At 37.0% G+C, this 72,089-nt stretch overlaps 5 protein-coding genes and 1 pseudogene across 10 annotated transcripts in view; 5 read left to right on the top strand and 1 right to left on the bottom strand.

Moving 5' to 3' along the window:
* The window catches only part of LOC130739135 (uncharacterized), a 30,831-nt gene extending 30,246 nt beyond the window's left edge, over nt 1-585 (top strand). The window contains exon 25 of the mRNA XM_057591369.1: nt 174-585. Coding sequence (XP_057447352.1) covers nt 174-345 — 172 coding nt within the window. The 3' untranslated portion in view covers nt 346-585. The remainder of the gene's footprint in view (nt 1-173) is intronic.
* Nucleotides 586-22,421: 21,836 nt separating this feature from the next.
* LOC130739134 (uncharacterized) lies at nt 22,422-26,363 on the top strand. 6 transcript variants are annotated; one of them, XM_057591368.1, is made up of 7 exons: nt 22,422-22,597; nt 22,688-22,877; nt 23,770-23,823; nt 24,045-24,125; nt 24,992-25,061; nt 25,173-25,261; nt 26,007-26,363. In XM_057591368.1, the coding sequence occupies exons 2-7, from the start codon at nt 22,692-22,694 to the stop codon at nt 26,139-26,141; spliced, it is 615 nt and encodes a 204-aa protein (XP_057447351.1). In that variant the 5' UTR covers nt 22,422-22,597; nt 22,688-22,691; the 3' UTR covers nt 26,142-26,363. The 6 variants fall into 6 exon arrangements, with proteins under 6 accessions (XP_057447351.1, XP_057447349.1, XP_057447350.1 ...); XM_057591366.1 differs by having other exon boundaries at nt 22,685-22,877; XM_057591367.1 differs by having other exon boundaries at nt 22,682-22,877.
* A 5,888-nt stretch (nt 26,364-32,251) lies between these two features.
* Nucleotides 32,252-39,963, top strand: LOC130739133 (chloroplast envelope membrane protein). Its single transcript, XM_057591362.1, has 7 exons — nt 32,252-33,090; nt 33,779-33,864; nt 35,782-35,955; nt 36,384-36,498; nt 36,803-36,900; nt 38,761-38,896; nt 39,504-39,963. Exons 1-7 carry the CDS (start codon nt 32,473-32,475, stop codon nt 39,570-39,572), a joined length of 1,296 nt encoding a protein of 431 aa, XP_057447345.1. The 5' UTR covers nt 32,252-32,472; the 3' UTR covers nt 39,573-39,963.
* A 1,485-nt stretch (nt 39,964-41,448) lies between these two features.
* LOC130739132 (serine/threonine-protein kinase STY13-like) lies at nt 41,449-46,351 on the top strand. Its single transcript, XM_057591361.1, has 3 exons — nt 41,449-41,660; nt 42,544-43,512; nt 45,724-46,351. The coding sequence occupies exons 2-3, from the start codon at nt 42,614-42,616 to the stop codon at nt 46,061-46,063; spliced, it is 1,239 nt and encodes a 412-aa protein (XP_057447344.1). The 5' UTR covers nt 41,449-41,660; nt 42,544-42,613; the 3' UTR covers nt 46,064-46,351.
* Nucleotides 46,352-53,155: 6,804 nt separating this feature from the next.
* Nucleotides 53,156-54,803, bottom strand: LOC130735595 (uncharacterized; annotated as a pseudogene).
* A 10,643-nt stretch (nt 54,804-65,446) lies between these two features.
* Nucleotides 65,447-67,030, top strand: LOC130735594 (uncharacterized). The gene has a single exon (XM_057587530.1). The coding sequence runs from the start codon at nt 65,594-65,596 to the stop codon at nt 66,896-66,898; it is 1,305 nt and encodes a 434-aa protein (XP_057443513.1). The 5' UTR covers nt 65,447-65,593; the 3' UTR covers nt 66,899-67,030.
* Nucleotides 67,031-72,089: the final 5,059 nt, after the last annotated feature.

Here is a 72,089-nt window from a genome sequence, read left to right as displayed (position 1 = left end):
AGTTTGTCCTGAGTGTGGAGAGAGGATGAAAAGCACAACTACTTTCTCTATTGCTTTTCATTGGTTCGAAGGTAGCCTTTGTGTTTCTGTGTAGGGTCTGTTCAGTGAAGAGCCTGTTCTTTATTGGTTCGTTTTGCAACAGTCTAACACAACTTGACTTTTCACTGTTGCAGGTTTACTGAACAAGTTAATACCACTGTTTCCCTTCTCCATCCAATTAACTGCACAAGAGATAGAAAAATACACGTAGTGTTTGATATGACAACTATACCTGCATTTTTTGTTGTTCTTGGGTGCCTTTATATGGTATTGAGGCCAAGGCGACCAAAACCAAAGATCAACTGAGGTTTCAACATACTGTAGTGAATTCTAATTGAAGAATGTTGCAAGGAGTTTCTATGTTGGCAAGTACAAGCCTTTGTGGAAAGGATTTACTATTTCATGATATATGTACATAGTTTTGTAGTAGAGTTAGAAGGTTTCGCTGGTAATGGATAGCGCCTCAGCAAATTGTAAGCATATTTTTGCCTACTTTTATGCAACAATTTTGCCAATCTGCAAATTAAGCTATCTTAAAGCTAGTAATTTATGAGTTTCTCATGCCATTTCGCCTCGGCAAATGGTAATGTCCTTCCCCACCCACCCCTCTTAGACTATCTCCAATGGTTTCAACATTCAACACCCTCAACACTCCACTTTTTCTCTTCCCAACACTCCACATCACCTTCTCTCTCCAGTTCAACACTTCATTTAACTTTTACCCACTCCAATGGTTTTTCATCCAACACCCTACCCCCTACCCCACCACTTTTATTTCATATTTTGATTTAATTTTATATTTTTCTTTTTATGATTTCATAAAATTAAAATTTACGTTAAAAATTAAATTAAATAAACTATTATCGATTTAATTTAATTTAATGTTTTTTATTTATTTAAATTAAATTAAATTAACGTAATATTTTTTAACGTAAATTAAATTAAAACACTTAACAATTTAATATTTTTTTAAAAAAAATACACAATAATTTATTTTATTTTATTAACTTCAAATGGAAGAAAAGAAACTAAGCACACAATAATACATTTTATTTGCTTAACTGACAAATTATTAAAGCAAACACTACAGACTTGACACCACTCGAAAAATAATAAAGTGTCAATCCATTTATTTATTTGCTTGCTCATATAATTATAACGGTTTCGGCATGCATTTCCATCCCGCGGAGGATCGAATGAGCAATGCTGATTACAATACTCAGCAATTTGACCCCAAAATGTTTCTCCTTTTTTGTTTCTCCCGACAACACTGTTTGTTCCATATTTAGCCACCCACTAATTAACACCTTATTTTGATCAGTGTTCCATGCTGGTAAGTGACTTCTCCTGCTCGTAGGAGTTGAATCCTCTTCATTTGGAGTGGCTTCATTACCAGCTGTCATGCCACCAAGAGTCATTTGTGTTGAAAATTCGGGAAATTCAGGTGCACCATCATTAGACGACGGTGTTGGAGATGGATATCTGAACATAGATCCATGATGGAGATGAGGACGTTGGTTGAGAAATTGATTTGGATGTTGAAAATTGTTGTGATTTTGGTAGTTGGATTGATTTGGATCTTGATAATTGTTGTGATTTTGGTAGTTGGATTGATTTGGATCTTGATAATTGTTGGAATTTTGGTAGTTGGAAATTTGATTTGGATGTTGATAAATGTTGGGATTTTGATAGTTGGGAAACTGATTTGGATGTTGATAATTGTTGGGAATTTGGTTGTTGGGAAACTGATTTGGATGTTGATAATTGTTGGGAATTTGGTTAGAATAATTCTGGGTGTTGAAATGGTACTTGTTGGGATCCATTTCAAAGCAAAGGGGATAGTAGAAAGATAATAAGATGAATAAGATGATGGAAAACTTGGTTTTTTTTTCTGTGTCCAAATCAAACGAACCAAGTCTCTATTTATAGAGAAAAAAAAAAATCATGAATTTTGGTAAATTTTTTATATTTTTTTAATTTTTTTTTGAATGAAATAATTGAGTTGGAAAGATTAGGATAAAAGAAAATCGCCCGGACCAATCAACGACTGACACGCGTCCCAACTGCAGGCATCCCTCTCTCCTCTGACGCGTGGCACGCACACGCTTGTCGGTGCCCAACCGACACGTGCCACGCGTCCCACCACCGGATGCCCTGGGACCCACCTGCTGCCACAGTCTGCAGATAACGCGCCTTGTCGGCGCGTGTGTGGCACGCGCCTGGCATTCACCAACCAGGCCGTGCCACGTGTCACCGAGTGCAGGTTTCACAAGTGTTGAATTTTTTCAACTCCTCTCTCCCCCTTTCAACTTTCAACACCCACATTAAACACCATTACATACCCATTTCAACATTCAACATCACTCTTTCAACACCATTGCTGATAGTCTTAAGTGAATTGATAATGTTAATTAAAACACTGTGTCTATATCTTTCTTCGTTTATATTTAAAGAGTCAATCTATTTAATACATATGAAGAGAGAGATAGACACAAGATTTCAACTTGACAAATTTGAGAGTTTACAAATGAGAGGATCATGAACCCTACCAAAAGGGACTATCCATGTTTATGGAGAAGTGTATGATAGTTTAAGTGTCCAATCAATTTTCTCATTTTCAAGGCCTAGCGTTAATGAAGCTCAACATCTCCGTAGCCCTAGACCAAGAAAGTTTATAGTATTTGTTTTCTCGGTTTTGTTTAAGATCATATATATATATATATATAAGGGATGTATCTTGTGAGAAAAATTTTCTAATGGGAGAACATGAGAATAAATCGTGACTGTTAGATCTAATTTTGGATGGTCAAGATTAAAACATGAAGTCAAAGTCACATGACATTTTTAAGTGAACATGTGATCATTAATTAGTTTTAATCTTGATCATCCATGATTAGATCCAACAATCACGATTTATTCTCATGTTCTCACATAAGAACTCCTTTCTCACAAGATACATTATATATATATATATATATATATATATATGTGTGTGTGTGTGTGAGAAATGTGATATTACGTGAGAAAATGAGAATAAATCACGACCGTTGGATTTAATCATGAATGGTCTAGATTAAAATATGAAGTCATGTGACTTTTTTAAAATGTCACGTGACTCTTTAAAATGATCACATGGTCATTAATTTGATTTAATCTGAACCATTCATGATTAGATCTTACGGTCGTGATTTATTCTCATTTTCTCACGTAAGATCACCTTTCTCATAAGATATATCCCATATATATATATATATATATATATATATATATTAGTCATTTATATATCAAGTGAGTATCCATAGGTATGGATACATCAATATTCGTATCCGCTCCATTAATAAATGGATAGTGAAAATATCCATTAAATATATCCATGAATACCCACTAATACGAATAATTTTACCTATTAGGTTTTTATCTGCCAGTGTGGATAATTTTGACACATCATACACAGCGTAAGATATACATGCGGCAACAACAAGACCACAAAAATATATCTTTATCTTTCTAAAAAAAACTACGAACATGTGGCCCAAGCATCTTCTGGCCTAGTAGCTCGCTATGATAATTATTGTGAAGGGTATATGTCGGTAAACAACCGAAGTCAAATATGATTCTAGCCTATGTTCCCCCAAATCGGGGATGAGTTTAGAAGAATTTTAAAGGGAAATCCTTCCCTTTCCTTTTCCTCTACGTCTATCCCTCCGCTCACTCAAAACCTAAGTCAGTGTAAACCAAAGAAAAAAATCAAAGTTAAACTACTTTCATTCCCGTTGAAGGATTCAAAGAGCTAACTTCTAGCAAAAGAAATTCAGATAGTGAGTTAGTGTCCCGTAAGTAGCAGAAAATAGGGATGTCCTCAAATTGAGCTCCAAAGAAGGAGGTAGAGTGGTGATCTTGTTTAAGACATGAGGTGAAACCAAAGTAGAGTGCAACAACTTATGATTCCAGACCCCACTCAAAATAATTTGGTCATTAGTAAGGAGAGCACAAGCTAGATTCCCACAAATGACATTTTGGAGTGAGCGAACGAGGATATGTGTCGAGGCAAAGGTCATGACGAGACGTAAATGTACTCTTAGCCTTCATGCTTCAGACATGGTTATGGAGAAGTGTCCAAAATAACATTAGCAAACACCACAGATATGGGCACAATATGCTGCGTAATAGTGTTCATTGAACTTCGTAGTCATTCATGGTGACAAGTACCCCATGAATTTAGGGTAGTTTGATTATAGTTTCACGTAGATCCCTTACAACAGTTTTCAAGGGCTGAATGACTGCAGTAAAAATTGAGAAATTATTGTTTGTTCATCATTTGATTCCACATGAGAGTCTAACATATAGTACGAAGCAAAAACTAACTCGAATGGAGTTAATATTTTTTGCCTATTCTTCTACGTTTCCACAACTTGATCAGGTTCATTGTTGGTTATTTTTCCAAGTACTAGAAAAGAAAGCTAAATTACTTCGATTCAAAATTATCCTTACCCCTAGCTGCATTTCCTTTTTCATTGAACATGACCTCTCTAACTCGGTCCCGAACACTCCTAGCACCCACAAACTCATCATTTGCTATGAGCTCAGTCAGAAAAACATTGGCAAATACCCCATATATGGGCATCAATGTGTCATGTAATAGCTTATGGCACTTTGTAGTCATAGTACCCCGTGAATTTGTTACAGTTTGATTATAGCTTCACGTAGATTCTTCAGAGCAGTTTTGAAGGGTTGAATGATATGTTCAACATGCTCGCAAGACCTCAATATCCACTTGTAATAAAAATTGAGATTTTTTTTTTTGTAAGAACAAAATCTTTTCATCCAAATGGGTGGTTGAGAAAGTCTTTTGGGCCTATCAAATGCTTGTTGTATACACATTCTAGTAACAAACAATGCAATTTATAGTCTTAAACAAGTAAAAAAAAGTTTCCTCTGAACATAAAATCAGTTTTGTGTGTCGTGTCCTGCCTTCTCTTGTGTTGTGTCATGTCCTGCTTGCTTTGTAGGCGCTTGCCCTGTCTTCTCCTCTTCTTTCTTCTCAGGCTTCTCCTCAGAACCTCCTCCCAGGTTCTCAGTTTTCTCCTCCCCTGAGTTTGCTTTTGGAGGGCTCTACCATGGTTTTATTTTATGCTTGTATGGCTTTCCTGAATTATCATCAGCCAACCTTTTTCTCATGAATGAAGTCAACTTTGGGAGTTTTTGTAGCTTTGAAAATTCTTGCAGTGTTGTCTTTTCTGATTCGGCTCCCTCTTTTGCTAGAGCATCCGCTAATTCATTAGCCTCTGAATGTTGTTTTTTAAATTAAATATTCTCAAAGGATTCCCCATCCATGAAAGCTCTAATGCGTGCTATCTCTTCATTGTTCGGTGGCCCCTCTCCATTCACCCTGTTTAGGACGGTCTTACTGTCGCTATATACCACCACCTTCTTAAATCTCTTTTGTTGACACCTCAATGCTCCTATATAAATGACATGTTCTTTGGCTGGAAGGGAGTTTTGAGGCACCCCTTCTTTCTCAAGCTGCTTGTAAAATCCTTCAATAAATTTGCCCCTGTGATCCTTTATATACCCTCCCATCCCCAGTTTTTTTTTCCTTTTTCCCTCTCAATGCGTCATCAACATACGCCCCATGAAATCCTTCGGGTGGCATTAGACACGACACGTATATAGTAGTGCCTTTCTCCTTAGTTGGGAGGGTTTCCAAAAACCTCGTAATGTCAAATCCGACTCCAATGCCAACTCCAAAGCTCATGCATAATTCCTAATCCTCCTTTTTCCATTTAGTTTCATCATTTTCACAGTTACAGTTCGTTCACCATATAATTCCACATGAGAGTCTAACATATAGTATGAAGCAAAAACTAACTGAATGGAAATGATATTTTTACTTGTTCTTCTACGTTTCACTCTTGATCAGATTGTTGGTCATTTTTAAGTAAGAGTAATACTGAACATTCCCGAAAACACTAAACATTCTAGAACTTCCAAAGCTCACAAGATAATAACTAGGAAAAATTTGAAGTAAAGAGTACACAAAATAATCCAAACCTTCGAGACCTCACAAGACACTGAGTATCATTAACAAACAAGTGCATTTCAGACCTCACAAAAAACTAAAATTTCATCTTCCACTAAAGTACTTATAAGTCTCCAAAATGTGGCAACAAACTTTGGTTTATCTGCCTTTAGTTTTTCTAGCAACATACTAAGATTACAATCATTAAGGTCAAACTCGTTAGACAATTCTTGTTGACACTCCACCCGAGCATTGACAACCTCGTCAGCAGATTCATTTGCACTTTGACTAATCAGTAAAAAGTGGCAAGAATCCAATTGGTCAGCATCTTCCCTAATTGCAATAAATAATTTTGTCTTTTGATGGTCACGCTTTTGATGCGGGCTATTTAATGTCTCAATAGAATTATCAGTGTTCGAACTGGAACCAGAAAATAGCTTAATTACTTCAAACTAAAAAGCATCCACACCTCCAGTTGCATTCCATTCTTCATGGAACATGACCTTTCTAGCTTGGTCCCGACCACTCCTATCACCCACGAGCTCATCATTTGTTAGGAGCTCAACTATAAAAATATAAGCAAATACCCCGATATGGGCATTAATGTGTCGTGTAATGGTGTTTATGTCACTTCATAGTCATTCACCGCGGCAAGTACCTCGTAAATTTGCTGCAGTTTGATTATAGTTTCACGTAGATCCTTCACAGTAGTTTCCAAAGGTTGAATGACATGTTCCACATGCTCGCAAGCACGCAAGACTTTAATATCCACGTGTTGTAAAAACTGTGGAATTGATGTTCCTTCACCATTTAATTCCACATGAAAGTCTAACATATAGTCTAACAAAAACTAACTGAAATGAAAATGATATTTTCACGTGTTCTTCTACGTTTCACACAACTTGATCAGGTTCATTGTTGGCCATTTTTAAGAAAAAGTAATACTGAATATTCTAGAAAACACTAAACAGTCCAGAACTTTCAGACCTCAAAAAGATAAAAATAACTAGCAAAAAAGTTGAAGTAAAGATGTACATAAAATATTGCAGACCTCACAAACAAAGAATACCATCAACAAAAAAGTGCATTCCAAATCTCACAAAAAACTAAAACTTCATCTTCCACTAAAATACTTATAAGTCTCCAAGGGCCGACAAAATGTGGCAGCAAACTTCGGTTTACCTACCTCAGTTTTTCTAGCAACATAACGAGATCACAATCATTAAGGTCAAATTCATCAAACAATTCTTATTGACACACCACACATGCATATGCAACCTCGTCAGCAGGCTCATTTTCATTTTTACTAATCAGTAAAAAGTGGCAAGAATCTAATTGGTCAGCATCTTCCCTAATCGCAAGAACTAATTTCGTCTTTTGATAGGCACGCTTTCGATGCGAGTTATTTAGTTTGATTATAGTTTTACGTAGATCCTTCACAGCAGTTTCCAAGGGCTGAATGACATGTTCCACATGCTCGCAAGCATGCAAGACCTCGATATCCACCTATAGTAAAAATTGAGGAATTATTGTTTGTTCACCATTTAATTCCACATGAAAGTCTAACATATTTTTTGAAGCAAAAACAAGCTGGAATGAAAATGATATTTTTACATGTTTTTCTATGTTTCACATAGCTTGATCAGATTCAATGTCGTTCATTTTTCCTAGAACCAAAAAAAATGCGTAATTACTTTGAATTGCAAAGTATTCACACCTCCAGTTGCATTCTCTTCTTCATGCTAACAACATTCACTCCAATACTTTTTTCAACTCTTGCTAGTAGTTTTTGTTTAAGGAGAACTAAATAAAATAAAAATCATAAAGTAGTGTTTTTATACAAATCATAAAGTAACTTGCTAATAAAAATTTTGTTACAAAAAAGATTAAATAGATAAAGAAATGCTACCAACACCCTCTCGTTTCAACTCTTCCTAGCATTTATCATTATTATTAACAATAACACACACTAATGTTGCACCACCCTCATTGGCCGGGGTTATCATCAGCATCCTCATCAAATTAGTCTTAGCATCTACATCGGGGTTATCATGAGCATCCATACCGGGGTTAGCCTCAGCATCCACACCGGGGTTATCTTCAGCAAACCCGGCTCCAGTTGCATTAGCTTCGGGCGGCTGCTGGAACATGACCCCTCCAACGGTCTCCTTAGTTTTTTGAGCAAGCAATAGATTCCCTGCAGGTAGGTCTAGTGTCACCAGTGCTTGAGGCAGCTCCCAAACAATCAGCTTGGTGATCTGACCTTGTGGTGGTACCCCCATCTGGTAATTAGCACATGAAATTGCCGCAGCAGTACAATTACCTCGTGAACATGTTGCAAGGCACTCTACATATGTTGCTGCCTCTTCAATTTTTTGGCCCAATTCGAGAACATCTCGCTGCAGTAAAAAATATGATAAGATGAAAACAAATTTTTGTTTAAACTAAAGGATTTGATTGAGAGACTAAGAAGAGAGTAAATCGAAATTACCAAAGCTTCCAAGCTTTTCATTCCTAGAATATTGGGTGGTGCATTGTGATCCATTGTTCTTGGAACCAATCAAATTGCAAGGTATCAAAACCCAAACAACACATAGATAGAAAGGGTGGCTTTCATTCTTGTGATAAAATCATTGCAGTTTTTGTTCTCAATTTGACGGGTTACAAGTGCTTGAAATTCTACATAAATAAAGTTTCGTATCATCATATGGAGCAAAATTGAAATTCTGGAAATTTTCTTGGGTAACTACGAACATGCGGCAACAACAAGACCACAAAAATATATCTTTATCTTTCTAAAAAAAACTACGAACATGTGGCCCAAGCATCTTCTGGCCTAGCAGCTCGCTATGATAATTATTGTGAAGGGTATATGTCGGTAAACAACCGAAGTCAAATATGATTCTAGCCTATGTTCCCCCAAATTGGGGATGAGTTTAGAAGAATTTTAAAGGGAAAGCCTTCCCTTTCCTTTTCCTCTACGTCTATCCCTCCGCTCACTCGAAACCTAAGTCAGTGTAAACCAAAGAAAAAAATCAAAGTTAAACTACTTTCATTCCCGTTGAAGGATTCAAAGAGCTAACTTCTAGCAAAAGAAATTGAGATAGTGAGTTAGTGTACCGTAAGTAGCAGAAAATAGAGATGTCCTCAAATTGAGCTCCAAAGAAGGAGGTAGAGTGGTGATCTTGTTTAAGACATGAGGTGAAACCAAAGTAGAGTGCAACAACTTATGATTCCATACCCCACTCAAAATAATTTGGTCATTAGTAAGGAGAGCACAAGCTAGATTCCCACAAATGACATTTTGGAGTGAGCGAACGAGGATATGTTCCGAGGCAAAGGTCATGACGAGACGTAAATGTACTCTTAGCCTTCATGCTTCAGACATGGTTATGGAGAAGTGTCCAAAATAACATTAGCAAACACCACAGATATGGGCACAATATGCTGCGTAATAGTGTTCATTGAACTTCGTAGTCATTCATGGTGACAAGTACCCCATGAATTTGGGGTAGTTTGATTATAGCTTCACGTAGATTCCTTACAACAGTTTTCAAGGGCTGAATGACTGCAGTAAAAATTGAGAAATTATTGTTTGTTCATCATTTGATTCCACATGAGAGTCTAACATATAGTACGAAGCAAAAACTAACTCGAATGGAGTTAATATTTTTTACCTATTCTTCCACGTTTCCACAACTTGATCAGGTTCATTGTTGGTTATTTTTCCAAGTACTAGAAAAAAAGCTAAATTACTTCGATTCAAAATTATCCTTACCCCTGGCTGCATTTCCTTCTTCATTGAACATGACCTCTCTAACTCGGTCCCGAACACTCCTAGCACCCACAAACTCATCATTTGCTATGAGCTCAGTCAGAAAATCATTGGCAAATACCCCATATATGGGCATCAATGTGTCATGTAATAGCTTATGGCACTTTGTAATCATAGTACCCCGTGAATTTGTTACAGTTTGATTATAGCTTCACGTAGATTCTTCAGAGCAGTTTTGAAGGGTTGAATGATATGTTCAACATGCTCGCAAGACCTCAATATCCACTTTTAGTAAAAATTTAGATTTTTTTTTATAAGAACAAAATCTTTTCATCAAAATGGGTGGTTGAGAAAGTCTTTTGGGCCTATCAAATGCTTGTTGTATACACATTCTAGTAACAAACAATGCAATTTATAGTCTTAAACAAGTAAAAAAAAGTTTCCTCTGAACATAAAATCAGTTTTGTGTGTCGTATCTTGCCTTCTCTTGTGTTGTGTCATGTCCTACTTGCTTTGTAGGCGCTTGCCCTGTCTTCTCCTCTTCTTTCTTCTCAGGCTTCTCCTCAGAGCCTCTTCCCAGGTTCTCAGTTTTCTCCCCCCTGAGTTTGCTTTTGGAGGGCTCTGCCATGGTTTTATTTTATGCTTGTATGGCTTTCCTGAATTATCATCAGTCAACCTTTTTCTCATGAATGAAGTCAACTTTGGGAGATTTTGTAGCTTTGAAAATTCTTGTAGTGTTGTCTTTTCTGATTTGGCTCCCTCCTTTGCTAGAGCATCCGCTAATTCATAAGCCTCTGAATGCAGTTTTTTAAATTAAATATTCTCAAAGGATTCCCCATCCCTGAAAGCTCTAATGCGTGCTATCTCTTCATTGTTCGGCGGCCCCTCTCCATTCACCCTGTTTAGGGCGGTCTTACTATCGCTATATACCACCACCTTCTTAAATCTCTTTTGTTGACACCTCAATGCTCCTATATAAATGACATGTTCTTTGGCTGGAAGGGAGTTTTGAGGCACCCCTTCTACCTCAAGCTGCTTGTAAAATCCTTCAATAAATTTGCCCCTATGATCCTTTATATACCCTCCCATCCCCAGTTTTTTTTTCCTTTTCCCCTCTCAATGCGTCATCAACATACGCCCCATGAAATCCTTCGGGTGGCATTGGACACGACACGTATATAGTAGTGGCTTTCTCTTAGTTGGGAGGGTTTCCAAAAACCTCCTAATGTCAAATCCAACTCCAAAGCTCATGCATAATTCCTAATCCTCCTTTTTCCATTTAGTTTCATCATTTTCACAGTTACAGTTCGTTCACCATATTATTCCACATGAGAGTCTAACATATAGTATGAAGCAAAAACTAACTGAATGGAAATGATATTTTTACCTGTTTGTCTACGTTTCACACAGCTTGATCAGATTGTTGGTCATTTTTAAGTAAGAGTAATACTGAACATTCCCGAAAACACTAAACATTCTAGAACTTCCAAAGTTCACAAGATAATAACTAGCAAAAATTTGAAGTAAAAAGTACACAAAATACACCAAACCTTCGAGACCTCACAAGACAAAGAGTATCATTAACAAAAAAGTGCATTTCAGACCTCACAAAAAACTAAAACTTCATCTTCCACTAAAGTACTTATAAGTCTCCAAAATGTGGCAACAAACTTTGGTTTATCTGCCTTTAGTTTTTCTAGCAACATACTAAGATTACAATCATTAAGGTCAAACTCGTTAGACAATTCTTGTTGACACTCCACCCGAGCATTGACAACCTCGTCAGCAGATTCATTTGCACTTTGACTAATCAGTAAAAAGTGGCAAGAATCCAATTGTCAGCATCTTCCCTAATTGCAATAAATAATTTTGTCTTTTGATGGTCGCGCTTTTGATGCGGGCTATTTAATGTCCCAATATAATTATCAGTGTTCGAAATGGAACCAGAAAATAACTTAATTACTTCAAACTAAAAAGCATCCACACCTCCAGTTGCATTCCATTCTTCATGGAACATGACCTTTCTAGCTTGGTCCCGACCACTCATATCACCCACGAGCTCATCATTTGTTAGGAGCTCAACTATAAAAATATAGGCAAATACCCCGATATGGGCATTAATGTGTCGTGTAATGGTGTTTATGTCACTTCATAGTCATTCACCGCGGCAAGTACCTCGTTAATTTGCTGCAGTTTGATTATAGTTTCCCGTAGATCCTTCACAGCAGTTTCCAAAGGCTGAATGACATGTTCCACATGCTCGCAAGCACGCAAGACTTTAATATTCACGTGTTGTAAAAACTGTGGAATTGATGTTCCTTCACCATTTAATTCCACATGAAAGTCTAACATATAGTCTAACAAAAAGTAACTGAAATGAAAATGATATTTTCACGTGTTCTTCTATGTTTCACACAACTTGATCAATTGTTGGCCATTTTTAAGAAAAAATAATACTGAACATTCCAGAAAACACTAAACAGTCCAGAACTTTCAGACCTCAAAAGATAAAAATAACTAGCAAAACGTTGAAGTAAAGATGTATATAAAATATTGCAGACCTCACAAACAAAGAATACCATCAACAAAAAAGTGCATTCCAAATCTCACAAAAAACTAAAACTTCATCTTCCACTAAAATACTTATAAGTCTCCAAGGGCCGACAAAATGTGGCAGCAAACTTCGGTTTACCTACCTCAGTTTTTCTAGCAACATAACGAGATCACAATCATTAAGGTCAAATTCCTCAAACAATTCTTATTAACACACCACACATGCATATGCAACCTCGTCAGCAGACTCATTTTCATTTTGACTAATCAGTAAAAAGTGGCAAGAATCTAATTGGTCAGCATCTTCCCTAATCGCAAGAACTAATTTCGTCTTTTGATAGGCACGCTTTCGATGCGAGTTATTTAGTTTGATTATAGTTTTACGTAGATCCTTCACAGCAGTTTCCAAGGGCTGAATGACATGTTCCACATGCTCGCAAGCATGCAAGACCTCGATATCCACCTATAGTAAAAATTGAGGAATTATTGTTTGTTCACCATTTAATTCCACATGAAAGTCTAACATATTTTTTGAAGCAAAAACTAGCTGGAATGAAAATGATATTTTTACATGTTTTTCTATGTTTCACATAGCTTGATCAGATTCATTGTCGTTCATTTTTCATAGAACCAAAAAAAATGCGTAATTACTTTGAATTGCAAAGTATTCACACCTCCAGCTGCATTCCCTTCTTCATGCTAACAACACTCACTCGAATACTTTTTTCAACTCTTGCTAGCAGTTTTTGTTTAAGGAGAAATAAATAAAATAAAAATCATAAAGTAGTGTTTTTATACAAATCATAAAGTAATTTGCTAATAAAAATTTTGTTAAAAAAAAGATTAAATAGATAAAGAAATGCTACCAACACCCTCTCGTTTCAACTCTTCCTAGCATTTATCATTATTATTAACAATAACACACACTAATGTTGCACCACCCTCATTGGCCGGGTTATCATCAGCATCCTCATCGAGATTAGTCTTAGCATCTACATCGGGGTTATCATGAGCATCCATACCGGGGTTAGCCTCAGCATCCACACCGGGGTTATCTTTAGCAAACTCGGCTCCAGTTGCATTAGCTTCGGGCGGCTGCTGGAACATGACCCCTCCAACGGTCTCCTTAGTTTTTTGAGCAAGCAATAGATTCCCTACAGGTAGGTCTAGTGTCACCAGTGCTTGAGGCAGCTCCCAAACAATCAGCTTGGTGATCTGACCTTGTGGTGGTACCCCATCTGGTAATTAGCACATGAAATTGCCGCAGCAGTACAACTACCTCGTGAACATGTTGCAAGGCACTCTACATATGTTGCTGCCTCTTCAATTTTTTGGCCCAATTCGAGAACATCTCGCTGCAGTAAAAAATATGATAAGATGAAAACAAATTTTTGTTTAAACTAAAGGATTTGATTGAGAGACTAAGAAGAGAGTAAATCGAAATTACCAAAGCTTCCAAGCTTTTCATTCCTGGAATATTGGGTGGTGCATTGTGATCCATTGTTCTTGGAACCAATCAAATTGCAAGGTATCAAAAACCAAACAACACATAGATAGAAAGGGTGGCTTTCATTCTTGTGATAAAATCATTGTAGTTTTTGTTCTCAATTTGACGGGTTACTAGTGTTTGAATTTCTACATAAATAAAGTTTCGTATCATCATATGGAGCAAAATTGAAATTCTGAAAATTTTCTTGGGTAACTACGAACATGCGGCAACAACAAGACCACAAAAATATATCTTTATCTTTCAAAAAAAAACTACGAACATGTGGCCCAAGCATCTTCTGGCCTAGCAGCTCGCTATGATAATTATTGTGAAGGGTATATGTCGGTAAACAACCGAAGTCAAATATGATTCTAGCCTATGTTCCCCCAAATTGGGGATGAATTTAGAAGAATTTTAAAGGGCAAACCTTCCCTTTCCTTTTCCTCTACGTCTATCCCTCCGCTCACTCAAAACCTAAGTCAGTGTAAACCAAAGAAAAAAAATCAAAGTTAAACTACTTTCATTCCCGTTGAATGATTCAAATAGCTAACTTCTAGCAAAGGAAATTGAGATAGTGAGTTAGTGTATCATAAGTAGCAGAAAATATGGATGTCCACTTTTTTTTTTGTCCCGCCCGAAACCATCTGGCCCGCTACCAAAAAATCCATATCGAGCCGAATGGGTCGGTTTTGTAGGTTGAACGAGTGGAAAAAACTGGTTGAACATGGTTTGGTTTGGTCGAGTTCGGTTTGGTCTAGGAACCGACCGAAGTAACTCTTTTATAAATAAAAAAAAAAACAACCAACCTAGTTTTTTAGTTACACGGCCCAAAAAAAATTATTTCTCTTGTTGAAGTTAACCTAGCAGACGCCACCAACCCATTTTTGATTTTTCAATTAACCTAGTAGCAACACCTCTCATCTCTTCTTCTTTAGGGGACCTCTCACCGCCGCATGCCACCTTTCTCTCATAGATCTAGATCTCTTCTCTCTCCCATCACTAAGACAACAAACCCTAGCCTCTTTTCTTAAGATTCATTGTGCCTCTCGCTGTCGCAAACAAAAATCTTAGGCCTCCGTCATTCAGAAGCTCCAGATCTGCGAGACCGTCTCTTCTTTCGTTGCATCGACTTTGTGAGGGATGTCTCCGGCGCGACGTCAACGTTCCGTGAAGTCCACCACGCGTCTGATAATCTTCATCTTACTTGGTCAGTTCTTCCCCTTTAACCCTAATACCCAGAATTTCTCCTTATTTTGTCTGATATATTTGATTTTGTTCTTCCTCAGTTCTGAATCTTGCATCTCAAGATCCAAAGTTGAAGATCCAGTCTTGAGAACTTAGGGTTTTTTTGTAATCATCTTCTGTAAATGTCTTGATTAAGACCAGTATTGAATATAATATGTTCTTATTTTTTTTCTGTATGTAGTCTTACTCGAAATCACCTTCTTGTGCCCTCCTCATCTTCATCTTTTTGGATTATTTTTTATGAATGTTGAACCCGCGCGAACCCACCTGCCGAAACTGTGAACCGTCAAAACCGGTGTTTTCGGCCCGATACCGACCGAGCCCGTCCAATGGACAGCCCTAGCAGAAAATGCAGAATCGAGAAGCACTGTTAGAAACATGTATGAAAAAATGTATGAATATGAAAAAAGGTGCAAACTTGCAATGAAAAATGGAAAACGATAAAACCATGTTATTTTCATAATCATTTTCCTTTAAAAAGTAATTACTTACTTTAAGCCTAGTTCATATCTTTGTTGTTTATTAAATATGTTTTCGTTACCTCTCTTTTGATTAATTTTTTTGATACTTCAATTTTAATTTTATGCCCATGTAAATTAGAGGTGAAATTTAATTTAGTCCCTCCAAATAAATTTCATACCTCTTTATCATCAACATTAATATAATATGTCAAGTTAGTCTTTATCGTTCATGCTTATAAAAAAAAGTCTTTACTGTTCATTTTATAGCAATTTTCGTGCACTATCGCAGTTTAGACCACCCCAAAATACATCACATGCGTTAACTTTGCTTATTTCATTAACGTTGAGCAATAAAAGCTATGACACATTTTTAGAGTCTAAACCCAATTCACATTTTTTTAAAGTCTTAGTATATACATCACTTGAAGTATATACTAAGAATCATTTGAAGTCGAAGAACATATGTAAGACCTGGATTTTCAGAACAAGCTAATTTCCGACTCACGCGTAGAATCAGTGTAAGCGTGACAGGAGTTTGATATTTGAGAAAGATTAATGAAGAAGAAAGTTCAGGAATTGCTTGAGGAATGTTGCGTAGTCATTTTAGGAATTAGAGCGAGTCGTCTGCACACCCGCCTTATGGCAAGCGTGTCCAGAATAGGCTAATTTCGCTTTAGAGCAACGTTTTAAGTGAGATTTCGAATCCTTGGAAAATTTAAAGATTTTCTTTATTTTTCCTTCGACCAGCGTTTCATTTCGGAACTCTGGACTGTACGCACGATAGTATTCACTTTTCGGAAGTCCGACGACGCTAATTTCCTTGCTTCGAAACCCTAGATTCGAGCGATGGATGAAGACTTTTTCTATTCGGGACTTCTAACGAAGTTTCCGTCCGCGCTGCCATATTTGTTTCGACATTTCCAATCTTTCTTCAGAAGGAAGTTTTGTCGTCTGAGCATCATAGCAAAAAGTAGTTTAACGGGACAGATTAACTTACACCGCCTTTGGGATTTTAGATATCGTTTTTCCCAAATCATAGATAATTGTTTTGAGTTCTGGAATTCTGACGCCAGAATCTCTCTTAGAATTCCTCGGTGGACGTGCTGCAAAAATCGGAATCGCGAAATTTTCATTTTCCCGCGATTTCACCCGCCTATAAATAGCTCGAAAAAGCAAAATCTCTTCATTCTCACCCATTCAAGGCCGCGAGCAAGGAGAGAGGAGGAGAGGAGAAATTTTCGCGAAAACTTGACCAATCTCCGTGCAGTTCGTCCCTACTTCTAGGTATTGAGGTAACTAGCATGAATCCTACCTCTGTTTACTGTTTCTGTTGCGTTTCTGAAGTCGTTTCTGTGCTCACAGTTTTGAGCTTTTTCTAAAATTGTCCGATTTCCTTGATTTCTTGGTTGGGTTATGTTCCTTATGTTCCCATGAGTCTAAAACCTCTGTCAGTAATCGCCGATTGCGATTCAGTTGTCCAAGATATGAAAAATTGATTCAAAACCCCATTAGTCGCACATTTCGAAACTTTATTGTCGAAAAGCTGTAATCTGACTTCGTGCCTTTAGGATTTGTTGTCACGGATGTCATGAGGATCAATGCTGTCAAATTTGTTTTCCGAACTGATAACTTTGAAGTTTTGAGCCTTTATTTTGGACCAAAATGCCCCTGGATAGTCGTATTTCGACCCGATTGTCCGAAAATTGTTCCGACAATTTCTTTGCCTTAGTTTTACCCTAAAACTACCTTGTGAATTGATTTAGATCGAAGAAAAAGTTCGAAAACCCTATTTTCCATAGTGGCCGAAACCTAATTGCTTGGGTACCGTGTCCAAAAATAATTTTTGGGTCTCTATGACCTGAGCCATTGCGTAGCTCTTTCAATTGTCGAAATTTTGGCGCCGGTTTCGTGTCATTCTGAGTTCTGTAGCTCGAGTTATGCTCGTTTTAGCGAACGAAGTCTCCGTTGTCAATTTGTGCCTAAATAGGAACTCTGAAGCTTTAGAGGCTTTCTTTACGATTTCGATTAGTATTAGTAGATCGTGTTGCTCCTAGTGAAGCTTGTGTTGATGATTGTGTTTTCTTTGTTCTAGGTTCGCAATTTCCATGCCCAACTTCTACTCACGAAGGTAAGGGTAACTCGGTTTTAGAGCGTCTTTGAGTCTTGCATGCTTTTATCGCACTGCCTGTGTTTGAGATGAAGATGTTTATATTGATTGGCAGATGATGATGATTATTATGCTGAATTTGGAAAATGTTTTTTGAGAGGCTTCGGCCGTTTACTGGTTTCTGTCGTTACTGCTTCCTAGTGGATGGAACATGTGGTTACTTTGGATTGGTCCTTGGGTGGGCTTTGTTATTGTCTGACTTGGCATATAGGGCTTGAGTCAAGTGGCGATGAGGAGGTGTGTCCTATCATTGTCCCATCTTGCGAGGTGCTAAGTGGCGATCAGGAGGTGTGTCCTATGATTGTCCCGTCTTGTGTGACGTTAAGTGGCGATTAGGAGGTGTGTCCTATCATTGTCCCGTCATGTATGACGTTATAAGTGGCGATGAGGAGGTGTGTCCTATCATTGTCCCGTCTTGAGAGACGATATTGATCGATCCATTTTGTTAGCAGCATATAGTTGCATTATAGGGAACTAACACCTGACCCTATGTTGTTGGATTTTCGTATTGGTTTATTGATATCTGATTTGATGTTACATTGTTGAGGTTATTATTATCTGAGTCCGATTTATGTTTAAGTTGTTGATATATGAGTTGAGTTATGTTGCTAGTTATTTACCATGCCAGGTAATTAAATTCGAACAACATGATTTTTCTCTTTTATACATGGTAATTGCATGGAGTTAACCCTTTCTATTTGCTACTTGTTGTTTGGGCGCTTAACGCTATTAGGCGATGGAGATCCTTCCGCCGAGGCATAGCTACTCGAGTTGGAGATCGAGTTGTAAGCGGTGGAGTAGAGGTATGAGAAGCAGCTTTGCTTCTCTTTTTGTGGATTATGTTGGAGTCTCTTTTACTTTATGAGAACTCTGTTATTAAAGTCTTGCTTCCGCCACTGTTAAAGTGCGCATGTTTATTCTGAACCTTACTTATGGTATTGTAAACTATTATTACTGTATATCGGGAAACAAGTTATCTAAATAAAGTTATGGTATGTTTCCAACCTTTTAGCCGAAGTGTTTAGTTGTTTTACAGAAAAAAAATTCCCTTGGTTTTTAGGGATTGCAGATTGGTCCTTAGACTTTGTTAGGTTACTAATGTGACTCCTCAGTTGAGAAATTGGGGTGTTACAACATACTTCAACAAATCACAATCAATGAATCACTTTCAACACAACACTGCATGAGTAATTCAAATCACGCTGAGTCTTAGTACCGACTTATGTCTACACCAACTTAAAGAGTCCAACCCGCAAACCAGTTGTCATATTTGAAAGACAAAAAAGGGTATCTGACAAAATCAATTCAACACTTTTGGACTACAATTTCTTCAAGTCATTGAGCGTTAGCGCCGAAATGACAATTGCAGATAACAAAGGAAGGGTCGGCATCAACAAGCTATGTGGGAAAGACTTAGCAGTTTCAACCTAAGTTTGCATGTCGAATGCAAGTGTTTCAGCACAAACCGCTTCGACATTACTAAACGGTTGCCAAATCGTGGGCTTCCGGAAACTACCCACGTTTGGAGGAAAGACAAACCCGATGCGCCAGATTGACACCTCCCCTCTATTAAAATCTCTTCTCCCCATTGAACCAAACACACCCTAAACAACCTTCTCCACATGTTTGATTCGAAAAACTATAGTTCTCTCTCCCGAAAAATGTCCATCTTGAGGATTGAACTCGTGTTCTCACCTTTACAGGGCTCTAGCTCGCTTACTACATGTTCGATTGGAAAATCTATAGTTGAAAATAAAGGTTGCAAAACAACATAGAAAGCTAAAAATAAAGTAAAGTGTTGAAAAACTAAAAGCACATAAATAAATGGCAAATGTATGCGTGAAATTTGCTAAGACATCCTTAATAGATTAACACTTGTTAATTCTAAAAAATAATAGATCTTCTTCATAAACTAATCAAAGTAAATTTTACAAATTATCGATTTTCAATTTTTTTTATAAATAGAAAGCTTAAATAAACATTTTAAATTCCTTTAAAAATGATAGACTTTTTTTCTTTCTAAAAATAAGTTAAAACAAACATATTCTAAAATAAATGAATGCTAACAACACTCACTCAGTCACTCCAATACTTTTTTCAACTCTTGCTACCAATTTTTTTAAGGAGAATTAGATAAAATAAAAATCATAAAGTAGTTTTTTTATACAAATCATAAAGTAGTTTGCCAATAAAAAATTTGTTAAAAAAATAGATTAAATAGATAAAGAAATGCTACCAACACCCTTCACATTTCAAAAAAAAAAAAACACCCTTCAACTCTTCCTAGCATTTACTTAAAAAAAAAACTCTTCCTAGCATTTTTCATTATTATTAACAATAACACACGCTAATTTTTTTTTTTGAGACAAGTGTCATTCTTCGGAATCAAATCCTATTCGAGCCGAAAACATCTACATTATGGTAAGGCTAACTCTCTCGATGAGTTTTTTTATCCATCCACAACACTCACACTAATTTTGTTTCTAAGAGCATATGCAAAAAGTTTCTTTGTGACATGTCATCTGAAATAAAGTTTCTTAACTGTTGCAGAAAATGAAGTTTCTCCACGTAGCAAACAACTTTGCGAGAAACTTTGAGCAAAGTTTCTCTTCCAAATTTAATAATTAAAAAATACATAAAAAACAAATAAATATTTTTTATATTTGAAACAAGATAAGAGGACAAAATAACAAACAAAATTAATTAAAATGAAATATAAATAATAAAAATATAAAAAGGTTAGGTATATTGTGGGGTTCATTTAAGAAACTTTTTTGAGTCGCTGGGTTAGAGTAAAAAGTGAGTAGAGTTTATTAAAGTGGTTTAATTGACGTGGCATTACCAAAATTTAAATTAGAAATTCTAATGAGTTTCTTGGATAATGATAGTCTAATAACTATATATATATATATATATAGGGGTTTCTTAACTTGCTCCCATTGGATTTTGTGAAGGAGTAAGTTAACAACCAACACCTTTTCTTTTAGACAAAGGGCTAATTCGTCCCTCCAAATCACCTTGGAGTTGTACAGGATTTTATGTCATGAACGCCTCCGAGTTAGAGAGGGGAGCTCCTAGATTAGTCATCAATTATAAACCTCTAAATAAAGTGTTAAAATGGATAAGATATCCATTACCCAATAAAACCGATCTTATTAAAAGACTACATAAAGCAACAATATTCTCAAAATTTGATATGAAATCAAGATATTACCAAATTTCGGTGAGGGAAGAAGACAGATATAAAACTGCTTTTGTAGTCCCTTTTGGTCATTACGAATGGAATGTCATGTCACAGGGCCTGAAAAATGCGCCTAGTGAATATCAAAACATCATGAATGATATATTTTACCCATCTATGGATTTCACTATTGTATATTTAGATGATGTACTAGTATTTTCTAAAGGTATAAACCAGCGTATTCAACATTTAGAGAAATTTATAGAGATTATTAAAGAAAATGGATTGGTAGTTTCAGCAAAAAAGATGAAAATCTTTGAAACTAAGACAAGATTCTTAGGTTACGAAATTCATCAGGGACAAATTACACCGATACAAAGATCGTTAGAATTTGCAAGAAACTTTCCAGACGAACTAAAAAAAAAACTCAATTACAGAGATTTTTAGGATGTGTTAATTATGTAGCAGATTTTATCCCTAATATAAGGATAATTTGTGCCCCCCTGTTCAAAAGACTTAGAAAAAATTCTCCACCTTGGACCGAAGAGATGAGCCACAATGTTAGGGAAGTTAAGAAATTAGTACAAAGCTTACATTGTTTAGGAATACCATACCCGGAGGCCTCATTAATCATAGAAACATAGAAACAGATGCCTCAGAATTAGGATATGGTGGAATACTTAAACAGGTCAAACCTCAGTTTTCAAAAGAGCAAATTGTTAGATATCATTCAGGTATCTGGCACCCAGCCCAACAAAAATATTCTACGGTCAAAAAAGAAATTCTTTCAATAGTTTTATGTGTTCAAAAATTTCAAGATGATGTTTTTAACAAGAAATTTTGATAAAAACTGATTGCAAAGCAGCACCTTCAGTCTTACAAAAGGATGTTCAAAATTTAGTCTCAAAACATATTTTTGCTAGATGGTAATCATTACTTTCTTGTTTTGATTTTGATATAACTCATATCAAAGGGGATAATAACTCCCTTTCAGATTTCCTCACAAGAGAATTTTTACAGGGGAAACATGAGTGAAAAACCAAAGTCAAAAGATCAATACGGACCCCCACTGGGTTCCTCATCACCAAATGCAAAGGCGATTGCAGTAACACCTCTCAAAATTACGGGGTCATCCACACAAGCTACCCCTTCAATATCTTCCCAGAGACTTACTGCCTCCCAAATTGTCAAAACACCTCCTCAAAAACAAAAAACCTCGTTAGTCCCACTGACTAACAAATACACCGTATTAACTCAACCCTCTTCAAAATCTCCTGTCAAACCTGAACAAACCGAATATCTAGAGAAACCAGAAGGTTTGCCATCCTTTATTATAGAAAAAGAATATTTCACTATACATCCAAGAGAAATAGCTACCCAGTTATTTCCTCCCAATTTTCATTATGTTATATATATATATATATTTATATATTTTTCCTCATGGTGCAATTTATATTTCAAAAAATAACTATAATTTTTTTGCCATTATTTTCACATTCCAATTTCCAAGTATCACAATCCCTATTCTTCTCCGATCTACAAGAACCTTCTGGAATCGCAATTATAAATTGGTCCTTTCCTTTTCTCCGTTGAATCGCTTTGATTCGTTTCTTCCCCATCGTCTCTTCAACAGAACAACACTCTTTCTTGCTCGCTCCCTCCACATTGGTGGTAACATTGCTTCAATTTTCGTTCGATTTCATTTTCCTCGCATTCGAAATTGCTTAAGATTCGTTGATTTGTTGTGTGAAGTAGCAGCGGAATGGAATCTGGAGCACCGGTTTTGGCTGAGAAAGAGGAGCAAAAGCAACAGCAAGAGCAAGGAGCGTCGTATACGTATTGGGTTCGGAAAATCACGGAAGATGCAGCGCCTTTGCCTGTTCCTCATAAGCTGAACGAACAGGATTCGCAATCTAACGCCGCCACGGTTGGTTCAGCTTGGAATCGCGTATGAGCCTCATTTTCTTGCTTGTTTATAATTTTTTGAAGATAAATTGTTGGTAGATTTGTATTTTTGTTAATTGAAGCATTTTGGGAATTGTTAGATGAGCAATTGTGATAGTGCTTGGTTGGGTGCATTGGTTTTGTTAGAGCCCGGTTGATTTTGATTTTTGTAACCTATTCAAAGGACAATGAAGAGTCACCGTACGATAACTCAAGTGGTAGGAGCTGGGGGGCGTATGGGTTGGGTAGAGGGAGGTCCAAGGATCGATTCCTGGCGGGTGCAATTTATCTTTTTCGATGTATAAAAAAAAGGACAATGAAGAGCCCTTGGTGTATGGTTTCTGTGATATTGTACATGAAAAGGGTCTTCAAATGTTTAAGACAATGTTTTTCATATGGGGTCTCACGTTGGTCTCGATGTAGGAATGAGTGGAAATATCAAAGAGATGGTTGGTGTTGCAATTTTAATGCTTGACAATGTAATTGAAAAGATAATCATGAGAAAGAATTGGTTATTCAACATCTATTGTTTTTTTATATCAAATAAATTGAGGTAATGAAGAATGTCTAGCATGTATGTTTCAAACTTTTTGTGCATTTTGGGTTCATCAAATGTTGATGCAGTATGTCTTTCTGGAAAGGGAGTGTTTGGAAGAATTGAAGTAAAAAATACGAGGAAACGGTGGATCTTTCCAAGCTCATGATTAGTATAATTTATTTGATATACATTATTGGTATGGGGTATTTAGTGTTGCAATTTTTCTAGGGAATAAAGATCCATTTATGCATTTGCTACACTTATTTAGTGATTATTTGGGTTGTTAAAGGGTATAGACTGTACCTAGCTGTGGTGTTTTCGTGTATCAGTTAATCTGAATGGTGTAACATTAATACAGGCCGGAACATGGGAGGAGAAAAGTCTTAACAAATGGGCAACTCCAAGAATCAAGGTTCGTGTCTCAACAACCATATTATCTTTCTTTTTCTCATTATCCATCTGTTTCTGTATCTATGTTATGAACCTTGCATGTAATTTTGTTAAAAAATCTCACATGCTGTTTTCTTTCATCTTGAAATCATGCATGAAGGGCCTTGTATGTTTCACAGCTAATCATGTTTTATATATCTGGTTTTTTTAAGCTATAGTTACTTATTCTATACATTTTTACAGGAGTTGCTTACCTCGGTAGGCTCCATAGCGTTCTCCTCTGGCAGTGCAGAAGTAGAAGATGTTACAAAATGTGTTGGCGATGTGAGTGCATTATATGATTTACTGCTAGTTTACATCTATTCTCGTGTTATAGATTACATCTAATTCGACTAATACATCTAAGTTAGCCTAGGTGGAGATCTGAAGAGTGACAATAGGTAAATTTTTGGAAGGAGTTACAAAGTTTACTTCAAGAAATATGCTTAAGTATGAAGAGTTTCCTAGGAGGAGATCTGAATGGTCATTCGAGTAGGAAATTTATAGGGTATGAGGATGCGAGTTGGGGGTTTTGCGTATGTATTTGGCATTGAGAGGAAAGTAAATATGAGCACCCGAGTTACAATGCTACGACAAAATGGTGCCAATAAAGGGTGAAAAACAAAAGGTCTTTAATTGAAAGGTTTTTGAGGGAGAGTTTTGGGAGAAAAACAAGGAAGTGATGGCGTCATGGGATATCTACAGACTTACTAAAATTAGGGAAAGAAAAACAAGTGATTTAAACCAGGTGAGATTCATGAAATTTAGGGAGGATGTTGAGATAGTGTGTAATCTGGTAATTTGTGATTTGATTGTGTTTTTATTTTTTAAATTTTTGTATTATATAGGAAGGTCTACTTTATCATAGGATATTAGGATCATATCACGGAGACTAAAGGTGATCTTTCCCTTTTTGTCATTGTATCTTGTGTCCATATGTTTATTTGTACATAACAAATCAAAGATATATCTATAAAATATAAAGTTTCTCGAATCTCAATTGATACAATCGTAGAACTCGGGTTTCAGCCCAACTCTACTCCAAAAGCTAGCATAGGGGTGAGGATTTCCCTACATGTTGGACCTCAACCCACATTTTGAACATTCTACATCTGTGATTGATTGATACTTTGTGGTTGTACGTTTCTTAGGCATTCATGGTGATAGTTCGGAACAAGAAACGTGTCAGTTACACGTACGAGTTGACCTTAAAAGTCAAAGGTAAGTCATTATATGTTGTTTCTATTAAGCACTTCAATCCAACTGTCCATTTTTGTTTTGCATTTCATGCTCATTACTTTATAAGCCATGCTGATCTGCAAACGGATGCAGGGGAGTGGACTATTCAAGGAGATAAGAAGTTGGTTAAGGGCGATATAGAAGTTCCAGAGTTCTCATTTGGTGAACTTGATGACTTGCAGGTGCTTCTTAATATTGATTTTAAACACGTTTTGAGATGAAAAGGGCTTACCTAGAGTCAAGCTTTTAGATTAGATTTTGGGTTTTATTAGTTATGCATATTTTGGCTCCTCCTTTCTTCGTTTTGGTCAATGTTATTCACTGGAATCAATTGTAGACTTGATTCATGTTTGGAGGTCATACCTTCTCCTAATATGTGCATCAGTGCACCTTTATTTTGACGTAGCTTAATAGCCACACATATTGCGGAAACAACAGGTTAATACTGGATTTGTCCTTTAGTTATTATGAGAACCTTTCCAACCCGAAACGCTACTCACAGTTACTGCTTTTAGCACCTAAAATGTCACCATTTGACCCTCCTTAACATTATATTGGTTGCGAAACCTTTCATCCACCTTTACCCCTAATTTACTCAATAAAACCGTACTTCTTACCAATGGATCCCTAACCCTTTCAATGTCCTACCTCATTTTTCTCAGTCCAAGATGCAATTTTTGAACCCAAGTGCATAAACAGTTTTCCCTTCAAAGTTCATGCTTCAACATATGTAGTATCCGATGTTATCTGTTAAGCATTGGGGGATGGTTTTCAATGTCTAAAGAAAGGAGGCTTTGGTGTTACTATATTGGTTTGGGTTCATGTTTGCAATTTGCATGTATAATTCATCTCTGTCTTACTTAAAGTTATGACTAGTGATTTGGTACGATGATCCGTTTGTTTCCTGCGGGAAATTTTCTTGTGCAGATGCAAGTGAGACTAAATGAATCAACGGATATTTTGAATAAAGATAAGATAGAGATATGCAACGACTTGAAGCTATTTTTAAAGCCTGTTCGGGAAAAGTTGCTGCAATTTGAACAGGAGCTCAAAGATAGGTAGAAAGGGCTTTCATTCCTGTGATAAAAGCCATGTAGTTTTTGTTCTCGATTTGATTGGGCACTAGTGTTTCAATTTCTTCAGAAATAAAAGTTCCGTTCTATTTATTATCTGGATCAAAATTGAAATTCTGGACATTCTCTTGGGTAACTACGAACACGAGGCCCAAGCATTATCATATTTAAGATAATTTATGATGGTGTGCCTTTGTTGATGGACCTCAAATTTCTGTCGTCAGCTTCGTTTATATTTCGTTATGAACAAATTCAGTCTTGCTCCTGACACTTCTCGATGACTGCTCAATGCTCACTCTTTTTTTTGTATATATTATCTTCTACCATTCTTTTTGGGTACATCCTTGTGCGAAAATAAATTTTAACGAATTAAGCAGACATGAATTAGGCCACATGGAAGAGCTTATTCCATAGCATCTTATAGCATATGCTTATGCCTTGTGCAAGTGTTTGAAATTTGACCAAAAACAAAAGTTGGTCGAGAGAGTTATGTAAATGGTTCACTGCCTACACTTATTGAGAAGTTATACATTGACTAGAGGAGGGGTTAAAATAGTTTTTATATAAGGCAAAACAATCACAAGCTTGGGGGTAAAATTATGACTAATTTACATTTTAAATATTATTGAGTATATTTTAAATTCATTTACTAGAGACCACCCATATAGAATTCAGCTGCAAATGTAGCCTCACCTAAATTGCAAATTCCATTCTTCGGATTTCTAATATTATATGAAAGTGTGTTGAGAATTTCTACATTAACTAGATATATGATTAAAATAGTCTTATATATGGTAAAACAATCATCACTTGTAAACTAGGTTTAAAAGTAGAGTTTTTTTTTTTGACGAAGGTTTAAAAGTAAAATTAGACCTAACCTAAATCGCAAGATGTATGATTTGTTGAGCTTATATTTATAAATTTTTTATATTAGTTGATGAACAAAAGGTAGAAGGTGTGTTTAGGTAAAGAATTAAATTATCGTGTAATCACTTACCTATAAGCATTAATTTATAAGTAAATTTATGGCTATGCAGTTAAATTTTCCAATAAGTTTGGAGACGGGGCCCACAAGGGATTTAAACCTCCCGTAGGTAATTTCAATATGGGAACAATAGAAGGTGCTGGTAATTCCAAAAAACGCAGGAAGAATGAAGACGTCAGTACTAAGAAAGCTGGACGTGGACAGGGAGGAAGCTATTCTTCGAGTTCTGGTATGGTGCCCCCTGCGGGTAAGCCAGCCTTGAAAACTAGTGGGTGTGCACCGTCGACCACCGCGACTGCTGCTGGTGCGAGCGGTTCTGGAATGGCATCTCCGTCAGTTGCAGTAGCCATTGGAACTCCTGAGTTTATGAAAGAGCTCAGCCGCATTGAGGGGAGCAGTTATCATGGGGGTTTATTCCAAGGAAAACCTCCAGATAAATGTTGAACATGGAATATCTAAGCCTGGGGATGGCCTTTCCCCCATCATCAATTGTTTTAATGATTGGATTTGATGATGTAAAAATAATGTCTTGGAACATTAGAGGTGCTATGAATGAGGATGGAAGACGGTTTGTTAAAGATACCGTTCGTTACAGGAAACCTGATATTATCATCATTGTTGAACCACGTTGTCAATTTAACCGTGTTCGTTCCTTCTGGACGTCTTTGGGTTTCACATTGCAATTTATTTCTGAAGCGACAGGCTTTAGTGGTGGAATCTGGGTGTTGTCTAATGAGGCGTCTAACCTTTCATTTCGCCTCTGGGACATGCACTCTCAGATTGTGTCTTTTGAAATTTGGCGGGCAAATTTTTCCTGGATTTGTAGTGCGGTGTATGCTTCTCCCATTCCGACTAACAGGGAGGTTTTATGGCAGCATCTAGCAGGATTACGGGGGAACATCTCCCTCCCTTGGTTGCTTGTGGGGGATTGGAATGAAGTTCTCCACCCTCATGAAGTTCGTGGTGGGGACTTTCTGCCTAATCGTGCTCTCCGTTTTGCTTCTGCGCTTGAGGATTGTAATCTGGTTGATCTTGGGATGGCAGGAGGTAATTTTACCTGGTTCCGGAAGGTAAACCATGTGCTGATTTTATCAAAAAAATTAGATAGAGCCTTGTGCGATACAGATTGGCAAGTTGCGTTCCCAGTGCTCATGTCGAAGTTCTAAACCGCATCCATTCCGACCATACTCCGCTCATGATTCATTGTGGATCGTCGTTGCATGGTTCCTATCCTCGCCCGTTCAGGTTTATGGCGGCATGGATGGAGCATGAGAATTACAGGTCGTTGGTGTCAAATGCTTGGAATAGAGGCAGTGACAATGTCCAAAGTAAGTTGAGTTCCGTTCAAGTTGATTCTATAGCCTTTAATAAAGATGTCTTTGGTGATATATTTAGGAGGAAAAGGAGAATTGAAGCCCGCTTGAAAGGTGCACAACGTGAACTAAATGTTAGAGTCACTTCTGATCTTGTTATGTTCGAGGCTGACATGCAAAGAGAGTACAGGAGTATTCTCAAACAGGAGGAACTTCTCTGGTTTCAAAAATCTAGAGATAATAGAGTGAAGTTTGGGGATCGTAACACTGCCTACTTCCATGCTCAAACAATGATTCGTCGCAAGCGGAACACGATCCACAGGCTGAAGCTTGACAGTGGAGAATGGTGTTCTGATGGGAATAGGTTGCGGGCAGAGGTGTTGAACTACTTTCAGTCGTTATTTGGGGCTCGAATTGACATGAATGGGGCGGTCTTGAACCATTTGAGGTTCCCTAGGCTCTCAGAGGCAGCTGCCACTTGTTTGGGGGACACTGTTGATAAGGAAGAGGTCCGTCAGGCACTGATGTCTATGAAATCATTTACGGCTCCAGGACCGGATGGGTTTCAACCAGTATTTTTCAAAAAATATTGGGACTTGGTAGGAGAGGATGTGTGGAGGTTAGTTCGGGATGCTTTTGCTACAGGTACAGTGGATGCCAGTATTATGGAGACTTTGATTGTTCTGATCCCTAAAGTGGATCATCCGGCTACTATTAAGGAGTTTAGACCAATCAGTCTTTGTAACGTTGTTTATAAATTAATCACCAAAGTTATGGTGGGGAGAATTAGACCCTTCCTGGATGGAATTATCAGTCCAATGCAGAACAGTTTTCTTCCCGGGCGTGGAACTATGGATAATGCTTTTCTTGCTCAAGAAATTATTCATCATATGAATAATTCGCAGGTAAAGAAGGGTAGTTTGGCATTCAAGATCGATTTGGAAAAAGCTTATGATAGCGTATCTTGGACTTTTTTGGAGGAGACACTGACTCTCTTTGGATTCCCTCCCCGTATCATCCAGTTGATTATGTGTTGTGTGTCCTCCTCCTCGCTCTCAATTCTTTGGAATGGTGAGCGTTTGCCTGCTTTCCACCCAGGTAGAGGCTTGAGACAAGGAGATCCTTTGTCTCCCTATCTGTTTGTGCTATGTATGGAACGACTCTCTGTGTATATTCAATCTCTTGTTGAGGAAAATAGTTGGCAGCCTGTCCGTCTTTCCCCTGATGGACCTCCTATTTCTCATCTTTTCTTTGCTGATGACGTTCTCCTGTTTTGCAAAGCGTCGGAGCTCAGGTGCAGTTGGTTGCAGAAGCTTTGAAATTGTTCTGCGATAGCTCGGGTCTTAGAATTAATATGGCCAAGTCCAAAGCCATTGCTTCCAGGGGAGTCAGCCAGGCAATCCGCAATGAAGTTCGCAATATTGCTCCTATTCCTTTTGTTCATAACTTGGGCAAATACTTGGGCTTTCCGCTGCATGGTGGACGGAGAGACAGAAATGCTTTCCAATACCTTCTGGATAATATCCAAAGGAAATTGGCTTCTTGGAAAACTAACATGTTGAATTTTGCAGGTAGAGTTTGTTTGGCGAAGTCAGTTCTAGCTGCTATCCCAACTTATTCCATTCAAGTTTTCTGGCTTCCTAGATGGCTTAACGAAAGAATAAACCAGCTGGTTAGAAATTTTATTTGGTCCCGTCATGGTGGTAATCGCGGCTGGCATTTGGTGAATTGGGACACCCTAACCAGAGATAAAGATTGTGGTGGTCTTGGGATCAAAGAGATGAACAGGTTTAATACGGCGCTGCTAGGGAAAGCTGTTTGGCAATTGGTCCAGAAACCAAATAAGCTTTGGGTGAAAGTTCTTGACCATAAATATATCAAGGACTCGTCTATCCTCAGTGTTCAACCCAGGCAGAAGGATTCGCCGCTCTGGAAGGGCATCCTTCGGGCTAGAGATCAAGTGGGGCAGCAAATGGTTTTCAAGATTGGGAATGGAGAGACGTCGCTGTGGTACAAGGATTGGAGCGGTACAGGTCCAATTGCTCATCAATTGCCCTTCGTAAATATCGCTGATGTTCATTTGCAGTTGAAGGATATTATCCAGGGTAATGTTTGGGATCTCAATCGTTTATACACTATGATCCCGCTCTCAGTGCAGCAGAAACTCACAGACTTACAGCCTACTGTCTGTGCGGCGAGGAGTGATGGGTGGGTGTGGAATGTTGGTAATAAGGGTCAGTACACGGTTCGGGATGGTTATGCGTGGCTCAATGGTTGTGCTCATGACCAGCAGGGAGATCGTAAGATTGACTGGGTTTGGAAGCTTAAAGTGCCCGAAAAGGTTAGAGTGTTTGTTTGGTTAGTTTTACATAATGCGATCCAGGTTAATCAATTGAGAGCCCGTTGTCATCTGGCTGCGGATGCTACCTGTACGCGGTGTTCGAACGGCATAGAAGATGCTCTTCATTGCCTGCGGGATTGCCCGCAATCCTGGGATCTTTGGCAGCGTTTGGGGGCAACAAATTGGGCTAATTTTCGCTGCTCTGAGCTCGAGCGATGGGTGACCTCCCTGTCTCGTGGTGTTCATGGTGTGCGTTTCTTGGCTGGGTTATGGGCTGCTTGGAAATGGCGCTGCAACTTGCTGTTGGACGCTCATCCGTGGCCTTTCGAAGTGGCTTGGCGTCGGCTCTCTCATGATCACGATGATTGGATTCGTAGCAGTCAAGAGGTTGATCTTTTGCTGTGTAACGCATGGTCTCCTCCTCCAACCAACATGGTGAAGTGCAATTCTGATGGGAGTTTCTGTGATAGTAATCAGCGGATTGGTGGCGGTGGAATTATCAGGGATCACCTTGGCCGTTGGGTGGTGGGCTGCTACTCCGGGGAGGCTGGAGATAGTGCGTTCAGAGCAGAAGTCGTGGCGATGAGAGATGTTCTCCAGTTAGCCTGGGAGAAGGGGTTTAGGCGAGTGATCTGTGATGTTGATTGTGCAGAGCTGGCCTCCATAATAACAGATGAAGCAGCTTCTCAAAGACATGCAGAGTTTCTTGTGCTTGGTTCTATTCGTCAGCTTCTAGCACGAGAGTGGAACGTCAGGATCAATTGTGTGCATCGAGAGAGCAATTTTGTAGCAGACTACCTTGCCAGGAGAGGTGCAGCAGCAAGATCTTCTGGGGCTTGGGTCATTGAGTCTCCTGACCCGGATGTTGAGTACCTTCTCTTGAAGGACTCGTTGTCCATTCTTTAGTTAGTTTTCTTTGTCTTTGTTAATTTTCCGATGTATCAAAAAATTTTTTTTTTCCATTGATATAAAATTTATTGATTTTTATCTGGAAAGAACTGCCTTTAACATTTTTTATTTAAGTAATATATTTTATCAATGACAATAAAAAATCATTTTATTATTCCTTTCAAAAGTTTTTTTTTTTTTTTTTTTTTACAATAGGAAGTTTAACAGCAAACGAAGAAAACACTAACTAATAGCATCCAAATACAAGAATGCATACACAAATGAAGGCGGGTTCCTCCAAGTTTGAAGCTGAGAATCAATTCTACCTGCTTCTCGGGCTAGTTGGTTCGCCGGTCTTGTTCCTGCCCCGGTTGATACGAATCAGATGACAGCTCTGAAGAGCCCTTAATGCAAAGCGCAAACGATCAATTATATTCCGGTAGTTTTAAAAGGCAACGATGATATTTTTATCACTTACAATAATAATTTAATATATAAAATGTTAATTTAGATATAACATTTTTTACAATTATCCAAAAAAGAAAAAGAGGAAAAGAACATACATCCTCCATCTTAGAACGTGGCGAAACACTAGCCATGCCCCTGTTTATGCTGCAGCTGGGCTAAACTGTGCTAACCAAATTCCCTCCCTCTTCTTCTTCTTCTTCTTCTTCTTTGAACATTCATTAATTAAGGCCGTGTTTGTTTATCCGTTTATTTACTTCATTCCATTGCAGCACAATGCTCATTCACTGAAAAATGCGAGCACTGCACACATGACACCAATTTCTTGATGACCTCTTCAATCGTGTTATGCGAAAACAACAACAACTTCATCTTCTTCAATCAGAATCTAATCTTGAACCCATTCATCTCACGCGGCGAACCACCGAGCTTCGTTCTCCGGCTCGGCGGCAAGGCGCGGCGCCGCTTCACCAGGTTCGTCTCCAAAGCGGAGCACTCCAGGAGGAAGAAAAACAGCAGCAGTTGGTGGAAGCGGTTTTTCTTCGAGGACGATGGGAATTGGCTAGGTCTGAAGGAAGATGACATGGTAGAGGCGGAGGAGGAGGACGAGGAGGAGGAGGTTTCCGGTGATGCGAAGTTCGAGGCGTGGAAGCAGCGAGCGGAGGCGATTGTGGAGGTGAGGGAGGCGAGGGAGGATAGGAGGAATGAAGAGAGTAGGAGGTGGGAGGATTGGCTGTTGGACGACGGTGGTAACGGTTCTTCTTCTTCGTGGAGTGAGGAATGGGAGCAGGGGATTAAGGATTATAGGGAGGAGAAGGTTCTGGAAGATGTTGCTGGAGAAAAGGGGCTGGTTCAGTCTGTTAGGAGTTATCTTTTTGGAAGGGAAGAAGATGATGATGACATGCTCTATGAAGACCGTGTTTTCCAGTATGCTTCGTCGAATTCGGTAAGTAACTGCATTTTGGTTTCTTGTCATGAAATTGATTGGATTAGGTTCTAGCTTTTCTTAGCTTATATAAGCATTTTGTTTCTATCTTAGGAGAAAGCCTTTATAGGTTTATAGATGCTTGGGGATTCTGAAGAAGTTGAGGTGTAGAAGCTGATTTTGTAAATTCATAGGTTATTGATAGCTAGATTGGTTTGGTCTTTCCTTTTTTGTAAGTGCTTGTTGAAAAGTTTATCCAAAATTTGCTTCTCACGGAAGATCGTCGTTTAGCTTATAGCTTTGCTTCTATGGCGTCTTCTTCTTCCCTCGTGTAAGAAGGGTGAAGAGGGAAGCAGGGATTTTTAGCTCAGCAGCTGCAAGTAGACTTGGAATGTCATCATCGCGAAGACTGATTGCATAGACTTATGATAACATATCCTGTTACTTAGCATTATGCCCCTTTTGTGTGTGTGTGTGTGTACTGTGTTAGGAGGATAATTTTAAGTGCCACGATTGAAATATTTAATCATTATAGTGAACTTAATCATTTTCGCAGCATCTAGGATGTCGGAATTTCAGTTGGATTATTCAAACATCAGCCGGCCTTCAAATATTGTCATACTGAGTTAATGATTTGCATGTCCTAGTGCTTGCTTAATATATTCTTTAATCAGTAACTCAATTCCATTTACCAAAATTGTTATTACAGGCTAAATTTTTGGCAGTGTTGATTATTATACCTTGGGCAATTGACTTTGTGGTTCATGACTATGTACTCATGCCTTTTTTAGACAGGTAATGGTTGGAAATCAATTTTATTTCCTCCTTCTGAGTGCATGAACTTATTTTCTTTTGGCAGAATTTTGTTGTGCTATGCTAATTGCTTGAAGGTAGGTGCACAAAAATATATAGCTATGTGTGTGCTTCTATCTGCACGTTGTTTGTAGAAGTGTGAGATATTTGGAGGACACGGAGGATGGCAAGTGAATAGGCTTGGTCATTATATGGTAGTCTAGGGGGCAAGACCAAAGTTTTAGTACATTGGATGGGGCAGATGAGTTCACTCTGAGATGTAATAGGTTGCCCAGTGAGTCAGTAACTATGCTTAGCATGAAAAGGACGATCATGTGTCACTGAATCAGATATCAAGTAGGAATCCATAACTCCATAAGCACAATCTGATAAAAGAGGCCACAATATTAATAGCTAATTTCATAATAGTATAATACAGTGCCAAAAGATATAACACCAATAGAAATTAGTGGTTTGCCTGAATATATTTGTTCCTTTTAAATGATATGCAATTGAATGAAAAACCATGTTGGAATAACATAGTAGCACATGAGATAGTATTGCTTCAACCATTATTTGTTCTTCAATGTATTAGTGATTTAGTCTTATTGATCAATTGTCTTGATAGCTTAAGCTAGATGGAGTGTCTGCACATTTAGTTTTACGTGCACATTTAGTCCTTTACGCACACAAGCTCACTTTCTCCTATGCTGAAATTTAATTTAATTATGAAGGGAGGGCTAAGGATCAAACTCATGAGTCATGACCACTTGGTTGTTGCGGCTTTGATACCATTTTTAGTTATATAGGGCCATGCTGTTTAGCTTAAGAAATTTGAATTATTTATGTAAAGCAAAAGTTATTATGTGTTTCATAATAAATATAAAAGGCTTTTTACGTTTTTACTTTCTTTATCATTGATTATGAAAGATTATTTTGAGTAGCCACTCGCTTCTAAGTAAAAGCTGAAAACAGACTATCTTTTGGGTAGATTTTGGTTTTTCTCAAAATCTTGTCAAAACAAAAGGAAAATTGTACTTGTTGTCATAATTATTTTCTTGAATAGGCATATGTAATAATATTTTATTATATAGGCATTACTATAATTAAGCATTAAAATTTCATTTAATTTTATATTATATACAGTTAGTTACTTTTGCATAAAAAAATACTACTAAAATTTTGAACTAATTTAATTGATAACTTTTGTAATATGAAAATTTACCATACTTAAGAAAATTCTTATGTATGAGCTATTGTTGGCATCATTATCTTTCTTTTTTTGTGTGTACTAAATTGCTCTCGTAATTCTAATTTGGGTGTGGTGAAGGCTAAATGTATCTCCAAGAGTGTAGCTCCTAAGGATTGAACTCTCAACCTATGAGTTTAAACTTTAAACAACCACTTTTAACCACTGCGATTGGCATCCATTGGGAGATATCATTATCTTTCTGAACCAAACTTATCATACTTATATAAAAAGTTAGAGTCTAAAAATGTTAATTTTAAATAATTATTTAATTAATCTTGTGTCAAAAATTGAGATTGATTTACATTTAAAATCTTTAAATTATAAGATTTCATGGATAAGCTTACAATATAGCACACGTTCCAAATAACTGTTAAAGTCATAATATATTATATACTATTATTCTATTATGCCGAATACAACATGCTAAACAATCCCTGAAAAGGTGAGACAGTGGATAAGAAAAATATTTTCACTTTGAATATTGTGGTTTGGGTGATCTTATATGCAGCTGATTTTTTTATAAAGAGAGCTATGACCGTTAACATTTTTCTTTTTGCTTTATTTTCCTTGAAGTTCTTCAGATTGTTGATCTTCTAGTCATGTGCTAGTTTGACTTCTTGGATTATTATTTTTTTATAACTGGACTACCAACTTTTTGCTATTGACAGATATGTGAAGACAGTACCACTTGCAGCACAAATGCTCGATGTGAGGAGAGGTCAAAAACTTAGAATAGTTGATGAATTAAAGATTGAGAGAGGAAGATTTCAGCTAGAGGTAGAGATTGGTAAATCTCCACCTCTTTCTGATGATGAGCTTTGGTTGGAATTAAGACATAAAGCGTAAGGCCAACCCTTCTTCTTTATGCCTGATCATCTTGAATAAATCTCCACCTCTTTCTTTTCCTCGCGGTAGATACTCTAGTTATAGTCAGAATATGAGCATTAAATGTTACTCTGCATTTAGTGAGGAAGTGCATAAAGACAATCATGCTCTAGTGTGCACTACAAGTCTAAACTTCCTGTCCTTAAAAATATTCCCTCATTAAGTTCCATTAAATTTGCTTGTTAGTCTTCACCTGAATTCTGTGTTATAGAAGACCTTGTGAACTGGTGAAGAATTTTAGCTAAAGGACTATCAACATTATGTTGAACTTATTGGTTTGTTGTTATGCTATTTTTTAAGAGTCATCTGTGTAAGTTGACCTTTCTGACCTTCAATTGTTGTATACTTTTTATCCTTATTGGCCTTCAATTTGTTGCTACAACAGATTAGACTTGAGAGATGAGTGGAGACTAGAGAATCGCAGTGCATTTGCCAACATATGGTCAGACATGGTTTATGGGATCTCTTTATTTATTCTTTTATACTTCAATAAGAATAAGGTAAGTTTACCATTTTTCTTTCTGCTAAATGTTTTGATGCATTAGTAATTTTGTTAACTTGTTTTCTACCGTAAATATCAATGTTACTTATATGGCATATTACTATTAACTAAGTGAATAACTAGGATATGGTTCTCCTTTCTTTATTTGTTCAAGAAATTTTCTTTTCATATAACGGATCCAGAGCTTTCAGATATAGTGATGTTTCAGGAGATAAAACTAGAGAATACAGATGCTTTGTTGATTACAAAAATTTACTTGGTTTGAGTTATCCTTTGTTTTTTTTTTTGTTCTTGTTGTGCAGGTAGCTTTGCTCAAATTTACCGGTTATAAAATAATAAATAATATCTCAGATACTGGGAAGGCGTTTCTTGTCATACTTATCACAGATATATTCCTTGGGTAACTTCTTTTTGCAACTTAGTAATTGTTTTCTGTTCTGATAAACTTGGTTTCTCATGAGTTGTTGATGCTGCTTATGATATCACTTATAGAGTTGTACCAAGTATCATTGTGTTAAAATGAAGTATCATAGCATTTGAAAAAGTACCAATACTTTCTTCAAGTGAGAAAAAAACATTTTTTTTATTTGTTTGGAAAAAAATGTGTTAATGCCTTAATGGTTAGTTTTGTACTTACTTAGTGATTGTCACAGTTCCTATCTAATGAAAGGTAGATTGTATTATTGTTAAAAATAGAAGGAAAGTACAGAAAATTAAGAGGAGATATTCTCAGCCATGCTAAACTCCTATTGCCCCAAGCTATAAGCTGAAAGTGACATGGACAATACACGATCTCTTCTTCCTCTGAACTTCCCTATATAAACAGCTAACTTTTCCTTCCATTTGTTGAATACTTATACTCCTCTCCTAAAGCGGGTATTGGCCCAGGTAAGCATATCAAGATATACCTGGATTAGAATATAGAAAGAAGACTGTCTATTGACCAGAAATTTCTGGTACACCCCATGTACTCTCTAATTTTCTCTCCGAAACCAAGGATAAGCCTCTTCTTCCTCTTATTTATAGCTTATTATCTCTCACTCTCTTACTTACTCTCTAACCTATCAACTATCCCAATTTACTAAAGGGGTCACCTAAAATATCATTAAGGCCTTATCAAGCCCCTTCTTATTAAAAACAGGTCCAGGAACCTATGAATTTCATCCACTAGAAAAGCTGTCTTCTCCTCAAGGTAGAACTGTAGAAAAACAAAACTGGTTGTGTAATTTTCTTCTTCCATAGTTGCTGCCTTGACAGTCTTGGACTTCCACATGATAAGCCTTTTACTCATTTAGCAATAAGCTTCCCATACTTGTTGGTTTATCATTTAGTGAGGATAACTTCAACGGAAATTAGGTAGAGTGACCATCAGTTCCAGTGCCTAGAGGTAGGTCGGCTTTCATTTACTGAACACAGGAAGTCCTGGAAGACTAGGTGCATGAGGTTTGTAGTTTGCTGCAAGCATGCAACCTCCAGTAGGCCATTTGCCTCACAGACTGGAGTTTACTTTCCCAGGAATAATTCTAAATGCCTTGAAACAGTGCACTCTTTGTGTCTGTCTGGCATCCCTCGTCAAATGAAAGAACAAAACACAACCTTATCACTACCTTGCCGGAAATTTGTTATTATTGAGAATGGGAGTGATGAGAATCAAAATTCAAGCCGCACAATAAAGCTCTAATGCAATGTCAAAGAATTATCCTAAATAAATTTATAAGGTTATTTTCTTATTGAAGGTACTCAAGCATTGATTTTACTTAGAACTGAACTTACACTTCATATGGTTAATAGTGTTGAGATATATTATTATTGTTCAGTTATGATAGATTAGGATCATATTTTATTTAGATTGCGTTGTTTTAGTTGACTAGGAAACCTTGTCCATAAATATTGTAGTTATGAATCGTGTAAAATACACATCAATTATTCAAATAATACCAATTTCAAGTAATAGTAATGAATTTCATATGCGGTAATTATTATAGTTTTCTTCTCTTTTGTGTATTAACACCCTTTTATAGAATATAATATTCTATTTACCTTGCAAGATTTCCTACCAATTTCAAGTAATAGTAATGAATTTCATATGCGGTAATTATTATAGTTTTCTTCTCTTTCGTGTATTAACACCCTTTTATAGAATATAATATTCTATTTACTTTGCAAGATTTCCTATATGGTTTAATTAGCCTATTTTGTTTGACCTTTTTTGGTTGCATATGTTGCTAATTGCTTTTGTTGCATACTGGTATGCTTTCAGGTATCATTCTGAATCTGGTTGGCAAACGTTGCTAGAGGTAATTGTTGAGCACTATGGACTCGAAATTGATCAGTCTGCTATAGTTATTTTTGTCTGCTTGATCCCAGTTGTCATCGACGCATGCGTGAAACTTTGGGTAAGTTCTATTTATTGATTACTAACCGTTATTTATTTTATGTCCTTTTATATTTAATGTATTGGCTGGTGTTAGCAATTGAAAATCACTTTCTAGCCTCTTCTTGACAACTTAAGTTTTCACACACACATTCACCACCATTGACCAGCACCCTTGCCATTGTTTTCATGCAATCTTTAGTGTATTGCAAATCCACAAGCAATAACCCTTGTTAGTAACACTTTTCGCTAATATCAACAGCCAGTCATTTATCGCATAAGAGCACCACTTGCAATTCACTGGTTCATCATGAGATCTTTGGAGTCGGAGTTCCCTTGTGAGGCACTCCCTTTGTCGATCATGTGTCATGATTCATGGATGGTGCCAACTAACCATGTTTTCCACATGCATCAAGTTTATAGTGTCTAGTGTCCACCCTGACCCATGATCACCATAATACCCACTTTAAGGACCTGGTTCAAATAACAGTCCAGAATAACACGGTCCTTAACCTTGTGAGTGGAGAGGCTGTTTTCGAAATAAAAAATAAGCTATTAATATTTGCCTTGTTTCCATTGCTTTGTAGTAGTTGGTAATGGGTATGACCCTTATTGTTTTTGTGATGCAGTTGTTCAAATTCCTCCCACAATTATCCCCGAAAGTGGCGAATATATTTCAGGAAATGAAACGTCACTAGTTGAGAATTTATTTCCGGGCAAGTGGTTCTTCTTCTTCGGCTGTGTGCACTGGCTGTCTACTGAAACATTTTCAGTATCTCACCCATTCTTGTATGCATTCTTTATAGTGCAGTGCCCAACATTTTGTGTAATAATTACTGTTCAATGAGTTCAGCTGCCAGTCCATGCTTCTCACTTTTGCTAACAATGGTGAGAAGTATGTATTTTTTGGAGGGGAAAATACCACGAGGCTAATTGACTTTTCTCCTCTGGGCAAATCATCACCCAAATCCACCGATGAATGGATAAATATAAGGCTTATATATGTTAATCAGATTGAAGTTCAACTCATGTGGAGTAAGGTACTTGCAATTTTATTTTATTTTTGAATTGGATAGAGTTGAAGGATCAGGATCCTCTCCCTCTACTGCACCATGCTGTGAATTAAAAAGAGGGACGTCCAACGACACTTACATCAAACATGGATTGCAAATCCTGGTCTTAGAAGTGATACTTGAAAGCTACAATATAAATCATTACAAAACGAAGCTTCTTCATTCAAGATGCATAGAGCTAAAGTGATTTTGCAAAGCTACATAAATCTACTAAAATAACTAGAAACAACTGGCAAAGTGGCTATCCTCATCGTTGGATCCAAGCCACTGACTACTAAGTGAAATTTATTTTTTCTACTTCTTTAAACACTGCTTCTTTTGCTTTGCAAGTGTTGCAATCTTGTGTGGCTTCATGCATCAGAGGATGCGTTTTTGCCACCATAAACGAGTACGAATGAAAGAAACCTGATCATAGTAATAAAATGACGTCATGTTATTTCAGTAAACTTTTTACTTAATATATATTCATCAAATTTAATATAGAATATTTTTCCTTGAGTTCAACTATATGGTAAGATTGGGCTTATGTGTAAAATACACCTATTGGTGAAGTGGTTTATTTATTTATACCATAGATACATATGTATAGTGGGACTAGAAATAGATAGAAATAGAACAATAAATTTTTCCCATTGAAAAAAATAACTCACTAATAACAATTTATTTCACACTTTTAAGAAAAATTATTTTCCTTTTTTTTTACGTATAAAGACCATACTCAGCTTGAATATGATCGCCTCAGTAGAAAATAAATTTTATTAAAAAATATATATTCTCCTTCTCAGTAAATAGTTTAAACTAAGCTAGGTTTACATAATACCACAAAGATAGTATAAGGAAATCACGAATAAATTTTCAAACATACTTTATGAGTTTTGTTTTACTACTTTATGAAGAAAAAAAAGTATAAATAATGTGGTATTATGAAACTAGATGAATATTACTAAGAACTCGTGATTGGAGCGAAATCTGCCAAAGTTGCTTAAGCACATGTGACAGTACGTGCCCACATGAATAATGTTTAAGAACTCACATATAAGAACTAGCATTGTAGAAAATCATTTAAGCCGATCACCTAACATGTCACTTTAGTATTTTTTTATACATCGGAAAGATAAATTGCATTTCGTGGACCTCTCAACACTCCATATGTCCCCTAACTTTTATCACTTAAACTATCATTCAAGAACATGTGACTCTAGTATCTTTCTCTCCTTTTTACCATTTTTTTAAAAATAAAATTTATGTGTTTATTGACATAAAAACGCATCCAGTGGGGGAGAATACTTGTCATCAGCATCAGCTGGCAGTAAAAACCGCATGCAAGAAAATATCCCTGAATTTGAGAAGTCTAAAGTAGAAAAAATGGAAAAAGAAAGAAAATAATAAATGTAAAAGCAGTAAAAGAGGGAGCAAAACAACAAAGAACAAAGACTTTGAGAAACGTTACTACTACTACAAGTTGAAGAAGAAAACGAGTGACACACACACACAGCAATTAAATTATAAAAAAAAAAAAAAACTTAAAAAGAAACTCATCCGTTTCTTCCATCATTTCCTTTCTCCTCTCTGGTCTTCGCCTTCTTCCTTCGTACAACACCACCACAATCTCCTTCTCCTTCTCCTCCTTCTCCTTCTTCTTCATTCCATTTCTCTCTCAATTCCTCACTTCACCGATGACTTGACTTCATCAATTCATCACTCTTCATCCAGGTATCTCTCTCTCTCTCTCTCTAATTTTACTCTTTGTTTTTTTGTTAAATTTTAGGGTTCTTTCTGATTTTTCCACTTTTTCTTCTGTTTTTGTAAGATCAGTTCATTGTTGATGTGCTTACGGTTGGGATTTGACTGAAAAGCATGTTTTAGAGTTCACAGAATTTTCGACCTATGTTTTGTTTTCCAGTTTGATTATCCTGTTGCTGTTTTGTCTCTGCATGTTCTGGGTATGTTTTGCTAGTTTTGGATATGGGGATTAAGGAGTATATATAGCTAGTGGTTGTCCTTATGGTCTTTTGTTGATTTAGTTTTTTCTAATTTTGTAACCCAGAAGTTTAATCATGCATTGATTTGCTTAAGGAAATGCTCTTGCATCTCGTTTTCGAGGGTTCGTGATTGTAATCGATATGTGTGTGTGTGTGTGTGTTTGTTGGATTGCTTCTACCTTTAATTTCCCCTGTTGGGTTTTATATGAATTTGATTCCCAGTTTTGAACAAAAGCATGATATTGAGTAGTGTCTGCCACCCCCTTTTGCTCTTACATTCAGAATTAATTTGAAGCCATGATATCCGTCTCTTGATTTTGGAACTAGTCTGTGGTTTTTATCTGTTGATTTGACTGATCAGCTCTTATGTTTATCCTGATATAGATGCAGACAATGTGGCTGGAAGGTTTGATGTTTTATTCTCTGTGTGTGTGTGTGGGTGAGTAGGTGTGTGGGTGGGTGTTAGGGTGTGTATGCATGTGCAGTTGTGCATTGACTATATAGGGAAATGCAAAGATGGACTTACCTTTGTTGTTGTAAATGGGGATTGTAAATTCAAATGCTATAAGCTTTTGTGGGTGTATTCTGATTATGGGGTTTTTTTATTTTTCCAGATGGTTTAATTTATGATTGCTGATGCTGAAGAAATAACAAGACTTGAAGATTTGGTCATTAGTGTGAAAGATGTTGGAAGGTGGTGCGAAATTCCCTGGAATGATAGACCTCAACAAAACTAATAATAACATTTATGATTTCTCTCAAGGCTTTTACCATAAGCTTGAGGACACCAATATGTCAATTGACAGCTTGCAAACAAGTAATGGTGGTGGATCTGTTGCAATGTCTGTTGATAATAGCAGTGTTGGATCCAATGATTCCCATACTCGTATATTGAATCACCAAGGGTTGAAGAGGCATGCCCATGATAACTACTCTGTTGCACACAGTGTCAATCACCGAGGAAGAGTCACGCATGCTTTGAGTGGTGATGCTCTGGCTCAAGCTCTAATGGACAGTAATAGCCCCACTGAGGGGCTTGACAATTTTCATGAGTGGACAATTGATCTGAGGAACCTTAGTATGGGTGAGGCTTTTGCTCAAGGAGCTTTTGGGAAACTGTACAGAGGTACGTACAACAATGAAGAAGTTGCTATCAAAATCTTGGAGAGGCCTGAAAATGATCTGGCAAAGGCTCAATTGATGGAACAACAGTTTCAGCAGGAGGTCATGATGCTGGCTACACTAAAGCACCCTAACATAGTTCGTTTTATTGGTGCATGCCGTAAGCCAATGGTGTGGTGCATTGTTACAGAGTATGCCAAAGGGGGTTCAGTTCGACAGTTTTTAATGAAGCGTCAAAACCGAGCAGTCCCTCTCAAGCTGGCTGTCAAACAAGCTTTGGATGTTGCAAGAGGGATGGCATATGTTCATGGGCTTGGGTTGATCCATAGAGACTTGAAGTCCGATAATCTTCTGATTTTTGGTGACAAATCAATTAAAATTGCTGACTTTGGAGTGGCGCGGATTGAGGTGCAAACTGAAGGAATGACACCTGAGACTGGGACATACCGTTGGATGGCTCCGTAAGATTCTTTGTTTTCCTTTTTACTTTTGATATTAATTTTAATGTGCATACTGGTTTTATTATGCTTCTTTTATCTTGTCTTAATAATGCTGGACATCTCAACGAAGGAAAGATTATTATTGAAATTTTAAATGATGCTAACAGACAATTAATAGGGAGTCCCCTTATCAATATTATCTTTTTGTTATTCATGATCCTGTTGCAGAAATGGCATATACTGCTGAAATAGGAATCTATTAATCCCTGATTAGTTGTATATTTTTAATGTGCAGCATTCATTTCTACTTCCAGTCTTATTTATAGGCACTAGTTAATTCTTTTCTTTTGTTGTTTCAAATTTTCAGTTTTAGAAAATTGTTTGTTGCCAGAATACTTTAGGACATAAACTCATTTATCACATTTTTACATTGTCTTCTTGTCTTTTAACTATTTTGCTCTTCTTTTGACTTAGATATGTTTTGGTTGAGAACTGATGAGTTCAATTGGATGATGGCGGTGTCAATATTTTTCTCATCTATTCCGGTTTTTGTTTTTGGCTCCTTCCACCCCATATTCATTGATTGGAAAATTACACACACATAACAATTGATTGTACTGACGTGGGAGATTTTTTTCAGTTAGAAAATGTATTTTCACATGTTTTCAGTGACTCGATGTATTTTTGCAATCTTGTACATGGTGGAATACACACTTTTGGCTAGTAACTAACCCCTATCAGGATTCATGATACTAAAGATTCTGATAGTAGATCATGGGTAGTTTTTAATTTTCTTTTTAGACTGGTTAAGAATAAAATTCACTTCTCTGCTAGGTATTTGTAGCTGCCAATATACTTCTGGTATCCTCAAGTGATGCTTAGCCTATTGCACATTCATCATACATACCCAATATCCAGACATATTGTTTCAATGTTAAAACTCCGTTTTGAATATCTGATCATATTCTATTGCATCTCTTCTGTTCATAAGCATCTAGCGTTCTAGATACTATCTTGTTTTCGTGGATGATGTTCAGTGCATGATGTCAATCAAATGTTGGGTTTATGTTGCATTCTCACTATTGTCACAGTGGCCAAAATACTTGTTAGATCATAGAGTTGTACATTTCCACTAGTTTTACTTGCAGCTACCATCCTTTTCACCGCCAAAAACCATCTTTTGAATCTGATGAGATTGTCTGAGATCGCTGCTGGCTTAGTTGTCCATTTCTGAATGCCCAAGCCTACCTGAAATCTTAAGTCCCCAAGCCCTACAAACACTTCTTTTTCCTTTGACCCTTCACTGTACTACCTATCGTCTTCCTTGAGCTTTGCTCTGTGGGTTCTGAGCTTTGATCTGTGGCTGTTAGGGGTTGTGCCTATTGGTGATGGTTACACGAAAGAGAGTCCTAGTGATGGGTTGGGTTAAAGAGAGGGTGGGTGTCGATTTGATCTCTTCCCTGGTTTGGTCTCCTTAAGTCCTCATTCTTCCTTCCCTTCGAGTTGGGATGATGCTTTACTGCTTCGCTGGTTTGTTATTTGCTCTTGGCTTTGTTTTATTCTACAGTCTAATGTTTTCTGACTCTGTTTTACGTTCGAGGGCTTGTTTGGTTTTCATTTTCACTTTCTGATTCCTGTTTTCAATTTTAAGTACAAGAATTTCACTTTTTCATTTGGTTCCTTTTTCAAGTTTTTTATAGAAAAATCATAAAAATAATATGAAAAAAAATTAATTGAAGGGGGTTTTCTGGGTAAATCCTTAACCCTTATACTTAAATTGTGGTGTGGTTGTTTTATGGATTCTTCTTTGCTTCTCTTCAATTGGTTACTTAATGAAACTTCCTTGTTAGATATCTCTTTTCTCTTTCTAATAGTAATCCTTCTATTTAATGAAAACTGAAAGGCCCTTTTTGCTGTCCATCTTTTGTCAATACTAGCTATCCTAGATATATAATACATTTAGTTGAGAAACCATTGGTTGATATATATGAGTAGTTACATTTTCTAGTTGTGCCTAATCATGTCTGCATAACTGAGCATGCTTTTGTATGTTTCTGCTACCCCCAAAATCCAGTTGATGATATAACCTATGTAATTAAGATGAACCTGCTTGTTTAAAGTGCTAAAGTGCATAGTATGTTTCACTATTTCATTTTTTTTTATTTAAAAAAAAATGCATATCTTTATGTGCTACTTGATTATGTTTTCCCCCCTCTTTATTATCTGTTGCAGGGAAATGATCCAGCATAGGCCTTACACCCAAAAAGTGGATGTATATAGCTTTGGGATTGTTCTATGGGAATTGATCACTGGAATGCTTCCATTTCAGAACATGACAGCAGTGCAGGCAGCATTTGCAGTCGTGAACAAAAATGTTCGCCCAATCGTCCCCAATGACTGCTTACCTGTTCTTCGTGAGATCATGACAAGGTGCTGGGATCCCAACCCTGATGTCAGGCCACCGTTCGCTGAAATTGTAGAGATGCTTGAGAACGCCCAGACTGAGATCATGATGACTGTTCGGAAGGCCCGTTTCAGGTGTTGCATGACCCAGCCAATGACCACTGACTGATCCTGGGAAAGGGGCGCTCAGATTGATTGTTTGGATGGAACAAGAGGCTCAGGTAGTAAAGGGTGACTATATAATAGTTTTGTGTATGTGTGTTCAATTTCTCTCTTCTGAAGAAAAAAAATTAGCAAAAATTTGAACTGGTGACTTTTTGGTTGTTCGATTCCTATATACTGTGTTCTTAATTAGTAGTAAGAGGAGATTGTGTATGTAATACATGCATGCATTACAGTTTATGTATAGCTTTGAAAGCAAATTGGAAGGAGATAATGGATGAAAACTTTTAGCATATTTGGATTGCCTTCTCTTTTTCTCAGAGCAATTCTGAAATACAGAAGCCACCCATCATTAATCCTGGCTTTAGAATCAATTTTCTAAAGTGTAGAAGGATTTCAAACATGCACTTTGTTGTTTATGTACGCGCTTTCAGTACAATTAGGGCTCTTCCTAGACAGGTGGGCGAGGAGCTCCTGACGTTGGACATGGAAATGGCTTTTGCCGCCGCTCTGGTTGCAAGATGATCATTAGATCAAAGGAGTAAAGTTAGCCACACTGATTTTCTAAAATGTGGCCAATTTATGATGCTCTTGTATTGACTTCGTTAAAAATATATAAGTTATTAGCAAGTGCGTGGAAGAGCATGTAGTGTGTTGCTACTTGTTTCTGCCCTGGTTTTGGATCACTGGGGCTTAAGTTCAGCTAAGACTTCTGTTTCATTCACGCCGCAGATTCTCTTCCATCCCATTTTTACTTATTTCCTAATCCAGCTCTCATTTTCCTATCAAATCACACATCATATCTTTTATTTTTCTCTCCTCTTCCTATATCTCACTAGGTGTGAGTGTGATATTGGTATCAGACCATCTTGAAATCTATCGATGTTATGCATATTTTAACTATGAGCTGTGAATTTTTGTTTGAAGAGAAGTGATTCTCATTTAAGTTGTACAGAAGACCCCATATGCGTCCTTCACTGAATTAGGCTGACCTTCTAATTGGAGTTTTTAAAAGGCACACAACACGTGAAGCAAAATCTCTCTAATTTCTTGGAATCGTAGAGATTATCATGTCCAAGGGTTTTCACCGCAAGAACTCGCAACCATGTTGGAAATTTGTTTATGACACTTCATTCAAGGCAATAACTAACACTATTAGACAGACAACTACACAAATTATTAACTAACTTTTTTTCGGTGGAAATTATTACTAAAGAAATTTAAACGAAACATCAAAGGCAAAAAGAGTATGTTACCCAAAAAAGGCTTACAAGATTAATGCTACCACTTAATTAGGCACAATCCATGTGTAGACACTAAGGATCGCGGACAGAACCATGTCTTGAATAAATAGACATGGGAAATTTTCAATACTAAAGCCTAAAACTTTCATATTCAATCATAACCTTCAAAGCTCCTAGCCTAAACTTGTGAGTGAAAGGAAGTTATGTGTGGTTAATTAATTTAGTTGTATAAAAAATACACGTGTTTTAATAATGGTATTAATCTTAGACTAGGCATGAACTCTATTAAGGTACTGGTACTGATGAGTCAATAAGTCATTTATCGTACAAGTGAGTTATTATAGTAAACTGAAAATATATTATTCTCTCTGTTCCAAAATGTAAGTTGTTTTAGAATTTGTACTATATTCCAAAATATAAGTTGTTTTTGCAAAACCAATACACTTTTTCTCTTTTTATTCCTATATACACTCATTTAATATTATATCTCTTAATTAACACCTTCAATTTTCACCTATCACAACTCTCACTATCCACTTAACCAATAATAACATTTATGGCTTTTGTACCCAAGTGCTATATATTATTTTAGAAATTACAGTTTTGGGGTACTTTACCAAACTAGTATAAATCGCCACTGTCAGTGGCGATTCTATTTTTTCTTTTTTACTTTTTAAAAGAATCGCCAATGCTATTGGCGTTTTTGTTTTTGTTTTTGTTTTCTAAATAAATCGCCAATCATGTTGGCGTTTTCTTTTCTTTTCTTTTCTTTTTTTTTTCTTTAAAATCGCCAGCACACTTGGTGTTTTTTTATTTTTATTTTTATTTATTTTTTCCTTATTTTTTTCAAATAAATCGCCAACTGTGCTTCCAACCGGAAATGAAGGAAATGAAAATCAAGTGCTGGAAAAACCTCGAAGGCAACGACCCCAACGTGTGCGGAAAAAAATCCATTACTGCTCTACTCCACAATAAAAAATAATTTTCGCTTGAACTAAATTATGTAATGCATATGTTTATCCTTAAATATCGGTTCAAATATTTATGATCAAAGTGTTGCAAAAGTGAGTAATGGCACAAAATTGTGTGTGAGTATGAATTGATTAGATACCATTTTAATTACTATTTTAAAAATAGGAAATGGAAGGTTGTGATTGAATGATGGTGTAAAACTTTTTACACCGTCGGTGCATAGAAATTAATCTCTTATCCTTAAATATCGGTTCAAATATTTATGATCAATTGTGTGTGAGTATCAATTGATTAAATATCATTTTAATTATTATTTTAAAAAAATTAAAAAAACAAAAAGTAGAAAACTATGTTGGCGATTTTAAGAAAAAAAAAAGAAAAGAAAAGAAAACGCCAAAATGGTTGGCGATTTATTTAAAAACCGAAAAAAAAAACAAAAACGCCAATAGCATTGGCGATTCTTTTAAAAAGTAAAAAAAAAAAAAATAGAATCGCCACAGACAGTGACGATTTATACTAATTTGGTAAATAAAAAAAAAGAACCCCAAAGCTGTAATTTCCAAAATAAACTATATCACTTGGGTACAAAAGCCAACATTTATCTCTCCTTAATACTCCCTTCGTCTCCATTTATAAGTCACTTTTACCTAATTCTCTAGGATTAAGAAAAAAAGTTGTTACCATTAAATTTGTAAAAAGTTTTATTGAGTTTCATAGATTACCCATCAGCTTCTCTCTCTAAATTAATTTCTTTTCAAAACTACATTACCTCTTTCATATTAAATATGAGGGTAAGTTTAGAAAAAATATATTAAATGCTTCATTGATATTATAAAGTGACTTATATATTGAGACTAAAAAAACTCTAAAAAAGTGACTTATATACAGTGTTATCAGACTCGGACCGGTGATCGACTCGGTCGAGGCACTGGGTCAATGAGTCAATGGTTCAACCACTGGGTCACTGGTTGAACCGTTTGACTCGGTTGACAATAAAAAAAAATCAAAATACCATAATATACTATGTGGCAGCAAGATAGCAAGGAAATTACACGTTTTTTTCAACTTCAAGCAGGTGCAAAACATGGCAAACTTCACATAAATGAAGAAAAACAAGCAAACGCAGGAAAGGGTCTTCCAAAATTGAGAAAAAACAATACAAGAGTTAAACTAATACAACCCAAAGCTAAGCTTTTTTTTTTTGAAATGCCTAAATGAATAAAGAATACTGCACACACAGTGGGGGAAAACAAAATAATGAACATAAAGGAAAGGGAAAACACACACAGTGGACTATCCCAATCCTTCCAATCCTTCCCTTACAAAGACCTACATGCTTTCCAATCCTAAGTCCCTGCCGCAAGAAGCACAGTGCAGATGCAAACAAAAAAAAGCAAATAAATTTGCTGCCAGTTCAGTTCACATGTTCACCAAAACTAGAAAAAATCATGCGGCTTCAAAAACCAGTAGACATAGCGGAATGACAACATCTGAAATTAGTTCCAGCCAGCCCTCACACCCAAACATACCTGGGGATTCGAGTACCAATCCATAGCTAAGCTTAAAATAGAGACAGGAAAGAAGAAACAAATCACCAAGAAAGGAGAAGAAACTCACCAGGAAGAAGAAGAATAGCGAAGCGTGGTGGAGCGGCGACGGGCCTACACGGCAACACGTGGTGGAGCGGCGGCGGCGAGGCTCCAGTTGGAAGAAACGACTCAGTTCTGAAGAGGGAAGAAGCCGCAATCGATGGCAAGGAAGAAACCCGTTAGAAAATAAGAAGAAACCCTACACAGAAACGACGTAGTTCTGTACTTAGTAGTTTTCAGTTTTTTTTATTTTACATAGCGAACCGGTCCAACCGTAAGGACCGAGTCGCCGGGTTTTTTACTGAACCGGCCGGTTTTTTCCGGTTCTCAGCGGGTGGATTGCATGGCCGATCCGAAGCTCGGCTCGAACCGGCTTAGGGTCCGGTTCCCGGCTCAACCGGTCGAACCGGCCGGTTCGAGCCGAGTCTGATAACACTGCTTATATATGAGGACGGAGGGAGTATAACACAACTTTAATAAGGGTATTTTAATAAAAAAAAAATTATCAATTAATGAGCTCTTAAATAATGTGCACAACCTAAAACAACATATATTTTGTATCGGAATGAGTAAATTATTATTAAATATAAGTTTATAGATTAAAATGAACGTCTAACTGAATTAAATTCAGAACTAAATTACAAGCTACAGACTATGTAATTCAGCAGAAACTGAATTTTCCCAAGTAACTTAACACATGTGTGCTTATAAAAAATAAAAATAAAAACTAAACACGTGTGACAGAATGTATAACAAACTAACTGCTATAACTAACTTTCTACCCCAACAATCATGGGTCACATGGCAAGTTTTCTTCAGTATTCCATCTTGTTTTCGGTTTTATTGCGACAATATGTCTGCAATCTACCTTGCTAACAAATCAACTTTTCATGAGCGATCAAAGCATATCGAAATATATTATCATTTCATCAAAGAACATGTTGCTTCTTGTTTTCTATATATGCTTAGTCCGTGTAAAATCTCAGCATCAACTCGCTGATATCATGACCAAGCCATTACCTATTTCTCTCTTCAAGCAGCTATATGTTCCAAGCTGGTTAGCTGGGGATCATCAACATTCACTCCCCATCTTGAGGAGTGTATTAGATATTGGAGATTAACTAGGTAGTAAGCTCTAGTCAGCCTGTTTTTTTCTGTTATGCATGCTAGACTTGTTTAGTATTGGAATAAATAAAACTTTACTTTTAAAAAAGAATGATAATAGAGATTATTTTTAAAACCTTTCTCCTAATTACTTACTAATTTAAGGAGACAACAACGATACAATCTTGAGGCAACTGCAACGTGTAACCAGTGCTCTGCTGATATAAAGGATATTGATAACATTTTTTGCCAATATTCCTCTTGACGTGTATGGACTCATTTTGGGTCCATACTCATGGTTATTCCTGATAGTACATCTTTTTATGATTGGTTTTGTGCACAACTCGAACAAAAAAATTATGTTTACATGCAGTTGCAATTCTCTGGTGGATCTGGGAATGACGTAACAAACATATTTTTGATATCCATGCTTGACCTGTTAATTTTATTTTAAGACATTTTTATTTCTGTACATGTCTTCAGGTATTTGGGAAGTCTAGTGAGTGTCGTTTCTATAGTGTTAGGTCGTGCCTCAGTGTGTGATTCATTTGAATGTGGTGTGATTCATTTGAATGTGGATGATAGTTGGATCTCTAGTATATATACATCAAATAGGATGTGATGCTGTTTTGCATGGACATGTGTCAGATACTTATTGCAAATTTAATAATAGAGATGCTTTCGATGCTACTCGAGATGGAGGATGGCTTATGACAACATGGGTTTTCGAAAGGTTGATTGTGAATCTGATTGTTTAGAAGATATATATATTCATATACTTATACGTACATATTAGTTAAGAGATGTGATTCTCCGAGTTAAAAGTATGCTGAATTAAAGTTAGTCTATTTTCTTGTCTCAAATATATCTTTGTAGGGATCACATAGTTGCAAATGCTTTGATTGGGCATGTTTCTAGAAATGACTCCCCTCTTCATGTTTGGAAGTCCTCCTTCACTATTATTTCTTTTCCTTGTCATGACGTGGTTGTGTGGTTTGATTTTTCTTTAATTTTCCAAATGTAAGAAGAAGGAAAATTCCCTTAAAAGGCATTTTTGAAAATTTTAAAAACAAACAAACAAACTTGTACTACTGTCTCAATTGCTCGAAAATTATGTACTTTGTAATCGATCACTCTACTTACCAATTTCACAGGTTCATGTTGTCTGTCGTATGCTAATTCCTCCGTGCTTCACTATCTTATTAATTTTGTGCACCTTCGTGCTTGATCCATTGCTTTGATGCTAAGGAAATAATTGTACGAGGAAAAATAGTACGGGGGAAAAGAAAAGAATATGGAGTTTACTTGAAGTTTTCTCTCTTCAGTAAAAAGAAAATATAAATTTTCAAATGAGATCATTTTAAAATTTCTAATTTTATCCGTTTATTTGTATCTAACATCTTATTTGAAATCCGTTTATTTCTTTTAATTTTAAGTTTTTAACAACAATGCAAAACACGTCACATTTATTATTTATTTTTGTTCTAATTTTTTATCCAACAAAACATATTGCTTATTGAAAAAAATCCAACAAAACATATGAACGGATTTTTTTTCCTCCTCTGTTTTCTCTATATTCAAGCAATATGTAAAAAAGTGGTAGGAGCTGGGACATATGAGTTGGGTAGGGGGTCCAAGGATCGATTTCTGACGGGTGCAATTTATCTTTTCCATGTACCAAACAAAAAAAAGTGCATCAAAGAAAAATTAAGCAGAATTTAAAATTTCATTCATTGTCAAGCATTTAAGAACATAGACCATTAAATGAATTGAGCTACTGACGTTGTCAATCTCAGAAAACTAGACCATCGAAATTATTACACGTTACACGTTTATTTTACGTCTCTCTCTAAGAGCAATTCCAACCCACAATTTCTTATCTGGTTTCTTAACACACTATTCAGCACTATTCCTGTGGGCCCTGTCTGCCACATCAGACTTAAGAAACTCCTAAGAAACTGAAGCAGATTTTGCTCCAACCCATGGTTTCTTAAATTACTATTTGAAGGGTCCCACCCGTGTCCCACCATACAACATAAATTAATAATATTTATTTTCACTCAATTTAGATTTAAAATTTAATACTAAATCAATACTTCAACTTAAAAATAATTTAATTAAAATTAATACGAATTTAATTTAAATTTAATTTTACTTAATATTTAAAACAATTAAATTTAAATATCGGCATGTTAACTTGAAACAAAAATAAAAAAGTACATTGTGTTATTTCTAGCAAAAACAATTTTATTGAATGATAGAAATAAAGACGAAAGAAAATACATGACAATGAAAAATAAGCAACAATACATTTGAAATGAAATACATAATAACACTTGAAGGTTAATTTTCATTATTCTCGTTTTCGGGAAGCTGCCAAATATGCTCCACCAAGTCTGCTTGAAGCTGGTGATGAATTGACCTATCAATTTGATGTGCTCTTCTTTCCAAGATATTTCTAAAAGCGGGAATAGGACCACTTACTACTTCAGCATCCAATATGTCATTATTGACCTGATCATAAACAAAATTACCTCGGTACGTGTTGCGCTCATCTTCAACAATCATGTTGTGCAATATGATGCAAGCATACATTATTGACTTCATCTCATTCGGATGCCAAAAGCGTGATGGACCACGAACTATTGCAAACCGAGATTGGAGAACGCCGAATGCACGTTCAACGTCCTTTCTTGCTCCTTCTTGTCTTTTCGCAAATTTTTGCCTTTTTTCTCCTTGCGGCATTGGGATGGTCTTCACAAATGTAGCCCAGGGGGATATATACCGTCTGCTAGATAGTATCCCATGTTATACATTGTTCCATTCACGCTAAAGTTCACCATGGGAGCATTTCCACTCAAAACCTCATTGAAAACCGGAGATTGATTTAGCACATTAATGTCATTGTTAGAACCTGCAATGCCAAAAAATGCATGCCAAATCCACAAGTCTTGTGATGCCATTGCTTCAAGCATGATTGTGGGCTTTCCATGATCACCTCGGGTGAATTGACCTTTCCACGCAACTGGACAATTCTTCCATTCCCAATGCATACAATCAATAGAACCCAACATACCTGGAAATCCACGAGACTCGCCCCATTGAAGTAAGCGGGTAATGTCTTCCTGGTTCGGGCGCCTCAAGTATGTTTCACCAAATACTGCACACACACCTTCCACAAAATTCTTTAAGCACTCAATTGCAGTACTTTCACCAATTCGAACGTACTCGTCAACACTGTCAGCAGGTGATCCGTACGCCAACATACGAATAGCGGCGGTGCACTTTTGTAATGGTGACAGGCCTTGTCTTCCAACTGCATCGACAGACATTAAAAAGTACGGGTCATGAGACCCAAGGGCCCCTACAATTCTGAGGAACACATGCTTTCGCATTCGAAACCTTCGTCGGAAAAGCTCTTCCGTGTACACAGGATTTTCGGAGAAGTAGTCATTCCACAACCGCTCGTTCCCAGCTTCACGATCTCTCTCTATCACCTTTCTTGTTCGCTTGGGCCTAACGGTGTTGGCACGTCGTTGATAAAACTCCATCTCCTCCTGCATCATATCTTCTATAGTCGTGTCATTGATAAGTTCGTCAATGACAACGTCGTAAATGTCCAAGTCGGCCATATTGTTTGGATCCATTCTATGACACAATGAGAAACTATCAGTGTAATTGGATAGGAGGAAGACAATATGAGAGGACAAAACAACTCTTGAATGTTGAGATGAATGAAATATGACATGTATAAATAAGAGAAACAACAACGGCTATATTCTCCAACGGCTATATTCCCCAACGGCTATATTCTACAACGGCTATATTCCCCAACGGCTATATTCCCCAACGGCTATATTCTCCAACGGCTATATTCCCCAACGGCTATATTCCCCAACGGCTATATTCTCGAACGACTATATTCCCCAACGACTATATAGAACACATAAGTAGAAACGCAGTACACATTAAGAAAAATTCGAATACTGAAATTACAACATTAATGCAGAATACATAAGTAGAAATGCTAAAATTACAACACTAATGCAATACACATAAGTAGAAATGCTAAAATTACAACACTAATGCAGAATCAATAAGTAGAAATGCAAAAATCACAACATTGGCACACGCTAAGAAAGACAACAACAAGAATTAAGACATTCCTAGTTCTTTCATGGCGAATTCAACTAGGCGCTGATGCGTTGCTAACTGCACCTCGTTCATTTCAGATGTGTCCTCCATAAGGATATCTTTGTATTCCTTCAATAACCGCGCCTTTTGAAGTTTGTTTTTTTCCTTTTTCACCTCCAGTTCTTCAGTCTTGAGCTTCTCAAAACTCGCAAGGAATCCCAGTTTAGCTTTCCCGATGGCTATCATCTCGGAGTTAGGAACATAATCGAGATCACTTGAAGCTGTGTCTCCTACTTTGGCCTTCCTTTTCTGGTTCTTTTTTCCCAACGGGCGGGTTGCTGGTTGTGTGGCCTCATATTCGTCGCCCTCAATTGATGCACTCCGGTCAGACGATGTTGCATACACCCCATCTCCTGACTTCTTCTGCCTCGTTGAACTGGTTGTCATAAATGTTCCCTTCCACTTTGGTTCATCCTTCACCAACCGCCATTCATTCTCATGTTTGAAATCTTTACCCGTATCTACATGATATAATTGATGCGCCGTAGCCATGATGTCCTTATCTGAGTGTCCACTTTTCCAATGATTGACGGCTTTAGTGTGGCAACCGAAAAATTTTTGAAGATCAGCATTCAATTTATTAAAATGAGATTTCAGGGATAACCATGTCCTCGAAGGAGAGGCATCGTCGCGGTACTCCTCATATTGGGCTCGAATCTTATTCCAGAACAAATCTGACTTTTGCTCATTTCCCACGACCCGATCGGTAGAAACGTTGAGCCATGATTGAAGAAGAAGTATATTATCTTTACCACTCCATTTGGTGCGTTTCTTTCCGGATTCTTCAAGATCAATATCATCTAGACCCCGTTGAGTAGAAAATTCAGGCTCATCGGGCATAGCCTCACATTGTGTACTTGAGACTTTTGAACTACTGCTGCTACCAGTAGGAGGTGCTTGGTATTGTGGTGGATACATGCAATATTGTGGATTGTTTGGATAAGACATTTGTGGTGGATATGGTCCCATTTGACCCTGAGGTTGGTTTTGATGGTAGAACGATTGTGGAAACATTTGATACGAAGGATTTTGAACATTACCACCGGTGTGAGGAGGTTGGTTTTGAGGGTGACACATCTGCGGATGTTGGCTTTGTGGTTGATACATTTGCGGATGTGGGTTTTGTTGTTGGAACATCGGCATAGGTTGGCTTTGCGGGCGAATCATCTGCGAATGTTGGTTTTGTTGTTGGAACACCATCATAGGTTGGCTTTGCGGGTGAATCATCTGCGGAGATTGGTTTTGTGGCGGAAACATAGGCGAAGGTTGCAAACCTTCACTTGTAGGAGGTGTTTCATTGTCGAGCAGTGGATAGTATTGCTCATAAGGATTAGACATTTTGAGAAATTTGAGAATTTTTGGACAAGAGAGAAATTGTGGGAGTAAATGCTAGTGTTTCAAATGCTAGTGTATAAGGTAAAGAAGCTGGGAATTGAAGGTTAAATAGTGGTTTGGGCCAATGAATGCGATACTTGTTGTTGCTAATACTATATATAAGGTAAATATGCTGAGAATTGAAAAAAACGGTAAGAAAACCGGTCAAACCGGTCAATTCAAAAAAATTAAAAAAAAAAAAGCCCAAACGGGCAGAAAACCGGCTCCAGCCGGTCTAAACCGGTCTGGACCGGTCCATAACGGTGGGATGACCGGCTCAGTCGGTCACCCACTATAAATACATTTTTTTTTCTCCCATCTTCAGAACCCTAGCCGCTCCTCACCCTCACCCTTCTTCCTCTTAACCCTCAAGCTCTCTCCTTCACCTTCTTCTTCCTCAAGCCCCTCCAAACGACCTCCACCGGCAACAAACACCCACCACCGCCATCTCCACCTCTGTCCTTCCTCTCTATCTCTCTCACCCACTCGCTCTCTCTTTCTCCTCTCCTGTTCCTGTTCGCGATCTCCTCTCTCGGTCTCACTCACGCTCGCAGGAAGAAGAAGAGTCACGATCCACCTCAAAAAGCCAGGCTCCGCCACAATCCGCCGCCAAACAGCCATGCTCCAGGCCTAACGCCCCCAACCCGCCACCCTCCGGCCACGATCCGGCAACCACCGGCCTTGTTTCATCGTATCAAGGCCTTCAATCTCGCAAAGAAGCTTCCTTTCCTCACATGCAAAGTGATCTGAGGTGAGTTCGTGTTGTTTTCTCTTTGTTTTGTTGATTTTCGTTTGTTCATGACCCTTCTATTGAAACTCTCTCATCTCCCTTTGCAGATTAGAGCTTCTGAGTCAAGATTTGGATTATGATTTTTGTTTTGTTTTTTTTTCATGTAAATTTTAACCTCTGGTCTGTAAATTTGAGGTTCTGTTCATGTAAATTTATTGCAAAAAAATTATGTTCATGTTCAATTTCATCTTCTTGCCTTCTGTTTTCCATTCTGTTGTTTTCCCACTGAAATCAGTTGGGTTTCGGTGAGAGAAAATATCATTTTTTAACTTAAGAAACCAAAAAGCATAGTTGCTTGCAGAAGCAACCATGCACTGTAGCTAAGAAACTGAACCTGCCTTTTCAGCAAGCTCCAATGCTGAAAAAAATAAGAAACCGTATCTTAGCAACTCCAGCTGAGTTAAGAAACCAGCGTTGGAGTTGCTCTAATGCTTCCCCAGTGTGGAAAGGTTTGCTTAAAGCCAAGGATAGTCTGTGTGAGGGCTTTAATTTTAGATTGGGAACTGGTACAACGTCGTTGTGGTACGATGATTGGAGTAGTATGGGGAAGATAGCGAGCCATGTGCCATTCGTGAACATAGCAGATACTCAACTCACCTTGGGAAATCTAATTAACCAAGGTCAATGGGTTTTGGATCAGGTGTACACTGCTCTGCCTGAACCGGCCCTTCTTAGGTTGCACCACATCAAACCGCAACTGATTTCGAATCAAAGGGATGGTTGGGTGTGGGAACCAGGGAGCACAGGGAGATATACGGTCAAGGGGGCCTATGATTGACTCAATGCAAGTAACAGAGATAGGTATGGAGGTCGAAAATATCATTGGATTTGGAAGCTTGCGGTGCCAGAGAAGATTCGGATTTTCATTTGGCAAACGGTTCTTGAGGCTCTGCCAACTAATAGCCATCGTTTCAGATGTCATATAGTTGCGTCCGCAGTCTGTGGAGGTTGTTCAGATCTGGAGGAAAATGTTGCTCACTGTCTACGTGAGTGCCCTCATGCAAGGGAGATTTGGCTGCGCTTGGGAGCCTACTCGTGGGGTGGGTTCAATCAGGGAAATGTAGGGACTTGGGTGGATATCATGTCGAGGGGTGTCCATGGTAACTTGTTCTTAGCAGCTCTTCGGAACATATGGAAATGGCGAAACAATATAATTTTTTTAGGAGCCTCCTTGGACTGTTCAGGAAACCCTGAGGAGAATTCATCATGATTATGAGGAATTTCGTCAGTGTAGGAGGGGAGTAGCAGCTTCGGATGATGGTGAACTTGTGCCCTTGAGGTGGGAGTGTCTGCCAACGGGAACACTTAAGCTCAATGTGGATGGAAGTTACGGTAGTAGCGAAGATTCCATGGGTACTGGAGGTTTGCTGCGTGATGATCGTGGGCAGTGCACTACAAGAAAACGGACAGTTAGCGGCGGTAATTCTGCGGCGATTACGCATAAACCGCCGCAAATTGTAAAACTGAGGCGCTTTTTCAAGCGATTTAGCCAACCGCCGCAGTTTTCGTGCAATTTGCGGTGGTTTGGGTCAATTAGTGGCGGTTCTTTGACATTTTGCAGCGGTTAAACCAGAGGTGGTTTAACCAGCCGCCGCAGAGTGAAATCTGAAAACCCTAAGTTTAAACCCACCCCACCTCTCTTTTTCCCTATTAGATCGCGATTTTCTCACGTTCGCCATTTCCACCTTCGTTGCTTCTCACCTTCGCGATTTCCACCTTCACTGCTTCTCACTTCTCAACCATGGATTGAATCACGATTCCCTTTTCTTCTCCACTTGATTTGGATAGATCTTCTCTGCTTCTCAGCCATGGATTGAATTGCGATTCTCTTTTCTTCTCCACCAAATTTGGATCGATCTTCTCTGCTCCTCAGCCATGGATTGAATCGGGATTTGCCTTTCTTCTCCACCAGATTTGAATCGCGATTTTCTCTTTCTCCATTGGCAAGCTCTATCTTCCAATGACAATTGAATCAGGTAAAGATTTAGGGTTCATCTCTTCTTTGATCAATATACCCAATTACATCATGAATTGTGATCTTGAACTCTGTTTGCTTCCTGATAAACTACATAGAGGTTTAAATTTCATTGTTTTTATTCCTTATCAGGCACACTGGATTGAACTTATATGCATTGAACAAATTTTGGTTTGTTTACATTTCTTATTCATAACGAAAAATTTGCCATAACTAGTCAAAAATTGCTGTGTTAAAGGGTTTAATCACCATTGCTAGTCAATATTTGTCAGGCTATTCTTTTTTGTTCTGGCATATTCCAGTGGTTGAATAATTGCTTTTGCTTGTTTTCCAGTGGTTGAATAATTGTGTAGAGAAAATGAACTACACAACCTTCTTTAAGGCTTAGTTGAATTGAATCACAGTATTAGTGGAGCATCCTTCTGCGGTGAGTTCTATGGTAATTTTAGTGTAAAGAAGTACACATAGAGGAAATATAATCATAATGCATATTATTATGTAAGTAATTGTGTATATAGTTCAAGTTGTTCTGTTTCACTGTAAACATATGTGACTTACTTGTTTCCATATTCTGGTTTATTTAGGGATGTGAGTTCTAACAACATAGTTGGTGAGATACCATATAGTTTGTCACACATATGTAAGCCTATTGTTCTGCTGATTTTGTTCCTTCATCAGTGAATTCTATTTGTTCCTGTGACCCTGTGTCTTCAGCAGTGAGTTTTTCTGATGAATCTTCTTTATTGCAAAAACATGGCTTGCAACGATTTGAGCCAAAATATCCCTCATTCTGCAAGCCATGTTTCTGCAATAATGAGGGATATTTTGGCTCAAGGTGGAAATGGCGAAGGTGAGAAGAAGCAAAGGTGGAAATCACGATCTGATAGGGAAAAAGAGAGGTGGGGTGGGTTTAAACTTAGAGTTTTCAGATTTCACTCTGCGACGGCTAGTTAAACCGCCTCTGGTTTAACCGCTGCAAAATGTCAGAGAACCGCCACTAATTGACCCAAACCGCCGCAAATTGCACGAAAACTGCGGCGGCTGGCTAAATCGCCTGAAAAAGTGCCTCAGTTTTACATTTTGCGATGGTTTATGCGTAACCGCCGCAGAATGACCGCTGCTAACTATACGTTTTCTTGTAGTGTTACAACCTTTATTACACATAATTGCAACTTGGAATTTACAAGTTACAAACAGTATATCGGTACGGTACACCGCAGACAAAACCTTGGAGCTAGCTAAATCTCCACATGCACTTGCATATCATTCTGTCTTGTGTTGTAGTTGTAGGTTTCGTTTTAAAACTCAAAATGTAGCTACTAACTACTTGCCATTGCTACAAAGTTGTACCACACAATAAATTATGTGGAGTTGAGAACCACAAAATTTGAATTATTGAAGCCATCGTCTCATATGATATCGCTATGTCAAGATGAATGTTATATGAACACACCCAGCTAGACAAGTAAGACAACCACATAATCTTAATCCCAATATAGTAGTATAAGCCTATAAGGTATTTCTCGTGCTAACGATAGTTGATTCTACTTTCTAGAATCAACTAATTGGGACCTCTTTTTTTAATGGCATTGAAAGCGTCTTCAAACCAATTCATTATTGCTTTTTATATATGTTAATGTCGATGACAGGTAAACTACTAAAAATGTAATTTTGTCACGGATTAAAGTCTATAGCTAACAAACTACATTTCAAAAAAAAAAAGTCTATAGCTAACAACGATTTTAGTGAAAGATTTGATAAAAATGCACCAATTTTATTTTTGACGTATTTAGTGACCAAAGTAGTGACAGATATTTCTAAAATTAAATATTCTATCACTAATTCGTCACTAACATTTTAGTTTTGCATGAATTTTGACATAGAATTGATAATTATCCCTAACAAAAGAATTTCATCACTTAATCCGTAAGAAAATATGATTTAATAAAAAATGTTTGCTATATATTTATTAATCAGTTATTATATACTATTATCACTTTTTTAATTAAAAAAACTTTGAATTTTGAATTGTTTATTATTTATTTTAAGAGAGGTTTATTCACAAATTAAAAATATTTCCCCAAAAATTAATTTTAATACAGAAGGAGCATATTGTAAATAACATATAATACCAAATGATACATTTTATAGTTGTTGGCACAAAACAATCATAAAGCTAATATAAAGTTGAGCCATTATTAGTCCAATGGATGTTAGTCGTTAGTCATTTCAAGAAGACAACCTAGAATCAAGAGTCGATGCATAAAAACGACTTCGTACAAGTTGAATATTTTAGGCAAGCATAATGGGGGGACTTAGAATAGATAATATATTCATAATATTCATGTAATTTCTAAGGTTTTCTGATATAAAAGATGGAAATGAATCCACTTCCTAAATTATATGAATTCTGAGTATAGAGTACTGGGGTCAACCGATTATACGTTAATTAGGAAGACCAAGACTTCAACTGATTAGGATAGAGTAATGTGAGCATATGAGAACCACAATTTAGATAAAGGCGTGTATAATAGACATGGTTAATTTATGGTATGCGTGCCTTTTAAACGTTGCATTCAGCTTGAATTCACCCTATGAGTCATTTGTAACACACAATTCAAACCAATCAATACAAATTACAAATTTCTCATACTTTACTTTTTCCTGTATGCTCTTCTTAACTTTCTAGTTATTGACTTTACCTTTATCCTTTAAAGTTTCACTCTTTATTCATTTATTTACTTCATTGTTCCATATTCACCTTAGTCGTTACCAAGCCACTTTTACCAAAACTCTCACTAGCGACTAACTAAGAGCTCTTTGAAGTGTCTTGAGTAGAGTCGGAAGCCCATATATAATAAGGACGTTCTAAGAGACTCACCAAACAATTTCCAGCCAATTACTCAAATAATTAACCAGATTAAGTCTGAAGCCTTTATCCTGAGATTACGTTTCCTTAAATTTTTTATAGTTTGTGACTCACAGTTAGTCATAAAACAGCTAACCGAGGAGTTTAAGTTTTTCTAACCCCTGCTTCCAAAGTTTAAACCTGAATGATTGATTCAACTTTCTCTGATCAAAGTTGTTGATATATTTATAAAAAAATGAAAATATATTTAAGCTTTTATTATAATAATACTAATTTATTGATGGACCGTCTTTTTAATGATCCACCGTTTTTTTTGTAATGAAGGACCTTAGAGCAACTCCAACGCTGGTTTCTTAACCCAGCTGGAGTTGCTAAGATACGGTTTCTTATTTTTTTCAACATTGGAGCTTGCTGAAAAGGCAGGTTCAGTTTCTTAGCTACAGTGCATGGTTGCTTCTGCAAGCAACTATGCTTTTTGGTTTCTTAAGTTAAAAAATGATATTTTCTCTCACCGAAACCCAACTGATTTCAGTGGGAAAACAACAGAATGGAAAACAGAAGGCAAGAAGATGAAATTGAACATGAACATAATTTTTTTGCAATAAATTTACATGAACAGAACCTCAAATTTACAGACCAGAGGTTAAAATTTACATGAAAAAAAAAACAAAACAAAAATCATAATCCAAATCTTGACTCAGAAGCTCTGATCTGCAAAGGGAGATGAGAGAGTTTCAATAGAAGGGTCATGAACAAACGAAAATCAACAAAACAAAGAGAAAACAACACGAACTCACCTCAGATCACTTTGCATGTGAGGAAAGGAAGCTTCTTTGCGAGATTGAAGGCCTTGATACGATGAAACAAGGCCGGTGGTTGCCGGATCGTGGCCGGAGGGTGGCGGGTTGGGGGCGTTAGGCCTGGAGCATGGCTGTTTGGCGGCGGATTGTGGCGGAGCCTGGCTTTTTGAGGTGGATCGTGACTCTTCTTCTTCCTGCGAGCGTGAGTGATACCGAGAGAGGAGATCGCGAACAGGAACAGGAGAGGAGAAAGAGAGAGCGAGTGGGTGAGAGAGATAGAGAGGAGGGACAGAGGTGGAGATGGCGGTGGTGGGTGTTTGTTGCCGGTGGAGGTCGTTTGGAGGGGCTTGAGGAAGAAGAAGGTGAAGGAGAGAGCTTGAGGGTTAGGAGGAAGAAGGGTGAGGGTGAGGAGCGGCTAGGGTTCTGAAGATGGGAGAAAAGAAAATGTATTTATAGTGGGTGACCGGCTGAGCCGGTCATCCCACCGTTATGGACCGGTCCAGACCGGTTTAGACCGGCTGGAGCCGGTTTTCTGCCCGTTTGGGCTTTTTTTTTTTAATTTTTTTGAATTGACCGGTTTTCTTACCGTTTTTTTCAATTCTCAGCATATTTACCTTATATATAGTATTAGCAACAACAAGTATCGCATTCATTGGCCCAAACCACTATTTAACCTTCAATTCCCAGCTTCTTTACCTTATACACTAGCATTTGAAACACTAGCATTTACTCCCACAATTTCTCTCTTGTCCAAAAATTCTCAAATTTCTCAAAATGTCTAATCCTTATGAGCAATACTATCCACTGCTCGACAATGAAACACCTCCTACAAGTGAAGGTTTGCAACCTTCGCCTATGTTTCCGCCACAAAACCAATCTCCGCAGATGATTCACCCGCAAAGCCAACCTATGATGGTGTTCCAACAACAAAACCAACATTCGCAGATGATTCGCCCGCAAAGCCAACCTATGCCGATGTTCCAACAACAAAACCCACATCCGCAAATGTATCAACCACAAAGCCAACATCCGCAGATGTGTCACCCTCAAAACCAACCTCCTCACACCGGTGGTAATGTTCAAAATCCTTCGTATCAAATGTTTCCACAATCGTTCTACCATCAAAACCAACCTCAGGGTCAAATGGGACCATATCCACCACAAATGTCTTATCCAAACAATCCACAATATTGCATGTATCCACCACAATACCAAGCACCTCCTACTGGTAGCAGCAGTAGTTCAAAAGTCTCAAGTACACAATGTGAGGCTATGCCCGATGAGCCTGAATTTTCTACTCAACGGGGTCTAGATGATATTGATCTTGAAGAATCCGGAAAGAAACGCACCAAATGGAGTGGTAAAGATAATATACTTCTTCTTCAATCATGGCTCAACGTTTCTACCGATCGGATCGTGGGAAATGAGCAAAAGTCAGATTTGTTCTGGAATAAGATTCGAGCCCAATATGAGGAGTACCGCGACGATGCCTCTCCTTCGAGGACATGGTTATCCCTGAAATCTCATTTTAATAAATTGAATGCTGATCTTCAAAAATTTGTCGGTTGCCACACTAAAGCCGTCAATCATTGGAAAAGTGGACACTCAGATAAGGACATCATGGCTACGGCGCATCAATTATATCATGTAGATACGGGTAAAGATTTCAAACATGAGAATGAATGGCGGTTGGTGAAGGATGAACCAAAGTGGAAGGGAACATTTATGACAACCAGTTCAACGAGGCAGAAGAAGTCAGGAGATGGGGTGTATGCAACATCGTCTGACCGGAGTGCATCAATTGAGGGCGACGAATATGAGGCCACACAACCAGCAACCCGCCCGTTGGGAAAAAAGAACCAGAAAAGGAAGGCCAAAGTAGGAGACACAGCTTCAAGTGATCTCGATTATGTTCCTAACTCCGAGATGATAGCCATCGGGAAAGCTAAACTGGGATTCCTTGCGAGTTTTGAGAAGCTCAAGACTGAAGAACTGGAGGTGAAAAAGGAAAAAAACAAACTTTAAAAGGCGCGGTTATTGAAGGAATACAAAGATATCCTTATGGAGGACACATCTGAAATGAACGAGGTGCAGTTAGCAACGCATCAGCGCCTAGTTGAATTCGCCATGAAAGAACTAGGAATGTCTTAATTCTTGTTGTTGTCTTTCTTAGCGTGTGCCAATGTTGTGATTTTAGCATTTCTACTTATTGATTCTGCATTAGTATTGTAATTTTAACATTTCTACTTATGTGTATTGCATTAGTGTTGTAATTTTAGCATTTCTACTTATGTATTCTGCATTAATGTTGTAATTTCAGTATTCGAATTTTTCTTAATGTGTACTGCGTTTCTACTTATGTGTTCTATATAGTCGTTGGGGAATATAGTCGTTCGAGAATATAGCCGTTGGGGAATATAGCCGTTGGGGAATATAGCCGTTGGAGAATATAGCCGTTGGGAATATAGCCGTTGGGGAATATAGCCGTTGGAGAATATAGCCGTTGTTGTTTCTCTTATTTATACATGTCATATTTCATTCATCTCAACATTCAAGAGTTGTTTTGTCCTCTCATATTGTCTTCCTCCTATCCAATTACACTGATAGTTTCTCATTGTGTCATAGAATGGATCCAAACAATATGGCCGACTTGGACATTTACGACGTTGTCATTGACGAACTTATCAATGACACGACTATAGAAGATATGATGCAGGAGGAGATGGAGTTTTATCAACGACGTGCCAACACCGTTAGGCCCAAGCGAACAAGAAAGGTGATAGAGAGAGATCGTGAAGCTGGGAACGAGCGGTTGTGGAATGACTACTTCTCCGAAAATCCTGTGTACACGGAAGAGCTTTTCCGACGAAGGTTTCGAATGCGAAAGCATGTGTTCCTCAGAATTGTAGGGGCCCTTGGGTCTCATGACCCGTACTTTTTAATGTTTGTCGATGCAGTTGGAAGACAAGGCATGTCACCATTACAAAAGTGCACCGCCGCTATTCGTATGTTGACGTACGGATCAGCTGCTGACAGTGTTGACGAGTACGTTCGAATTGGTGAAAGTACTGCAATTGAGTGCTTAAAGAATTTTGTGGAAGGTGTGTGTGCAGTATTTGGTGAAACATACTTGAGGCGCCCGAACCAGGAAGACATTACCCGCTTACTTCAATGGGGCGAGTCTCGTGGATTTCCAGGTATGTTGGGTTCTATTGATTGTATGCATTGGGAATGGAAGAATTGTCCAGTTGCGTGGAAAGGTCAATTCACCCGAGGTGATCATGGAAAGCCCACAATCATGCTTGAAGCAATGGCATCACAAGACTTGTGGATTTGGCATGCATTTTTTGGCATTGCAGGTTCTAACAATGACATTAATGTGCTAAATCAATCTCCGGTTTTCAATGAGGTTTTGAGTGGAAATGCTCCCATGGTGAACTTTAGCGTGAATGGAACAATGTATAACATGGGATACTATCTAGCAGACGGTATATATCCCCCGTGGGCTACATTTGTGAAGACCATCCCAATGCCGCAAGGAGAAAAAAGGCAAAAATTTGCGAAAAGACAAGAAGGAGCAAGAAAGGACGTTGAACGTGCATTCGGCGTTCTCCAATCTCGGTTTGCAATAGTTCGTGGTCCATCACGCTTTTGGCATCCGAATGAGATGAAGTCAATAATGTATGCTTGCATCATATTGCACAACATGATTGTTGAAGATGAGCGCAACACGTACCGAGGTAATTTTGTTTATGATCAGGTCAATAATGACATATTGGATGCTGAAGTAGTAAGTGGTCCTATTCCCGCTTTTAGAAATATCTTGGAAAGAAGAGCACATCAAATTGATAGGTCAATTCATCACCAGCTTCAAGCAGACTTGGTGGAGCATATTTGGCAGCTTCCCGAAAACGAGAATAATGAAAATTAACTTTCAAGTGTTATTATGTATTTCATTTCAAATGTATTGTTGCTTATTTTTCATTGTCATGTATTTTCTTTCGTCTTTATTTCTATCATTCAATAAAATTGTTTTTGCTAGAAATAACACAATGTACTTTTTTATTTTTGTTTCAAGTTAACATGCCGATATTTAAATTTAATTGTTTTAAATATTAAGTAAAATTAAATTTAAATTAAATTCGTATTAATTTTAATTAAATTATTTTTAAGTTGAAGTATTGATTTAGTATTAAATTTTAAATCTAAATTGAGTGAAAATAAATATTATTAATTTATGTTGTATGGTGGGACACGGGTGTGACCCTTCAAATAGTAATTTAAGAAACCATGGGTTGGAGCAAAATCTGCTTCAGTTTCTTAGGAGTTTCTTAAGTCTGATGTGGCAGACAGGGCCCACAGGAATAGTGCTGAATAGTGCTGAATAGTGTGTTAAGAAACCAGATAAGAAATTGTGGGTTGGAGTTGCTCTTATGGGCCGGAAGAGCTTGCATTATAGACGAATTGGCCAGATATTTATCCCTCATAACTTTGACCCAAACTTTGCCAATGTTATCCATCAACGTCCACACTGCCTTTCCCAAGAGGGTTGTGTTAGCCTTTTCCATGTCTCGAATTCCAAGCCCACCATGTTCTTTCACTTCCGTTACAGTAGTCCAGTTAACCAAATGCCACCCCCTACCACCTTTCTGTTTGGACCACATAAACCTTCTCATGGCTTTGTTAAGCTCCATAATAATTGATCTAGGCAGCCAAATAACTTGCATTAGATAAGTTGGAATAGCTGCCATAACAAACTTTAGCAAACATGTTATGCCCGCCAAGTTGAACATGCTGCACTTCCAAGATGACAGCTTGCGCTGGACATTATCCAGGAGGAAATTCACATCAGACTTACGCATACTCTCACCCTTGATAGGGAATCCCATATATCTACCCAGATTTCGCACAAAAGGAATTGGAGCAATCCCCAAAATTTCTTCTCTGATCTCCGGCCTCACGCCCTTGGAAGTTATAGCTTTGGACTTTTGGAGATTAATCTTGAAACCTGAGCTCACACAAAACTTCTGCAAAGTGTCAGCAACCAAATTTACCTGATCCACAGTCGCCTGACAGAAGAGGAGAACATCATATGCAAAGAACAGATGCATGGGAGATCGGGTGTCCTCCTTGAGATACCCTCACTGGTTTCCAGGCTCCAGAATCTACCAAAAATTGGATTTGAACTAATAATCGTTCCATGACTAGCACAAACAGATACAGAGATATTGGATCTCCTTGACGGAGGCCTCTCCCAGGCTTAAAATAAGGAAGACGCTTTCCATTCCACAATAAGGAAATTTCTGAAGAGCTAATACAACACATAATCAACTCTACTTTTTGGTGGAAAATTGAAAAGCACTAGCGTTTCCTGAAGGAACGACTAAGAGACGCTGTCATAAGCCGTTTCTAAATCAATTTTAAATGCCAAACTTCCCCGTCTTGATGTGGACTTACTCATATAATGAATTACCTCTTGAGCAACCAAGGCATTATCCATGGTCACTCTCCCTGGCAGAAATACATATGTAGCTAATTTCCCTATTTCCTTATTTCCCCTAGCATTGACGTACAGCACCTATTTGGTGAGAAAATCATGTGTGAGATTGAAGCCTCACAATAAACGGAAGGGAAAATAATGAAGAATATTTAAGAGATAAGACGTACAAATTCGAAGTTAGGTTTTGGATTATAATGTAGTGCAAGACCCTTGCTAGTTCTAATCCTCAATTGTTAAGAAAGAGAGAAGGTTTTTTTTTTTTTTTTTGAAATTGAGAAGGTTGTTAATGGAAAGAGGGAATATTTGTGTCAAAATGAGTACTAAAAGGTAGGTAGAGGGAGGGAACAAAGCTAATTTTCTGCATTTCCAAACATTAGCTACAAAAAAGTATGGTCTGTCGGTCTCTACTTAAACATAAAAAGTGATTATACATTTGAGAAAATAATTTATCTTATTATAAGTAATTTTTTTAAAAGCTGAAAATCATTTATATTTATCTACAATTATAGCAAGTATTTTTCACTTAAAACGCAATTTTTAAGTTTTTTTTTATATAAAGTTACATTAAAAGACATAAAAAAACGTTTTTGACAAATATGTTGAGCACCAAGATTAATTTCAAGAATTATTTAAAGTTAAAACTGTAGTTAAATTTGAAGTATGGTTACCATGAAATTAGAATTGAATTTCCATGTCTAATTACAATTAATGTTATGACTTCTCATTTATTTGTGAAATAAACATTAATTTGAAATTAAACCTGATATATATAACATGCAAACAACCCATTGATCAACTAGTTGTAGACTCACTATAGCTAATTAATCAATATAAACCATGCTGTTCATGCATGATAAGTGCGAGAAATAAATAAAATCATCCACACACATTATTCATCACATTTCACACGTCAGCGGATACGTGAAATGGGAAAACGAATTGAAGAAATCTTGTTATGACCAATATCTTCAATTTTTTTATTACTTAGTCAAGGAAGAAACTTAAAAAAAATGTAGTCATTCACTCATTCTCATTCGTATGACGTGAGAAGCATCATGCATGCAAAGCGTGCCCGCTGATTTGTCTTCGAAAATCAGTTGTAATTTTGTTTCATAGCACAATATTCAGCTGTCACGTACACATGCAAATTACTGCACTCACCCTCGAAAAAGGGGCAGAAAACCAAGTGCCAAGAGCCAACAAATGATAAATGACAAACAAAATATTATACTAAGTAATTTAAGTAAGGGTGGCAATGAGTTTGAAACCCAAATATACCATAATTAGCAAAATTTCATTGACTTCATTAAAGTCTTAATTACCTAATGAATTCCTGGTCGTGTATAGATAATTTGGAGCCTAACGTGAAAATGTTAATGCAATTTTATTTTGATAAGAATTTTAAAGAGATTTAATGTATCGTATAAATTATTAATTTTTATATTAATCTTTTATGTTTTCGGAGTTGCAAAATCATTTATTAGAGTTTTATAATAAAATATTTCTAACATTTAAAAATAATTAATTATTCAATCTATCTTGTAACAATATTATTGATTTAACTAACTTTAATTTTGAAGAACTTATTCTAGCAGAAATTGTTACAAGGATTATCAATAAAATTCAATAGATAATATATACAATTGGAAAAGAATCTAAAGTTTTAAGAGAACTTGAAACGTAAGGACACTAAGAGATTTTGCAACACTTTAATATTAAGTATCTTATTTGATAATTCACTTCAAGGTAGAAACAATTTAGAGAAAAAACAAAGAGTGAAATTACAAATATATAAGTAAATAAAACTATTGATTACGAGTAAACACAATAAATTTTTTAATTTTGAAAATGTAAAAATAATGATATTTTATTTATTAATTTTTGAAAAAATGTAAATTTAATATTTTCAAACACTATTGCTAACAATTGTTAAAGTTTCACTTCCGACACTTCACTTTTGAGATCTCACATTTAATTGCCATATTGCAATTAAGAAGATGACATGATTTTTTACTGTTTCATTACCTCCTTTAAGTCTCAATAAAATATATAATATAGGTAAAACTTTTTTGAGGCCTTAAGCAATTTTGGAACCTTAAGGAATTGCCTAATTAGTATAAAGCTTTACATGGCCATTGCTTACTCTAATATACTTGTTAACACGAAACGAAACACGTGAATGTATTATTTTAGGATGAATTAACTGAGCGGATTTGACGGTTTACAAAAGACGTTGGTGTATTCCTGAGTTTCTTGCTCTTTTGTTTTGTATGAAAGAGTATTTTTCCTCTTGAAAATTAAATTAGAACACTTGAAAGCTAGAGGGGGGAAAAACAAACCACCACCAATAATAATTTTTTTTGACACAAGGATACGTTTGTCTAGGCTTAAAAATAATTTTTAACTCGTGTTAAAAATAATTATATTTTAAGTACTTTTAAAATTTAAGTTTATAGGTTATTTAAATGACCTAGATAAAATATGAGTTAAATTACTCTAGTTCGTGTTGTAATTTTTCTGAACCCTAAATTATCATTAAAAGCACTTTTTTTACTTCAGCAAAATTTATTTTTCTTCTACTACGTGTACTAATTTTGAAAAACTGTCCTAAATAGTTTCTAATTATAATCAAGAAACAAAATATAATTACATTTTTTATCCAAAACAAATTTCTAAAAATATTTTTTTATTAAAAGATGAAATTTAGGTTGGAAAAGCTTGAACAAATAGCTCTGATATATCATATCATTGATTTAATGTAAACAATTAAAGTCCACTGAAGAAAGCAATTTGTTAACCATAACCGACATTTTGGTAGAGGTAAGAGAACATATCTATAGAAAAAGTCGAAATTCCATGTCCGGTCCATCACTTTTTAAGTAGGTTGGCGATATCATTTACACCTGGGTGAACACTTGTCGATACACCGTATTTTAGCTTGGTTTTAATAGAAATAACGTAATTTAAATATATACTTTTTATTTTATATCTTAGTAAATTAGATTAAGTATAATGTTATAAGTATCAATCACTAAATTTGAAAGAATTGAACATTATTAAATAATACGTAAATGTATGATTATTGAGGGCTCCTTAATTAGTATGTAGTATGGTACAAATATGATAGTATAAGATTTGATAGTATCAGACATGATAGTATTAGGTATGATAATAACCAAGGTTATTAAAATTGGACCGGTGATCAAACCGATGAGAACACTGGTTCATGGTTCATTGGTTCAACCGTTATCAAACCGTAGTCTAACTGGTATTACTGCTATAAATTAAATAATATTATTTTATAATAAATATATAATGTATAAAGTAATATTGAATAAAAAAAGAGATCCCATGACTTCATAAATAAAACATATGAAACAATAAATATTACTCCATAGAAATGGTTATATGTCATAGAAAAGAAAAACTTTATACCCTTAATGAGTTCCCTTCTAGGATTCGAACTTTGGATATTCCCCTTCCTAACCCTTATGTGCCCTAACTCTTACCACTTGAGCTAACCCTCAGGGACACCAAACTAGCGGCTAAAAGTTACCTAGCCCGCTATGTTTAAGAACTAAGAATTTCTCTTCACAGTTTGTGAGCTAACAATAAATATTAC

This window comes from Lotus japonicus, chromosome 2 (assembly GCF_012489685.1).
Source record: "Lotus japonicus ecotype B-129 chromosome 2, LjGifu_v1.2".
In the NCBI taxonomy this organism is placed as follows: Eukaryota; Viridiplantae; Streptophyta; class Magnoliopsida; order Fabales; family Fabaceae; genus Lotus; species Lotus japonicus.
This window is presented reverse-complemented; position numbering and strand designations above follow the sequence as displayed.

What these genes read in the sequence shown, in the direction of transcription:
- LOC130735594 (XM_057587530.1), top strand. Translation starts at nt 65,594, where the DNA reads ATGGATCCAAACAATATGGCCGACTTGGACATTTACGACGTTGTCATT.
- LOC130739134 (XM_057591368.1), top strand. Translation starts at nt 22,692, where the DNA reads ATGGAATCTGGAGCACCGGTTTTGGCTGAGAAAGAGGAGCAAAAGCAA. An exon ending in GTTGACCTTAAAAGTCAAAG is followed by an intron (nt 25,062 to 25,172) that starts GTAAGTCATTAT and finishes AAACGGATGCAG; the next exon opens with GGGAGTGGACTATTCAAGGA. An exon ending in GTGAACTTGATGACTTGCAG is followed by an intron (nt 25,262 to 26,006) that starts GTGCTTCTTAAT and finishes TTTCTTGTGCAG; the next exon opens with ATGCAAGTGAGACTAAATGA.
- LOC130739133 (XM_057591362.1), top strand. Translation starts at nt 32,473, where the DNA reads ATGACCTCTTCAATCGTGTTATGCGAAAACAACAACAACTTCATCTTC. An exon ending in ATCACAGATATATTCCTTGG is followed by an intron (nt 36,901 to 38,760) that starts GTAACTTCTTTT and finishes GTATGCTTTCAG; the next exon opens with GTATCATTCTGAATCTGGTT. An exon ending in ACGCATGCGTGAAACTTTGG is followed by an intron (nt 38,897 to 39,503) that starts GTAAGTTCTATT and finishes TTTGTGATGCAG; the next exon opens with TTGTTCAAATTCCTCCCACA.
- LOC130739132 (XM_057591361.1), top strand. Translation starts at nt 42,614, where the DNA reads ATGTTGGAAGGTGGTGCGAAATTCCCTGGAATGATAGACCTCAACAAA. An exon ending in ACATACCGTTGGATGGCTCC is followed by an intron (nt 43,513 to 45,723) that starts GTAAGATTCTTT and finishes TATCTGTTGCAG; the next exon opens with GGAAATGATCCAGCATAGGC.